Source organism: Nycticebus coucang, chromosome 5 (assembly GCF_027406575.1).
Source record: "Nycticebus coucang isolate mNycCou1 chromosome 5, mNycCou1.pri, whole genome shotgun sequence".
Taxonomy (NCBI): Eukaryota; Metazoa; Chordata; class Mammalia; order Primates; family Lorisidae; genus Nycticebus; species Nycticebus coucang.
The window spans coordinates 96,173,067-96,245,155 of record NC_069784.1 but is presented as its reverse complement, the minus strand read 5'-3'; the positions used below and the strand labels follow the sequence as shown (position 1 = coordinate 96,245,155).

The 72,089-nt window shown below is 39.6% G+C and overlaps 2 pseudogenes across 1 annotated transcript; one reads left to right on the top strand and one right to left on the bottom strand.

The window, feature by feature from the left end:
* Nucleotides 1-35,447: 35,447 nt before the first annotated feature.
* Nucleotides 35,448-36,482, bottom strand: LOC128585988 (procathepsin L-like; annotated as a pseudogene).
* Nucleotides 36,483-37,238: 756 nt separating this feature from the next.
* Nucleotides 37,239-38,936, top strand: LOC128585989 (cyclin-C-like; annotated as a pseudogene). Its single transcript, XR_008380162.1, has one exon. The product of XR_008380162.1 is annotated as a cyclin-C-like (transcript).
* Nucleotides 38,937-72,089: the final 33,153 nt, after the last annotated feature.

Below are 72,089 nucleotides of genomic sequence, written 5' to 3'. Positions count from 1 at the left end.
AGTCTGGGTGATCTTCTAAAAATTGGAACATGTCTCTCCCTTACTCCAGCCACAGGTCCTGGGCAGAGAATGTAGAGCCTGCCTTCCTGCCCAGATTCGTCTCACATCACTCTTCCCATATCGGTTGTGGATCCAGCCAGAAGCTGAAGGTGCTGAGTCCCTCCTTCGTCAGGGCCTGTGCAGATGCCGTGCCTTCTGTCTGCAATGTTTTTTCTTCCTCATCTGCGCCTACTGTTTCTCCCAGATGACTCCTGCACATCTTTCATTATTCTTATCAAGAGTCATTTCCAGCCAGGTGTGGTGGCTCACACCTGTAGTCCTAGCATTCTGGGAGGCCAAGATAGGAGAATCAGGAGGTCAGGAGTTCAATACCAGACTGAGCAAGCATGAGACCCTGTCTCTACTAAAAATAGAAAAAATTAGCGAGGCATTGTGGTGGGAGGCCCATAGTCCTAGCTACTTGGGAAGCTGAGGCAAGAGGATCTCTTGAGCCCAAGAGTTTGAGGTTGCTGTAAGATAGGCTGAGGCCACAGCATTCTGGCCCAGGCAGCAGAGCGAGAGACTCTGCCCCCCCACAAAAAAAAAAAAGAAAAGAAAGAAAAAGTCATTTTTTTAGGAAAACCTTCTGTGACCTACACTACCAGATTCACAAATGCCTCCCCATCCTCACACGCTTAGAGCATCCTTCACAGCACATACCGCTGACTTCTCAATACCTAGCACTCAACTTGGAAGAAAGCAATGCACATTCGTGGCATAAATAAATTCATTGAAGGTTAAGTGATTTCCCTATAGTCACACAGCTTGTAAGTGCTAGAGGCAGGAATAGAACACAGGTGTTCTGACTTCATCCCACATGGCCTCCGTCAGAAATGCCTGCAGGGGCGTCTGAAAAATGGAAGAAGAGACTCTGCAGAGACTGGAGCAGGGACTGCTGTGGAGCTGAGCTACAGAGAGTAATAGAGGCAGGCGAGCCAGCCTGGCATTGGACACTGGAGACGGGGCTTGGCTTTGAGCACAGTGTTTCTTGGTCTAGGAGGAGGAAGTGGGGGTTGCAATAAACCCCACAGAACCCGACAAACTCCAACAGATTACTGAGGAAACGGCCAGCACACGCTAGCAGGACTTTGCAATCACATTTGCACCTGAGGATGAGAAGACTATCAAAAGTAAGTTAGCAAATTCTGAATCCAACGGCAGGTGCCCACTCTGGACTGATTGTGCTTCCCCCAAATTCACATGTTGAAGCCTAACGCCCCTGTGTGACTACACTTGGAGGTAGGGCCTTCCGGCAGGTAATAATGGTTAAGTGAGGTCATGAGGGCGAGGTCCTACTCTGAAAGGACTGGTGGTCTTATGAGAAAGGGAAGGGATTTTCTCTCCCCACCCCTCACACAAACACATACACACACTGAGGAAAGGCCGTGTGAGGACACAGGGAGAAGGCAGCTGTGTGGAAGCCAGGAAGAGAGCCCTCACCAAAACCCGACTATGCTGGCACTGTGATCTCAGACTTCCAGCCTCCAGAACTTGAGAAAATGAATTTCTGCTATTTAAGCCAGCCAGTCTATAGTATTTTGTTATGGCTGCTGAGCAGACTAGGACAGTTCCCAGTGCACTAATTTAAACCACACAATGATTCTAGATAAGAAGATTACAGCAAAATTAATTTCTTCTAAAGGGGTTATAGTGGACATCTGTTATTTTGCCAGCCCAACATCAATGTTCCCATTCTTTTAGTAATAGCACCTTGGTTTTCTTTTTTCTTTTTTTTTTTATTGTTAAATCATAGCTGTGTACATTAGTGCAATCAAGGGGTACAATGTGCGGGTTTCATATACAATCTGAAATATTCTCATCAAACTGTTCAACGTAGCCTTCATGGCATTTTCTTAGTTACTGTATGTAGGCATTTGTATTCTGCATTTAGTAAGTTTCGCCTGTACCCATTCTAAGATGCACCGTACATGTGGCCCCACCCATTTTCTTTGGGAAAATCCTAGCCTTTTCCTGACACCACCCCAACCCTATCACCATAGCAGTCATGGTGGAACTGTCAACAGCACCGAACCTTCCTCTTCCCAAGGAACGGTCACATGACCCAATTCAATCTCTGGAGCAGGGATTTAACAATTGACCATAGTGACACAAGAATTGAAAAAATATTGAAGCTAGTTTATATTGATTATAGTACCTAAGAAAAAACAATGCCAAACAAGCCCCATTATCTAGGTTCCTGGAGCCCTCTAACTCCTGCCCCTTTCAAAGTCTGGTTGGTCAGTGGCTTTTTCACTTTGATAGAACATTCCATATCCTTCCAGTGAATTCTTTTATAGTGTGAACCAGTCAGATTTGGATTTGGTTGCTTGTAACTAAAGAATTTTCAGTGATACATGGGTCTATCAAACCTGTGCTGCCAATTTTTTAATGTCAATGAATTATTTTGACATAATTATGCAACTAAAATGCATATACATATTGGAAGCTAGCTATAATTAGGAAAGAACTTTACTTTTAAAAAGTTTAGTGATTAGTATATGCATTAGAAAAAAGGTGCTATATTTCTGGAAGTATTTTTTCTACTTTTTTTTTTCCAACAAGAGAATCCTAATATTTAAGGCCATTTGGGTAACAGTGGATTTGATAAGATTTCTATTCTGAAACAGCCAAAGAACAATCAGGATAATGAAGAGAATAATATATATGTTAATAGTAAAATGATGGATGCTATAGATCTGACCAATAGTAGAATTCATCTGGCAAATCAATTTCGACCAAATTTTAACCTTACTCTTGTATGAAGAATGGATCTGGGCTTATTATTCTGAGTATATTTTAGCCTGTATCCTAAAGGATAGCCTGTATCCCACGTCAGAGACCCAGAGCCAGTGAATCAGAGGGAACTGTGAAGGTAAATTATCACAATTTTGTAGTAACATTTATGAATTGAGGAAACTTACTCTCTTTTACCAGTTTTGGTACATTTATACTTTTCTATTTTGATAGGGAGGAATGGAAGATAGAGAGAGGCTTGATGTGTAATGATGAATATCTAAGAACATTCATTCACTCACTGAAATAGCCCTGACATTTTAAATTATGTCTTTTTTAAAGAACACTTTAATTTTTAATTTTTTATTGTGAAGCATATTATTTTTACAAAAGCACTGTTTAAAATGTATCTGTAGAGTTTAAGGAATAATAATAAGCTCTCAGGACATTTGAGAATCAGAACATTATTAGTTCCTTAGAGCCTCTTATGTGCCTCTCTCCCAAGGAATATTGTGTATTGATCATCCCTTTGCTTTCCTTTACAGTTTTATCTCATATATTTGTCTCTCTAAAGAATGTATTCTGGGCTTGGAGCCTGTGGCCCAAGTGGCTAAGGCACCAGCCATGTACACCTGAGCTAGTGGGTTCGAATCCAGCCCAGGCTCGCCAAACAACAATGACGGCTGCAACCAAAAAATAGCTGGGTGTTGTGGTGGGTGCCTATAGTCTCAGCTACTTGGGAGGCAGAGGCAAGAGAATCACTTGAGCCCAGGAGCTGGAGATTGCTGTGAGCTATGATGCCACGGCACTCTACCCAGGGTGACAGCTTGAGGCTCTGTCTCAAAAAATAAAATAAAATAAAAAAGAATATATTCTGCATATTACTTTATAACTTGCATCTTTTGTTCAACAATTGTTTTTTAGATTACCTACAGTTGATGCAGGTACTATATGGTATTCCACTTTATAAATTTTACATTACTATGTAGTATTCCACTTTATAATTATGAATTTATGAATTGTGAATTTTTGCTTTTAAGAGTAAGGCTTCTGTGAACATGTTTTATAATGCATATATGCAAAGGTATCTTTAAAGTATATACTAGGAGTGTAATTGCTGGATCATAGGTTGGGCACAAGTTCAACTCTCCTGGAAAATGCAAATTTTTTGAACATGATTATTTGTATCAGCTCATACCCCCCATAAGCAGGGGATAGTTTCTATCACTCTGTACCCTGGGATTGCACAGAGATAACATGGCTTAATGGCTTTTGTGCCTCTTTCTCTCCCCAGTAGGATGGCAAGAGGATGAAGTATCCATACAATGTGCTAGCTCTTCTGCCTGGGAGTGTTCTCCACGTGATCCTAGTGAGTAAAACTGTGTCCCTTTCAATGACAGGGAGTGATATACTTTTTCATTTGCTTCAGTCTGTTACATGTACAATGGTAATGACAGTAGCTGGCATCCAATATGATGATGGTTTTTGGTGATGCTTGCCTTCTGGAACTCACGCCCTTATGCAATACACTCTGAAATAAACACGGCTGATCTGTGTAGGCAGAAAGATATTGCAGAAGCAACAGATTGTGGTTTCTGCAAGGTCAGAGAGGACATCTGACCTTGCAGTTTCTGCCTAACTTTCTTTTGGATCACTTGCCCTGGGAGAAGTCTAGTTTTTTGTGCTTTCTTTCAGAAACAAATCCTGTCTGGATGTCATGGTTTATACCTGTAATTCCAGTACTCTGTGAGGCTGAGGTGGAAGGATTGCTTGAGCCCAGGAGTTCAAGACCAGCCTGGGCAACATAGCCAGACTTCATCTCTACAAAAGTAGAAAAATTAACCAGGCCTGGTGGCACATGCCTATAATCCCAATTACTTGGGAGGCTGAGGTGGAAAGATCCCTTTAGCCCAGGAGTTCAAGGCCGCTGTGACCTATGATCTGTTTCACTACACCAGGGCAACAAATGGAGACCTTGTTTCTAAAATAAATAAATAAATTTTCCTTACTCAAGTTCTTGAAGAGATTTTCCTTTATGCTATTAATAAAATTTTACAGGTTTGCCTTTTATAACTCTTTTACCACATTGACTAACCTTTGATTAGGATCTAAGGTAAGAACCTATTTTCAAAGTTTTTGCCCATTTGTGAAATAGTCTGGTCTTTCTCCCATGACCTGTGCAAATAAAGGTTCCCATACATTCATGGATTTATTTCTGGACTCTATTCTGTTCAGTTTGTCCCATTTGTCTATTTGTCTCTCCTTATATCATTAGACTATCCATGTTCTGATATTTATAACTTTTCAGCATTATTGAGGCATGATTGACGAAAATTATATATATTTAAGGCATACAATGTGCTGTTTCCATATACGTATACATTGTGAAATGGTGGCCACAGTCATGTTAATTTAACATATGCATTACCTAATATAGTTAACTTTTGATGGTGAGAATACTTAAGAGCCACTCTCTCAGCAAATTTCAAGTATTATGAACTAAACTCACCATGCTGTTCTTATTCGTTGTATAACTAAAAATTTGCACCCTTTGATTAACATCTTACCTTTCCTTCCACCCACTAAGTCCCTGGCAATCACCCTCCTACTCACTATCTCTGAGTTTGACCTTGTCACATTCCATATATAAGTCAGATCATGCAGTATTTGTCTGACTGTTGCTTTATTTCTGAGGGCTTATTACATAATTTTTCCCAGATTAATCCATGTTTTTGCAAAAGGCAAGACTTCCTTCCTTTCTTCTAGAATATTCTTTTTTTTTTTTCCAAAGAGGAGGGGCTTTATTTCAGCCTGTGGAGTCTTGACAGAGTAGAGTCCAAAATGGCTGTGCTCCCCGGCCTGCTTTGGCTCTGTGCTTTAATAGGGTTTACAGAAAGGCAGACAAAGGAATTATTATATTGTTGCTTATTGGAGGTTTCAAAGCATGGGTAGGATTTACAGCTAAATTTCAGGAAGTTAATCCTTCACAAAGAAGCTGTGAATAGAGCTGAGTTATCATGAGTAACCCTTGGGGGATACCAGCAGAATGCAAAAACTTCTGGCATTTCAGATGAAGACTTAATACTTCTGAGTTTCCTTCCTCAATTAGCCCTTTATGGTATTGTATAGCATGCAAATATTTTCTCCCATTCTGTGGTGTGCCTATTCAGTCTGTTAATCGATTGTTTCTGTGGCTATTCAGAAGCTTTTTGATTTATTCAAGTTCCCTTTATGTTTGTTATTGTGATTGCTGTTGCGGTCTTCATAAAAGAAGGGAAAGTAATCTCTGTTTTTCCTCCATTAAGGTGGAGAAAAGGTTTTCCTTTTTTTTTTTCTTTTTATTGTTGGGGATTCATTGAGGGTAAAATAAGCCAGGTTATACTGATTGCAATTGTTAGGTAAAGTCCCTCTTGGAATCATGTTTTGCCCCCATAAAGTGTGACACACACCAAGGCCCCACCCTCCTCCCTCCTTCCCTCTTTCTGCTTCCCCCACCATAACCTTAATTGTCATTAATTGTCCTCATACCAAAATTGAGTACATAGGATTCATGCTTCTCCATTCTTGTGATGCTTTACTAAGAATAATGTCTTCCAATTACATCCAGGTTAATACGAAGGATGTAAAGTCTCCATTTTTTTTAATGGCTGAATAGTATTCCATGGTATACATATACCACAGCTTGTTAATCCATTCCTGGGTTGGTGGGCATTTAGGCTGTTTCCACATTTTGGCGATTGTAAACTGAGCTGCAATAAACAGTCTAGTACAAGTGTCCTTACGATAAAAGGATTTTTTTCCTTCTGGGTAGATGCCCAGTAATGGGATTGCAGGATCAAATGGGAGGTCTAGCTTGAGTGCTTTGAGGTTTCTCCATACTTCCTTCCAGAAAGGTTGTACTAGTTTGCAGTCCCACCAGCAGTGTAAAAGTGTTCCCTTCTCTCCACATCCACGCCAGCATCTGCAGTTTTGAGATTTTGTCATGTGGGCCATTCTCACTGGGGTTAGATGATATCTCAGGGTTGTTTTGATTTGCATTTCTCTAATATATAGAGATGATGAACATTTTTTCATGTGTTTGTTAGCCATTCGTCTGTCATCTTTAGAGAAAGTTATATTCATGTCTCTTGCCCATTGATATATGGGATTGTTAGCTTTTTTCATGTGGATTAATTTGAGTACTCTGTAGATCCTAGTTATCAAGCTTTTGTCTGATTGAAAATATGCAAATATCCTTTCCCATTGTGTAGGTTGTCTCTTTGCTTTGGTTATTGTCTCCTTAGCTGTACAGAAGCTTTTCAGTTTAATGAAGTCCATTTGTTTATTTTTGTTGTTGTTGCAATTGCCATGGCAGTCTTCTTCATGAAGTCTTTTCCCAGGCCAATATCTTCCAGTGTTTTTCCTATGCTTTCTTGGAGGATTTTTATTGTTTCGTGCCTTAAATTTAAGTCCTTTATCCATCTTGAATCAATTTTTGTGAGTGGGGAAAGGTGTGGGTCCAGTTTCAGTCTTTTACATGTAGACATCCAGTTCTCCCAACACTATTTATTGAATAGGGAGTCTTTCCCCCAAGGTATGTTCTTGTTTGGTTTATCGAAGATTAGGTGGTTGTAAGATGTTAATTTCATTTCTTGGTTTTCAGTTCGATTCCAAGTGTCTATGTCTCTGTTTTTGTGCCAGTACCATGCTGTCTTGAGCACTATGGCTTTGTAGTACAGACTAAAATCTGGTATGCTGATGCCCTCAGCTTTATTTTTGTTACAAAGAGCTGCCTTAGCTATACGGGGTTTTTTCTGGTTCCATATAAAATGTAGAATCATTTTTTCCAAATCTTGAAAGTACGATGTTGGTATTTTGATAGGAATGGCATTGAATAGGTAGATTGCTTTGGGAAGTATAGACATTTTAACAATGTTGATTCTTCCCATCCATGAGCATGGTATGTTCTTCCATTTGTTAATATCCTCTGCTATTTCCTTTCTGAGGATTTCATAGTTTTCTTTATAGAGGTCCTTCACCTCCTTCGTGAGGTATATTCCTAGGTATTTCATTTTCTTTGAAACTATGGTGAAGGGAGTTGTGTCCTTAATTAGCTTCTCATCTTGGCTGTTATTGGTGTACACAAAGGCTACTGACTTGTGGACATTGATTTTATATCCTGAAACATTACTGTATTTTTTGATGACTTCTAGGAGTCTTGTGGTTGAGTCTTTGGGGTTCTCTAAGTATAAGATCATGTCGTCAGCAAAGAGGGAGAGTTTGACCTCCTCTGCTCCCATTTGGATTCCCTTTATTTCCTTGTCTTGCCTAATTGTATTGGCTAGAACTTCCAGCACTACGTTGAATAGTAAAGGTGACAGAGGACAACCTTGTCTGGTTCCAGTTCTAAGAGGAAAAGCTTTGAGTTTTACTCCATTCAGTAAAATATTGGCTGTGGGTTTGTCATAGATAGCTTCAATCAGTTTTAGAAATGTGCCACCTTGGGCGGCGCCTGTGGCTCAACGTGTAGGGCGCCGGTCCCATATGCCGGAGGTGGCGGGTTCAAGCCCAGCCCCGGCCAAAAAAAAAAAAAAAAAAGAAATGTGCCACCTATGCCTATACTCTTCAGTGTTCTAATTAGAAAAGGATGCTGGATTTTATCAAATGCTTTTTCTGCATCTATTGAGAGGATCATGTGATCTTTATTTTTGCCTCTGTCAATATGGTGGATAACGTTTATGGACTTGCATATGTTAAACCAGCCTTGCATCCCTGGGATGAAGCCTACTTGATCATGATGAATGACTTTTTTGATGATAAGCTGTAATCTATTGGCTAGGATTTTGTTGAGAATTTTTGCGTCTATGTTCATGAGTGAGATTGGTCTGAAATTCTCCTTTTTGTTTGGGTCTTTTCCTGGTTTTGGTATCAGGGTGATGTTTGCTTCATAGAATGTGTTGGGGAAGATTCCTTCTTCCTCAATTTTTTGGAATAATTTCTGCAGTACAGGAATAAGCTCTTCCTTGGAGGTTTGATAGAATTCTGGAGTGAAGCCATCTGGACCAGGGCATTTTTTGGTTGGTAGATTTTTTATTGTTTCTTTGATCTCAATGTTTGAAATTGGTCTGTTCAGGAGCTCTATTTCTTCCTGGCTGAGTCTAGGGAGAGGGTGTGATTCCAAATATTGATCCATTTCCTTCACATTGTCAAATTTCTGGGCATAGAGTTTCTGGTAGTATTCAGAGATGATCTCTTGTATCTCTGTGGGATCAGTTGTTATTTCCCCTTTATCATTTCTGATTGAGGTTACTAGAGATTTTACTTTTGTATTCCTTGTTAGTCTGGCCAATGATTTATCTATTTTATTAATTTTTTTAAAAAACCAACTCCTTGTTTTATTAATTTTCTGAATGATTCTTTTGTTTTCAATTTCATTGATCTCCGATTTGATTTTGGATATTTCTTTTCTCTACTGAGTTTAGGCTTAGATTGTTCTTCTTTTTCCAAATCCATAAGATCTCTTGTGAGATTGTTGATGCGCTCTCTTTCTGTTTTTCGAATGTAGGCATCTAAAGCGATGAATTTTCCTCTCAAAACTGCTTTTGCAGTATCCCACAGGTTTGGGTAGCTTGTGTCTTCATTGTTGTTATGCTCAAGGAAGTTAATGATTTCCTGTTTTATTTCTTCCTGCACCCATCTGTATTCAACACAAGATTGTTTAATTTCCATGCCTTTGGGTGGGGTCTAGCGTTTTTGTTAGAGTTGAGTTCCACCTTTAGTGCCTTATGGTCTGAGAAGATACAAGGTAAAATTTCAATTCTTTTGATTCTGTTGATATTTGTTTTGTGTCCCAAGATATGATCAATTTTGGAGAATGTTCCATGGGGTGATGAGAAGAATGTATATTCTTTATCTTTGGGATGGAGTGTTCTATATGTGTCTATCAAGCACAGTTGTTCTAGGGTCTCATTTAAATTTTTTATATCCTTGTTTAATTTCTGTTTAGAGGATCTGTCCAGCTCTGTAAGAGGAGTGTTAAAGTCCCCTGTTATGATGGTATTATCAGATATCATATTGCTCAGACTGAGTAAGGTCTGTTTCAAGAATCTGGGAGCATTTAAATTGGGTGCATAAATATTTAGAATTGAAACGTCTTCTTGTTGTATTTTTCCCTTGACCAATATAAAGTGACCATCTTTGTCTTTTTGACTTTACTTGCTTTAAATCCATCTGTATCTGAAAATAAGATTGCAACTCCTCTTTTCTTCTGAATTCCATTTGCCTGAAAAATTGTCTTCCAACCCTTGACTCGGAGCTTTAATTTGTCTTTTGAAGCCAGGTGTGTTTCTTGCAGACAGCAAATCGATGGCTTGTGTTTTTTAATCCAGTCAGCCAATCTATGTCTCTTCAGTGGGGAATTCAAGCCATTAACATTTATTGAGATAATTGATAAGTGTGGTAGTATTCTATTCGTCTTATTTTGTGAGAGTCCATTGCTTAGTTTTATCTTCTGCATCAGTGTGGAGGTTAGGTTCTGTCCTTTAATTTCTGAGTTCTTACTTTGCTGCTGATCCATTGTGGTGGTCAGTGTGCAGAACAGGTTGAAGTATTTCCTGTAGAGCTGGCCTTGTTGTGGTGAATTTCCTCAATGTTTGTATATCCGTAAATGATTTGATTTCTCCGTCAATTTTTAAGCTTGGCATAGCAGGGTACAGAATTCTGGGCTGGAAATTGTTCTGTTTAAGTAGATTAAAGGTAGATGACCATTGTTTTCTTGCTTGGAAAGTTTCATTAGAGAAGTCTGCGGTCACTCTGATGGATTTGCCCCTATAGGTCAACTGGCGCTTACTCCTGGCAGCTTGCAGAATCTTTTCTTTTGTCTTGACTTTGGACAGGTTCATCACAATGTGTCTTGGAGAAGCTCGGTTAGAGTTGAGGTGACCTGGGGTCCGATAGCCCTCTGAAAGCAGTGTGTCAGAATCTTTGGTGATATTTGGGAAATTTTCTTTTATAATATTCTCTAGTATGGCTTCCATTCCTCTGGGGCATTGTTCCTCCCCTTCTGGAATTCCTATAACTCGTATGTTGGAACGCTTCATAAAGTCCCATAATTCTGACAGTGAACGTTCTGCTTTCTCTCTCTTCTTTTCTGCCTCTTTTACTATCTGAGTTATCTCAAGAACTTTGTCTTCTACCTCTGAAATTCTTTCTTCTGCATGGTCTAACCTGTTTCTGATACTTTCCATTGCATCTTTAAGTTCCCTAATTGACTGTTTCAGTTCCTTCAGCTCTGCTATATCCTTTTTATATTCTTCATATCGTTCATATCTGATTTGATTCTGTTTTTGGATTTCCTTTTGGTTATTTTCCACTTTATTAGCCGTTTCCTTTATTGTTTCCATCATTTCTTTCATTGTTTTCAACATGTGTATTCAAAATTCCCTTTCTGTCATTCCTAACATTTCTTTATAGATGGAATCATCTGCAGTAGCTACCTCATGGTCCCTTCGCGGGGTTGTTCTGAACTGGTTCTTCATGTTGCCTGGAGTTTTATGCTGATTCTTCCTTATGAGTGATTTCTTTTATCTGTTTCCTTGCCCTAATTTTCCTTTCACTTCCTCTTGCTCTTTAAGTTCTCGTGCCTGTGGACTAAGGATTACAGGACCAGAAGGGTGAGAAGGTTGAAGAGCAAAAAAGGGGTGAAAGAAAGGAGGACCAAGTGATGAGAAAAAAAAAAGGAAAAATAGAGAAAGGAGAGGGGGTGGGTAAAAGGAATATTGACAAAAAGAAGAGAGGCACAGAAAGAGGGAGACAGAGCAATATAGGTGTACAGTAGGGTACTTTGACACAACCTTAAAAAAAACCCACCTTCTGGGGGTGCCCAGTTGGGTGGTTCCCTTGAGGTCAGCAGCTTTTTGCTAACCTGATCAGACACAGTACCCCACCTCCACCAAGTAGAGAGGAAAGACAGAAATGCTATAAATCAAACCAAAACAAGCAAACAGAAAACTTTATGGGATAAAATTGGGTGGAAAACCAAATAATAGCAGTAGAAACACTAGCAATAATGAAGTTCTAGTTATTAAAAAAGGCAGCAATGGGAAATTATAATTAAACTAGAAAAATTGAGAAAGAAAAAAGATCTGTATGGAAAAGGTTGAAATTGAAAAACAAAACAACATCAACAACATCAAAATAAGCAAAGAAAACAACCAAACCAAAAACAAAGCAGTATGTATATGTTATTGAATATTGTCTGGGCAACACGTGGTCTTCTGGGGTATGAGATGTTAATCACAGTTCTGATATGACTAGAGGCTGCTGATTTCTCTAACCCCAGCAGGTAGACACCCTAAATCTCTCTTCAGCCCACTTAAGAGGTACTTTGAACTTGTAAACTTGCTGAGTAGAAGCTTTCTCAGGAAAGTGCTTATTGCTGGACTCACTGCTGAAGTGGCTATCCACTTACCCAGTGTGCCAAAACCGGTCTCACTCTGCCCCTGAGGGTTAGGGCTGCAAGGTGGCTCAGACCCCACCCTTAGGCTACTTGGTTGCTGGGTTACCAGCTCCCACCCAATTCTAGCTCTGCGACCCTGAGGGTGGAGCTTGCAGGGACAGATCGGTCACAATGGCTCCCTGTGACCCACAGCCAAACACTATTAGCTCCATCTGGCTCAGCAGCTCAGACTGGGGCCCTAGACAATGGCCAAAGTTCTCCGCACTCCCGCTCAGGCTTTCCCCAAGGCAGTTCAACTGAGTGCCAAGTCCAAAGACACCAAAACAGTTCACAGGTAAGGCCTTTCTGGTTTGCAGTCTCGCTGCTACTGAACTTACAGTTCCGAGCGGGTTTAGACGGATTGAACACATGCGACCACTTGCACTTTTTCCACTGTTTTAGTCCTCCTCTTGGGGTCCAGAAGTCTCTCGCTGACTCACTGTATCCTCAGAGGGGTGATGATAGGCAGATCCCACCAGCCAGAGATGCCTGGGGTCCTATCTCCCCAGACTCACGGTGCCCAGATACAAGGAAGCTGTTACTCGGCCGCCATCTTGCTCCTCCTCTTAGAATATTCTTAATTATAAAGGCTAATCATAAATTTTTATACAGTAGTGGAAGTCTTTCCACCTTTATTCCTCTTTGGTTTTGTATTCTTCCATATAAATTTTTAAATCAGCTTGTCAAATTCCACAGAATCCCCAGGGGAGTTTTTGTTTTACTGGAATTTTACCAAATGTTTAGATCAGTGTGAGGAGAATTAAAATCTTTATAAAACATAGTCCTCCATCCATAAACACTGTGTGTCTGTCTTTCCATTTACATAGTATTTAGGCATTCTTTAATATATTTTGATAAAGTTTTATCATTTTTTCCATACAGGTATTACACATTTTTGTTAGATTTATTTCCAGTTATATTTTATTTTTATGGTATTGCCAATGGCATTTTTTAATAAAGTTTTCTACATTAATGCTTATGCATAAAACTTCAATTGACATAGACAAACATATATATTTATTTTGTTTCTAGCAGCTCTGACAAAATTTTTTTAATGTAATAATTTCTTTGTAGATAATCTCCTTCATAAATTATCATTTCAACTACAAATCACATTCAATTTGCTTTTTCCTTTCAATCCTTAAACATTTTCTTTTTCATGTCTAACTACTCAATGCTGAATAGAAGTGGTAATAAAGGACCCCCTTTTCTTGTTTCTTATTTTAAGAGGAATACTTTAACATTTTAACATTAAATATGGCATCTGCTATGGGCTTTGTGTGCATGCATGTAACAGACACTTGGATGTGCCTCTGAGGTCTCCTCCTGCTGAGGTCAGGTAATTCTCCTAGCAGATAAGAGTGCTGCTGGCAGACAGACCTCAACTGTCAGCCTTCTTCAGCTGCAGAAGTGTTTGCCATGTCATAAACACTTTCTGGGGCAGTCCACATCAGGTAACCAATTAATATGGGATATAAAGGCCCAATCTACTCACCTTAAGTCAAGACAACTCCAAAAACCCAGTCTAGTGTCAGAGTTCTCTGTAGGTTAACCGAAATTTTGCCTGGGCTGCATTGCAGCCCAACTGTTCCCACCTCTCTGCCTGATCCTAATTCCTTCCTTTCCCTTCCTTAGGTGCTGACACCAAGAACACTCCCTAATAAACCCCCGGTGGTTAATCCCCATTTCAGAGTATTCCTAGGGAACCCAAGGTGTGACAATGACTGTTAGGAGTACTCAATTAAGGTAATTCACAATGAACTAGTAAAATAATCTAGAATAAATTAAAACTTACATGAAAAAGCCTATATAGAAACTGAGCTATACAATGCACTTGGCAATAACAAATTAATAGCACTTACTTACGTGCCAAACACTTTGCCAAACTTCCTCTCCTGAACACACACTTCCTTCTGAGAATCTATTAATTCTCAAACCTCTGATGAGTTTATCACTCACTGATCACACAAAATATTCACAGTAGAGTATAAACAGAATCAAATAAGATTTACTGTGACCAATTCATCAACTCATGGAGAAGTCTCAGATCAGTAATGTTTATGCACAAATCCTATCTTGCCTAATTTGGCTCTTTATTCTCTGATATTTTCTTTCTTTCTTTTTTTTTTTTTTTTGAGACAGAGCTTCAAGCAGTCACCAACGGTTGAGTGCTATGGCATCATAGCTCACAGCAACCTCCAACTCCTGGGCTCAAGTGATTTTCCTGCCTTCGCCTCCCAAGTAGCTGGGACTACAGGCACCCGCCACAATGCCCAGCTATTTTTTTGTTTGTTTTTTTGGTTGCAGCCATCATTGTTGTTTGGTGGGCCCGGGCTGGATTCGAACCCGCCAGCTCAGGTGTATGTGGCTAGCGCCTTAGCCACTCGAGCCAAAGGCACTGAGCCAATTCTCTCATATTTTCAACTCTAAATGTTAATTAAGATGAAAAGAATGTTATATGAACATCTAGATCCCAGTTCAATCCATACTTTAAGCTCCTCACTACCAAGTTAATTGAAATCAAATGTTCCTGAAAGGTGTAAGTTAAAGCCAGGGTAATAAATAGGTTTCACTTCAAGTACCAAGTTCCAACGACTGGCAGCAATGACTTGGGTCACTGTGTTGCAAACGATTGGAGGGCTATGTCCCCATTTAAAGGAGAAGAGAGCTGTAATCCATTAGAGACGTCTCTGACAGGTGAGATAGGCAGGATGGAAGTGAGGTTTGGCTAATCAGATGAGAAAATAGGAGACTAAGGGAAGAAATTTGCAAATGAATGAAAAGTGGTATTTACAATAGTAATTACCTTTCTCTTCAAAAATATAGGTTTGAAGAGCATGAATTATTGAGACTGGGATCCAGGCAGCCGTTGTAGAACCAGATGACAATTTTAATGATCTTGCAGTGTGGGAGCTGTAGCAGAACCTCTAACAAGAGCTCTTGTTCTGTAGCCAAGCCAGCCTAGTAGGAGTTTCCAGGGTTTGCTGCCAACTAACTCACTGCAAATGATATTGCATTTGCAACCACAGGCTGATAGGAGAAAAATACGTAGCAGAAAGGGAGTGGTTAAAGGACTGAAATTGATTCTGCAGTTATTAGAGGCTGGCTAACAGTATAAATTCATTTTTCATTATGAGAGAAATAATATACATTCTGATACTTAGTATCATTAAAACCTACAAGTGATTTAGCATTTGTTATTTGAAAACAAATAAATAAATAAATGGTTTTATGGGGAACAAAGTTTTACAAATTTTATTTTCCAAATGAGGCATGATTATATTGATACAAGAAAGGAAATATAATCAAATTAACTAGAAATAGAACTGTATTCATTTGCATATTTTACTTGGAAGCTTTCAGTGTAAATTACTATATTGTTCTCCCTTATATAATCACCTTTCCAAACGCTAGTTGGGGAATGAATTAAAGAATATCTGTACCCCTATAACTCTCTTTACCTCATCTTCCAATATTCTACTGTCTTCCTGTGTTAAAAATGTATGTATAACATAAAACATAATACCTAGTACAGGTTATATTTTATAGTAGAGTAGATTGGGTTATGAAAGTATATGAGGGCCCTCCACACACAGTGAACAAACATTTAAAGAGAGAGTAAGGCAGAATTCTAAAATTACTACCAGTTTGCCCAGATTCCTCAGAGAAATAAATCTTGTTTCCAGAAGTATCAGGATCTGTTGAGCCTACAGGGCCATGTAATATACATATTTTTTATTTTTTAAAAAATTAATCCAGAACAATCTTTTATGAGAAATGTTTCAAGTCTGACTAGCTCAGAATCTCTTTGTCTTTAGATGGAGTAATTCAGGAGTCATCCCCTTCCACCTTTGACTTACGAGGCATATTGGGATTAAGAAATAACTTAAGCACGGGAGTTCAAGACCAGCCTGAGCAATAACAAGATTCCATCTCTACATAAAGTAGAAAAATTACCCAGGCATTGTGGTGAGCACCTATAGTCCCAGCTCCTCAAAAGGATTGCTTAAGCCCAGGAGTTTGAGGTTGCTATGAGCTAGGCTGATGCCACCACATTCTAGCCTGGGGCAACAAAATGAAACCCTATCTCCAAAAAAAGAAAAAGAAAGACATAACAATTGTGAGCACAAGATTGTAGCAGATACTCACCTGAGGCGGAGCTGATAAGGAGCAGAGCATTGATCTGAATTTTTATTTGGTATTCAAACTAAGGTTTCAGAGACCTGATACAAAGACCAGCTCTTATCAAGTAGTTTCTGGCTATTTAATGTTAGTTTAAACAAATTATATAAATGTCCACAGTGAACAGGGTCCATTGGGGCAAACAGTTCAGAGATTCTTACATTAGATTGCTACATTTTTCCCCTGGCTATTTGGATTATCTAACGCACTTTCCTATAAATCAATAAGATTACCTTTATTGTACATTAAACTACTTTTTATAGGGATAGAATTTATTAAACCTTCCCTTACGACAGTCCTGTGGACTCTCTTTTTCCTATAATTCCAGCTTGTATCTCTTGGCCAGTTTGCCAGAACATATTTGATACTATGGAAACATCTGTGTCTCACAGCAATCGGATCTAGGGCGTTTATTTCTATTCCCTGGATAAGATCCACAGGAATCGGTTGGTCTTTCGTGAAATGTTTATTTCAGAAATGTTTATTTTCTGATTCGGGGCGGGGGGGCTCCCTAAAATTTCTTTTCTGGAGCTGGAAGTCTTCCAGGAATGGTAGTTTTCAGATTTTCCTCTGTCTCTAAGTAAACCACGTGGATTCTATTTAAAAGTTGAAGTTGTTTAATTGGAAAAATATATGACTCATATTCCAAATATTGACAATCTCCAAGTGTTTCCCCTCTGGTTTTTTTAAACATGTTTAAATCCTTCTGGGCCTCTGTTCTTACATCCTGCTGCGTGTACTAAGAACACTCAGTGTATTCCCGCCTCTGTTGGCTCTAAGTTTATATTCTTAAGTAGATTTTTGCCAAAGGCAGAGGTTCTACCAACCCTTATAATATAGATTCCCAGGACTCACTCCTCAAGCTTCTGATTTTGTGGATCTGGGGCAAAGTCTGGAAATCTAAATGTTTTAAAAACTCCTTTTCTACTTAATTTTACTGCGAACCTAAAACTGCTCTTAAAAATAGTCTTCTTGTAACTAAATTAAAAAGAAAAAACAAACACACACACACACAAAAACAGAAATCCTCCCTGAGTGCTGTGACAAGTCAGCCTGCTCTTGAGAATTTCCTCTATTACTGACAATAAGAACCTTAGAAAAATCTTGTTGGCTAATCCCTCTGGTTCCCTCTAGTGGGCCAAAAAAAAAATGCACTTTCTGCAACGTAAGAAATTATGAGGATGAAATCAGATGAAAGCACGTGTAAAGACCAATTATGAGACACGTTCAGAAAAAGGCAACACAAAACCTTGAATAGCATAAAGGGCATAACTATTAAATAAAACTCATGCAGCCACACTCAACCCTGTAATCCCTGTGACTGGAGATTCACAGATCACCCCTCGCCGCCTCCGACCAACCGCTAGGCTGTGGATTCTCCTCTCTGCATCTCTCTCCAACCTGCCTTCTTCTCTCCACGTCCACTGACACCATCCTGGTCCCAGCTATCTGCAATGGTCTCCTTGATTCTAATACTGCCACCCCCAAGGTGATATTTTTAAAGTGCCACTCTCCTCAAGTCACTTTCCCTTAAAACCGTTCAATGTCTTCCCATTGTGCTTAGGATAAAACTCTAAATGATTAGCATGATTAGTAAAGCTGGCTATGAAACATACTCTAACTCAGGCTCTAGTGGGCTAATTATAGCTCTTTAAATGTGCCTTAGTCATTTAAGCTCCTACCCCTTTATAAATGCTTGTCCCTGCCTTAAACATCTCTACCTTCCACACCAATTCCTACCCTCCTTTCCTCGCTAATGGCCACTCCAGATCACTTCCTCAAGGAAGCCCCTGGCCCTCAGCTCCCATAGCACCCTCTAGCGCCCAATAAGTAACATGCACCAACTTGTACTCACTTGCCTCTGTCTCTGCAGCTGGAGAGTAAGCAGAGAGCCTATAAACCACAACAATGTTTATAAAGAATGGTTCATAATATCTTTCAAAGCACTATCATATCATATCATCAGTAAATTTAGCCTTATTCACTCCCGTGTTCTTGGTGCCCAGCACAGTGTTTGGCACAAACCAGGTGGTCAATGAATGTTTGTTAAATGAATGAATGGAGGAGTAAATGACCTAAGGAACAATTCCACACTGTAATGCTCATCCCTCCCTTCTCAGCCTTTCTCTCACACCTCTTACTGCTGTTACAACATCTTGGAAAGGAAGGAGAAATGCTTGGTTTGAAAAAGCTCCCCAGATGACGTGAGGGTGGGTGGCTGCTTTCCTCCCGCACTCCCTCCTGGTGGGAAGTTCTTGATGTAGTCATTCCCCTCAGCTCCAGACCTGGAGAAATTAAATGATGTGACCAAGATCACGTGGCTACTTAGTGGCAGAGCCAGGTTTCCTAAATCCTAGGGGAGGTCCCTTTCTATGAGGCTCAGTAGCATAAATGGATACGCAGAATATGCCCTCTCCTAGCCTGCGTGTGTTTTGGTATTTTTTATAAAGAACAGAGAACAGTCCTAGACACTTGTTCCCCTGTCAGATCCTAGATCCTGCCATGCCACTGATACCCCAGTGTCAGGTAAAATTCTAAGATATCCTCCAAAATACCATACCTCCACCAGTGTAGGCACACCTTTTCCCAGTTTTTCAATCAAATATTAACCTCAGTGCTACTGTGAAAAGTTTTTACAGGTGGAATTTCAGTCCCAAATCAGTTAACCTTAAGACAAAGAGACTACCTTTGGTGGGCCAGGCCTAATCCTTTAAAGAGATTGGGCTCTGTCTTGGAAAGAGAAATTCAAAGCATGAGAGACTTTTGATGCAAAGGAGATTTTCCATTGCTGACTTTGATAATGGAGGGGCCACATGGTAGGGACCTTGGGTGGCCTCCAGGAGCTGAAAACATCCTGGGCAACAAGAAAGTGGCAACCTCAGCCCTTTCAGCAACCATAAGATCCCGCCAGCAATGTGAATAAGCTTGGATGACTCCAAGCATCAGCTGGGAATCACAGCCCTGGCTAACACTTAACTTCAGTCTTATAAGACCTTGAGCAGAGAAGCTAGCTGTGCTATCCTTGGACTTCTAACCATCAAGCTGTGAGCTACTAACTGGTTGTTATTTTAAGCCATTGAGTTTGTGGTAATTTGTTATACAGCAATAGAAACTGGATATACCCTCTACAGTGAAACTATAGCAGATCGTAGTCAGAAAAATTCTGTAAGTCTGAGTGACTAGAATGCTGCTAGGAAGTCACCCACTTGCTGCCTTGCTAGCTGCTCCTAACAGCCTCCCTGGACTCACTCCATGAGCAAGACTCTGAAAACTTCTCCTTGCAGGAACACTTGTCCTGTTGATCCCCTGTGTAATTAGATCAGTGATTCTGGGAATTTAGAAGTAGTTATGCAGTTTACATGCCCAGAAAATTTATGATCTCCAACATTATAAAGCAAAATGGTGTGTCCATCTAGGTTTATAACCAGCTCTTCAATGAATGTAAGGAAATAACCCTGAAGAAAAAAGTAATATTTCATGTTATCAGATTTGCTTAGAGATGGCCAGGAAATAATTGTTAACCACACATGTGTTACACTGATGAGAAAATCTGGCTCAAATCATAGACCAGACTTACATGCAAATATTCTAAAGAAAACTATTAATAGGGGCGGCGCCTGTGGGTCAGTGAGTAGGGCGCCAGCCCCATATACCGAGGGTGGCGGGTTCAAACCCGGCCCCGGCCAAACTGCAACAAAAAATAGCCGGGCGTTGTGGCGGGCACCTGTAGTCCTAGCTAGCTGAGAGGCTGAGGCGAGAGAATTACCTAAGCCCAAGAGCTGGAGGTTGCTATGAGCTGTGATGCTACGGCACTCTACCGAGAGTGGCAAAGTGAAACTCTGTCTCAAAAAAAAATTAAAAAACTTAATAGATGCAACTGCCTGGATATAAATTAAAATACCTGAATAGCAAGCCACAACAATGTTTATAAAGAATGATTTATAAATAATATCTTTGAAAGCACTTTCAAATCATTAGTAAAATTAGCTTAATTAATTAATTATTAGGAGTTCTAGAAGGCCATGAATCTCTGGAATTTTTATGTAAAACTAAATATGTACATATGCATTTCCTGAAGTAAAGGGCTCATCACTTTCGTCAGATACATAACCTAAAGAAAGCTAGAAACAACTCCCGTACTGCAAAGTTTCTGAGGTTGTATGTACTTGGAATAGACAGATTAACAATTGCTACCACTTTAACCATGTAAAAGAAAGTAAACCATTAGGGGCAAGCTTTATTTGATCTTCTAATTGGGCTGTTTGTTCATGACTAAATGTCTCTTCAAGTATTATTATTAGCCAGATGGAAAAAAAAAAAAGACCTCTACTACCAGGGAATAACTTACTTTATATACCCATTATCATTTAGATGAACCCCTTGTAAGCAATGATTTCAGCATGACTCATTTTAATAGCATATAATTGTCTTTTTAATAGAGTATGAGAAGACTTTCATACCCCCAGGTAAAATTTCATAATAAGTGTAGATTTTCTAATTATAATTACTATTGCTGGCATAAAGTTAAAGCCAATGGGATAGTTATAACCATTATTGCCTTGATTTAAAAATTTAAAAGATGCCTTTGTAAGTTTCAATATAACTTAATTCTAAAAATTACATAAGATATTGTAGTCAACAAAAGTGGTTGATTTTGTACAATGAACTTTGATACTGTAGAGCTCTTTACATATATAAGAAGCCTTCACACACACACACACACACAAGACAATGATGAAGTCCTTAATATAGTGGCTAAAAACTGGAATAAGAACAACTCTGCCAGAATTTTTGTTAGAGGCCAGTAATTAAATGAAATGAAAAAAAGGTAGATAAAAATCCTTTGAACTAAAAAATGTTTTTGGCTGTCATCTTTAACTAGGTAAACACTGATTAGCTAAGACTATGAACAGCCAACAATATTTTAAATTTGAAAAAGAAATTTTGGGTTGCCAGGCATGGTGGCTCACACCTATAATCCTAGCACTCTGGGAGGCTGAGGCAGGTGGATTGTCTGAGTTCAGGAGTTTGAGACCAGCCTGAGCAAGACTGAGATTCCATCTCTAAAAATAGCTGGGCGTTGTGGTGGTGGCTGTAGTTCCAGCTACTTGGGAGGCTGAGGCAAGAGGATCACTTGAGCCCAAGAGTTTGAGGTTGCTGTGAGCTGTGACACCACAGCACTCTACTGAGAGCAACAAAATGACACTCTGTCTCCAAGAAAACCAGTCTAGCTCTATTGCCTGGGTTAGAATGCAGAATCATAGCCCACTGCAGCCTCAAACTCCTGTGCTACAAGGGTTTGAGCTGGGACTATAGCATACACCAATATACCTGGCAATTTTTTCTATGTTTTGTAGAGATGAGGTCTTAACTCTTGCTCAGTCTGGCCTTGACTCCTCAATTCAAGCAATGCTCCTGCCTCCATCCCCTAGGGTGCTAGGATTGCAGGCATGAGCCACCATCCCTGGCCAAAATTAAAAAATTAAGGCAGATATTGCTTATAACAGTTAACACAAGGTTCCATAAATAGTAATTGACAGTGTTATGTTTTGGGAGTATGCAAAGTTATTTCGGGGGTGTACTTTGTAAATACCTGAAGATTTATCTATACTTGCATATTGCAACTGGAATATAATCCTATAATGGATAACTTAGAGGGAATTAAAAATGGGGGGTGGAGGAAATAAATGTTCTTGGATGTATTACTTTACAGCATATAACTGCCTGTATTGATTTCCTAAATATTTATCTCTCTAAAGAGTCTGTGACCCAAACATCTATACTTACTACAAATAGCATGAATAGCAATCAACTTGTAAAAATTGTTGGTAAAATTTTAAAATATTACAACCCTTTTAGAGAACAGTTTGGAGGTTTCTCAATATATTAAACATAGAGTTACCTAAGACAGAGCAATTCTACTTCTAGGTCTATACTCAAGAGAATTGAAAATATATATCCAGGCAGGATGCAGTGGTTCACACATGTAACCCTGGCACTCTGGGAGGCACCTGAGCTCAGGAGTTTGAAACCAGCCTGAGCAAGAGTAAGAGCCTATCGCTACTAAAAATAGAAAAAATTGAGGCAAGAGGATCTCTTGAGCCCAAGAGTTTGAGGTTGCTGTGAGCTATGATACCACAACACTCTACCTAGCACAACAGAGTGAGATTCTCTCAAAAAAACAAAAAGCGAACATATGTCTACATACTTGAACACTAATGTTGATAGTAGCATAATAGCCCCAAAGTAGAAACAATGGAAATGTCTATCAACTGATGAATGGACAAGCAAAATATAGTATATCCACATAATGGAATATTATATGGCCATAAAAAGGAATGAATACAAATATGTCCTAAAACATGGATGAACCTTGAAAATATCATGGTGGCTTAAAGACAAAAGATACAAAAAGACCACATATTGTATGATGCCACTTCCTTCAAATGTCCAGAATAGGCAAATCCATAAAAACTAAGTGCCTAGATTAGTGGTTGCCAGGGATGGGGGGAGAAGTTGATAGGGGATTTTGAGTGATAGCTAGTAGGCAATAGGATTCTTTTTGTAGTGATGAAACAGTCTAAAATTAGATACTGGTGATGCTCCCACAACTCAGTGAATTAAGACTTCCTACAAGATCTGACAAGTTTGAAAACTTACCATCATGCATTTTGGGGGGGTTTTTTGGGGGGGTGGGGGTTGAGACAGAGTCTCACTTTGTTGCCCTCGGTACAGTGCCATGGCGTCATAGCTCACAACAACCTCAAACTCTTGGGCTCCAGTGATCCTTTTGCCTCAGCCTCGCAAGTAGCTGGGACTATAGGTGCTGCCACAACACCTACCTAGTTTTCGATTTTTAGTAGAGACAGGGTCTCACTCTTCCTCAGGCTGGTCTCCCGAGGGCAGGCAATCCACCCATTTCAGCCTTTTGGAGTGCCATGATTACAGGCATGAGCCACCACACCTGGTGCATCCTTCACTTATGTTGGAGGCAGTGCACAAACAATTTGGTAAACTTTCATAACCTTGGTCTATTAGAGTCTCAGAGCTGTGTTCATGTCAGTGGGTGATGGTGTCCTGCTGAGTGTCATTCAGTCTTCTTGCATGTTTTTGGGTGCCATACAAAGCCAGCTCTGACGGTCATTCCAGAGATAGATTTCCAAACTTGTTTTGAAGGGTGAACTAGACACTGGCATCAGTGCATAGCTTCCCAAGGGGAGGACTTTGAAGGTGATGGTTGTGATATTCAGCAATGAGTTAACATAGCATGTTATCTAGGGTGAATTTGTGAACTTAATTGTCAAAACTTGTATACCAAAATCACCTGACTGAATTTTATACTTTAAAAGAGTGAACTGAAGTTACATGAATTATATGAATTAAAATATTAATATTTTAAATTAGCAAAAAAACAACTAACAGAGAAGTTTCTTCCAGTGTCTTTTTGTCATCTTTTGGAGTTGTGATTATATTGTGTTCATCTGCCTAAAATTTTAAAAGTACTGCACCTTATTACAAACTCATCAGAAACATAATCCTAATGCTATACAATATTCCACTGAGATCATCTTCTGCAATAATAAAGGTGTCTGTTACTCAGTGCTTAATAGGAGGTAAGCATTGTCTTAATGGCTTCATATGTATTATCTAATTTAATACTGACAACTTTATGGGCTAGGTGATTTTACGCTCACATTTCACACAGAAAGAAACCAAGGTTTAATTAATTTTATGGCTAGTGAGTGGTGGAGCCAGTTGTGTTGTTTTACATTTATTTCTAGTTTTCCACTATTATAAATAACAAGAACTGTCCTCAATTTGGGATGACCATGCTTCTTCTGTCTATGGAAAAGTTCTGGCTTAACTAATAACTGCAGATCAGAACCAACAGTGCCTCAAAAGGCACTAAAATAATTTAGAGAGCAAAGCCTCTGTCTTAGGATCCGAGTCATCTTTGGTGTCACTTAATCTCCCCTTGACCTGCTGGGTGAACATGAATGCGGCCACTGCCTGACAGGCCCAGTGGTCCCTGTCTGCTTCTTTCCCCTTTAACTGAGTCCCTGCCTGGTCCTTCTGGGGATTCCCAGCCTGCTGGTTTTTCTCAACCCTTTGCTGGCTAACCCTATACTGTAAGGCAGACCCACGCAGATAGCTAAACTTTCAGGTCCTAGAAATCGTAAACTAATTAGATTGATCATGAAAAAGGAGGAGTCAAGTCCTCTATGTCTTAACCATGTGAAAGAGAGAAAATTAACCTCTCTGAGTCTGTTTTGTTATCTCTAAAGGATGATAATGATCCTCTTGTATACTTCACAGGGTTGTTTTAAGGTTCAGCTATGATAAGGTAAGTGCTTCGTAAACTTCAAGGGCTATAAAACTGAAGTATTGCATTGGCATCACAGGCACGTTCCAAAGCACTGAGGGCCCCTGGCAGCAGCCACAGAACTGATACAGCCTTGGAAGGCAACCAAGGTGGAGGAGGCCACCTGGGTTATGGTATGATTATAAATTGGTGTACTCAAATTTATTGTGCTACAGTATGGCCTGCTTCCAACTTCCTGTACAAAGGACTGACCAGGAAACCAGGCCACAGACACTTCTTATTCAGCATTCTCTACGTGGATCTCATTGTCTCTTCTTCCCTTGCCCCCTCTCTGTTTCCTGTCATAGTGAAGGGCACCACTACGTGCACAGTTATCAGTCAGAAATCTGGCGATCATCCTTGATTCCCAGTGGTCCAAGCTAAAACTTCCAAGAGTCTGTTTCTCACTCTTCCCAGCCTCACACACAAACTGATCCACGGGCTTGGCTCCCAAACTCATACCCCACCACCCCTGGCCTTGGTTAACGCCCTCCTAGGGTCCACCGTAGTCTTCCATGCTCTCCAATTCTGCAATCTCTAAGACCTGAATGATACTTCTAAAATGCAAATATAATTCTCTTTTCACTGCTTTCCAATGGATAAGTCTATAAAGATTTAGGATAGCACACAAGGCCCTTCATACTCCCCTCCTGGCCCCTGCTCCATTTCCAAATGCCCCTTACTCTTAACAAAGGGACAACTATAGATCACTTTTGGAATACACCAGGCACTTCCATACATCGCTAATTTTCCAAATATTTTTTTTTTTTTATTAAATCAGAAATAGGTAGTTCATATATACATTAATGCATTTATGGGGTACAATGTGCTGATTTCTTTTTTTTTTTTTTGGCCAGGGCTGGTTTGAACCCGCCACCTCTGGCATATGGGACCGGCACCCTACTCCTTGAGCCACAGGCGCCGCCCCTGATTTCATATACAATTTGGAATGCTTACATTGTACTGGTTAATATATCCCTCCCCTCATTTACTTAATTATTGTGTTAAGACATTTATACTCTGACATGTACCCTTGCAATATGCACCATAGGTGTGATCCCACCATTCACCCTCCCTCGATATGACCTCCCCCTCCCTTCTTGTCCCCCACTCCTTTCTTCATCTTGGGCCATAGTTGTGATCTATTCTTCATATGAAAGTGTGAGTGATTATAAATTGGTTTCATAATAGTACTGAGTACATTGGATACTTTTTCCTACATTCTTGAGGTACTCTATTAAGTACGATATGTTCTAGCTCCATCCATATAAACATTAAAGAGGTAAAGTCTCCATCTTTTTTAAGGCTGCATAATATTCCATGGTATACATATACCACAATTTATTTAAAAGTTTAAATCTTTTATCCAGAGAGAGTCAATTGTTGTTAATGATGAAAGGCGTGGGTCCAGTTTCAGTCTTCTACAGGTCACCAGCTAGTTCTCCCAGTATTGTGGTATTAATTGTGGTGTTAATAATATACCACAATTTATTAATCCATTTATGGGTCAATGGGCACTTGAGATTCTTCCATGACTTAGCTATTATTAATTGAGTTTCAATGAACAATCTGGTGCAAATATCTCTGTTATAAAGTGATTTTTGGTCTTTTGGATATACTCCTAGTAGAGGAATTGCAGGATCGAATGGCAGGTCTACTTTTAGAACCCTGAATATTCTCCATATTTCTTTCCAAAGGGGACATATTAGCTTGCATTCCCACCAGCAGTGCAGTGTTCCCTTTTCTCCATATCCACGCCAATATCTGTAGTTTTGGGATTTTGTTCTGTGAGCCACTCTTACTGGAGTTAGATGATATCTCAAAGTACTTTTGATTTGCATTTCTCAGATGATTAAAGATGATGAGCATTTTTTCATGTGTCTGTAGGCCATACACCTATCTTCTTAAGAGAAGCTTCTGTTCAAGTCCCTTGCCCACAATGAAATGGGATAACTTGTTCTTTTCTTATTAATAAGTTTGAGTTCTCTGTGGATTCTGGTTATCAAACCTTTGTCAGAAACGTCACCTGCAAATATTCTCTCCCATTCTGAGGGCTATCTGCTTGCTTTACTTACTGTGTTCTTGGCTGTGCAGAAGTAGTTTGATCAGATCCCAGTAATGTATTTTTGGTGTTGCTTCAATTACCCCAGGGGTCTTCCTCACAAAGTATTCTCCCAGGCCAATTTCCTCAAGTGTTTCTCCTGCACTCTCTCCAAGAATCTTTATAGTTTCATGTCTTAAGTTTAAATCTTTTATCCAGGGAGAGTCAATTGTTGTTAATGATGAAAGGTGTGGGTCCAGTTTCAGTCTTCTACAGGTCACCAGCTAGTTCTCCCAGCACCATTTGTAAAATAGGGAATCTTTCCCCCAATTATATTTTTGATAGGCTTATCAAAGATCAAATGACAATAAGTGTCTGGCTTCATCTCTTGGTTCTCAATTCTGTTCCATACATCTACCTCTCTATTTTTGTGCCACTACCATGCTGTTTTGATCATTATAGATTTATAGTATAGATTGAAGTCTGGTAATGTGATTCCTAGTGCTCCCTAAGGCTAAAAATTTCTTCTTGTCCTCCTTAATCCTCGTCTGCCTTGAGAGAGTCTTCTTACCTTCGAGATCCAGTCATTAACACTTTTACAAAGTCTTCCACAGGCAGCTGGGCACCATGGGCATTTATCACCTGGTAATGCTCTTATTGATTTTCCTATTTTTTCTCCTTCATTAGACTGGCATTTGTAATTAAATCTGACCCTATTCTTGATGTTTGACTACTAACAGTTTTCAGCCCACCCCCAACTACTCTTTTCCCTTCTGCCCCCACATCTGGACAAGCCAACAAAAAAAGCCTGTGTTCTCCCTCCTGTGGAGCTGATGGGAAATTCAATCTCTCCATGTCCTGGCCCTGAACAGGGAACCCTCACCTGGGCCCCACCTCCTAACCACTATAGAGCCCCCAAGACACTCTCTTTTCCTTGCTCTCTTAAGCCTTGAGCTTGGGAAATATGACCTGCTTACAGGTAGAAACACTCATTAGGTGAGTAACAAACCTTGAGCTTGGGAAATATGACCTGCTTACAGGTAGAAACACTCATTAGGTGAGTAACAAACCTTTCATACCCTCCTGGTGTGTGTGTGGCATCATCAGTCTTGACACCTGAATCAAATTTTGTGTGGGCATCTATATCACTTCTAAAGGGTAATCAGAATAGGATTTTTAGGCACATGGGCTGTATCTTATTTATTTCCCTTTCCTTGGTGCTGCAACATGACCCTCCATGAATAAATAAATGGTTATTGAAGAAACTATATTTAAATAGTTTTGGAATGTGACAATTCAATTTTATGTGAGCCATTTTATGGAGTTAATAGTTTATTTTTGACCAGTTTAAATGTGGCCGGGGGTGGGGGGGAATGCACACCATCAGAAATATTTTTTAAAAAGTAAAACTTATAAATCATTTGAAACACTAAAAAGTGTCTATCTAAAAATTAAAAGATCATCAAAGGATTTGAGTAGATATTTCTCAAAACAATATAGACAAATGGTCAATAAGCATATGAAAAAATGCTCAACATTATTAGTCATTAGGATAAAAATCAAAACCACAATGAAACACCATTTCACATGCACTGGATGGCTACAAACAAAAAAGGTAGATAACAGTAAATATTGAGGCGATATGGAGAAATTGCAACCATCATTCACTGCTGATAGGAATTTAAAATGACATGGCAATTTTGGAAAACAGTTTGGCAGCTCCTCAAAAAGCTAAATATAAGTTCCCATATGACACAGCAATTCCACTTCAAGAGAAAAGAAACCATATGTCCATACAAAAACTTGCGCATGAATGTTCACACAGCATTCTTCATGATAGCCCCAAAGTGAAACAATCTAAATTTCCATCAACTGATGAAAGCAGAAACAAAATGCGGTATATTCATACAATGGAATATTATTCAGCCATAAAAAGAGATGAGGTCTTGATTCATGTTACAACATAGATGAATCTTGAAAAAGTTACTCAAGGGTGGCGCCTGTGGCTCAGTCGGTAAGGCGCCAGACCCCATATACCGAGGGTGACGGGTTCAAACCCGGCCCCGGCCAAACTGCAACCAAAAAATAGCTGGGCGTTGTGGCGGGCGCCTGTAGTCTCAGCTACTCGGGAGGCTAAGGCAAGAGAATCGCTTAAGTCCAGGAGTTGGAGGTTGCTGTGAGCTGTGTGAGGCCACGGCACTCTACTGAGGGCCATAAAGTGAGACTCTGTCTTTACAAAAAAAAAAAGAAAAAGTTACTCAAAGGAGGGGGGTGGGGCCTTGGTGTGTGTCACACTTTATGGGGGTGAGACATGATTGCAAGAGGGACTTTACCTAACAATTGCAATCAGTGTAACCTGGTTTATTGTACCCTCAATGAATCCCCAACAATAAAAAAAAAAAAAAGAAAAAGTTACTCAAAGTGAGAGAGGCTACACAAAGAGGGCCATACATGCTTTAGGTGATTCCATTTATATAAAAGAATCCCAAATAGGCAAAACCATAGAGATTCAAAGCAGATTAATGGTTGCCAGTGGATAGGGGCAGAGCAAGGAAGGAGTGACTGCTAATGAGAATAGAGTTTATTTGTGGGGGGTGGGGCAAGTTCTGGAATTAGATGGTGGTTATTAGATTGCATGATTTTGTGAATACACAAAAATCCACTGCATCACACATTTTTAAAAAGTGGATTTTATGGTCTATGAATTATATTTCAGTTAAAAAATTGATTTAAGGGCCAGGCACAGTGGCTCATGCCTATAATCCCAGCGCTTGGGAGGCCGAGGCTGGTAGATGGCCTCAGCTCACAGGTTCAAGACCAGCCTGAGCCAGAGCGAGACCTTGTCTCTACAAAATAGCCGGGCATCGTGGCAGGTACCTGTAGTTCCAGCTACTTGGGAGGCTGAGGCAAGAGAATCACTTAAGCCCAGGAGTTTGAGGTTGCTGTGAGCTATGATGCTGTGGCACTCTACCAGGGACAACAAAGTAAGACTCTGTCTCAAAAAAAATTTTTTGATTTAAATATGTTTAAATCGTATTTAGGGACCCCCTAAGTAGAAATAGCTTTTGCCTTGCACAGTTTATAACCCAACACAAAGAGACAGATTTCACGGGTATGAATATGTGCAAAGATTTTTTTTTTAAGCTAAACAAATAGTAAAAGTCCTTTTTAAGTGAAAGTCGAGCCAGGAATGGTGGTGCATGCTCTAGTCTCAGCTAGGTGGGGGCTGAGGTGGGAGGCTTGCTCAAGCCCAGGTGTTCAAGGCTGCAGGGCGCTAAGATCGGGAGTCAGCCTGGAGGGATAAAGCAATTAACTGCCCATCTTAACTTCAGCATATCAGTTTTGTAAAGTGGATATTAAAACCTTCCACTGTTGGCAGGAAGGAGCAGCAAGCCAGACAGAGATAGCTTACTATACTGGCTTGATGTTCTGTCTGACTGTTGGCTGGAAAGGCCTGTTAGAAATGGCAGTCTTGCTCTCCAGAACATCTCAGACCAAAAGATAAAGAATTACAGCCCCTGACTGCAGCATTATTTGCCCATCACTTCTCTGCATCCCACTTCTTCATTGGTTTAAGGAAGGATTGGTGGTGGCAGCAATGAATTATAGATGTGAATTTATTTGGTTTTAATCACAGTAATTGAAGGGCCTGTGTGGTGGCTCTCAATGCTTTGAGAGGCTGAGTGGGGAGATGTCTTTAGCCCAGAGTTTGAGGCTGCAGTGAGCTATGCTTGCACTACTGCACTCCAGCTTGGACGACAGAACAAGGCCTTGTCTCTAAAATACTAAAAATCAAAATAATTAGAAGTTATGAGGAAGAAGACAATATTTCCCACTTTGCTTAAACATACCAGGGCCTAAGGAATCGCACTCACAACAGAATTAAAATTAAAACTAAAAACAAATAAAACAAATCATATAAGTCATTTCCTATTCCATTTCTAATGACTGTCCAATATTAGAAAATAATTATACCCAGATATAACGGAATACCTATCATAGAGCCTTTAAAATTATAAATACATAGATTATGTTTAAACAGGGAATGAGACTTATAATCTGGTATGTGAAAAATAGAATATACGATTGAATATTGCAAGCTGGGCAAGGTGGCTCATGCCTGGAATCCTAGTGGTTGGGGAGGCTGAGGCTGGGAGACTGCTTGAGCACAGGAATTCAAGACAAGCCTGAGCAACATAATGAAGCCCTGTCTCTACAAAAACCAGAAAAATTAGCTGGGCATAGTGGTGCGCACTTGTAGTACCAGTACTCAGGAGACTGAGGCAGGAGGATCGCTTGAGCCCAGGACTTGGAAGTTGCTGTGAGCTATGATGACACCACTGCACTCCAACCCAGGCAACAAAATGAGACCCTGTCTCAAACTAAATAAATAACTAAATTACAATTTCTAGTGTGAAAATATGTATTAATACAAATGAGGATTTATTTATTTATTCATTCATTTTAGAGATGGGGTCTCTGTTCTTGCTTAGGCTGGTCTTAAACTCCTGAGCTCAAGCAATCCACCCCCCCATGGCCTCCCATTGTGATGAATAAGAATTTAAAGTACTATGCAAAATGACAATAGTTATATTGGAATGGTAGATTCAAGGATATTTTTCTCTGTCCTCAAATCTCTGTAAGGGCCCATATATAGAAGCAGCATTGTGATCACTGTCCTTTGTTATGTTTTGTGTTCTATTGTTAAAGAATCACGTCTGGACTCTGATCAATGGAAACATCTCATGCAGCAACATTCCCATGGCAATCTGTTCATTTTCCACATGATGCTAAAGTGGTTGGACTAAGAATTTCTCTGTATTTATGTCACATTCCTATCTGCATGTCAATGTCGGCCCTGGAGTGATTCAGAACAGGGCAGTCCTCATTTCTAAACCCAGGACAGAGGGTAGATCAGAGCAAGTGCTTGGAGATCTCTCCAGAGTTCTCATTCTGATAATCAGTAGTGTTTTCTGAGAACCTTACATTTCTTCTTCTGCTCATGAAGCTTCTATTTCTCACAAAGTAATTTATTCATTCATTTTTTCCCCCAATATAAGCCCTGTGCCAGAAAAACTGGTTGATGCTGAGGATAGAAATAGGAAAATATATAGTCTCTACCCTCAATGAGCAGTTAGTAATTTTTTTGCTTTTCTTTGCAAAAATTGTCTTTTCTCTATCCCACACAAACAGGTCTTCCATAGGTGGCCTGGATTCTGTGTCTATCCCTTTTCAATCTTTTTTGAGACCTTAAATATCTTTCTCAATTCAGTTTCTATCTTTTCCATACATTCCCTTAAGAAAAATAGTGTGATTATCTTAAGTCTTAAAAATGGACTACAGTCAATTTTCTAAAAGAATAAGATTCAGTTTCTCTTTAGAGCATTGCCTGTCCCGTGGGCCCTGCTTCTGGGTATAATAAGTAACAGCTGCCAGCGATCTGAATCAAAAGTGTCAGAGTGGAAACCAATTAAACTAGAGAGAGGAAATGGAAAAAGGAGACTGCTTTACTCTAAAACCTATTAAACCTTCAATGGCCAGAAAACTAAAAATATTATCTTGATTTTTTAAAAATGATTTAGACATCACCTGGATGAAAGTCATTATATGTATGACTTCCATCAATTTGAAACAGGACCATTTAGGGACATAGGAGGTCTCCACCTGCTTTCTTTCCACTATAAACAAAATTCAGGAATTATACAATTTTTAACAGTTAAAAAAATACATATACAGCAAACATATAGATATGGTCTTATTATTTTGCTATGGTCTAAAACTACCAAGACATCATCAAAATAATTTTTTAAAAACTTTTCTCTAGGACTTCTAAACAATCTGAAAAGGTATTTCTTATAATGAAAATATTCAGCTCCATATACCAAGAAATAGCTTTCATAGAGAAATATGAATTCCCCAAATTACCCTTATTTGCCTCCTTCCCTGCAGCTGAATCAGTCACATGCTTTTCCATAGTACATTAAATTGCTGCATCCCTGACACTGCCAAAGCAATTTGCATAGTGACTCAAACATGACAATCTGTTCATCAATGGGTAAGGCACTTACCCTTTGGATTGGGGAAACCCAAAGACTTAGTGCCGATTTATTACTACATGGTAATATAATTTAGAATATAAGTTCTATATTCCACATAATCAGATTATTTATGTCCCTGGAAATTCAATGTTTTTTAAATTCTTTTTTTAGAGTGGCAAAATACACATTACATAAAATTTACCATTTTAGTCATTTTGAAGTGTACAGCTCCGTGGCATTAAGTATATTCACACTGTTATGCAACCGTCACCACTATCCATCTCCAGAATTTTTTCATCTCCCTAAACCAAAACTCTGTACCCATTAAATACTAACTCCCCATCCTATACGCCCTCCAGCCCCTGGAAATCACGATTGTACCTTCTGTCTCTATGAATTTGAGTTCTATAGGAACCTCATATAAATGGGTTTCTACAGTATTTGTCTTTTTGTGACTGGATTATTTCACTGATGTCTTCAAGGTTTATGTTTGTATGGTGTGTGTAAAAACTTCCTTTTTAAGGCTGAATAATATATTGCAGGTGAATAATGCTTTGTTGATCATTTATCTGTCAAGGGACACTGAGATTGGTTACACATTTTTACTATTATAAATAATATTGCTATGAACACAGGTGTACAAATAGGAAATACAGTTTTTAGTAAGCACAAGGCTGCAGCACTGACTGAAGCTCTCTTACTGCTTCCTTCCTTTTCATTTCCTGGGTCATTAAGCTTCGATTACAGGTGATGACTAGCGTGAATACCAAGTTCAAACTGCAGGTGGCAGCAAATATCCATTAACTAGACATAACACTTGGCAAAAGCATAGCTGTTTTTCACGGTGATAAATTTTGCCTCTGGAATAGAATAACCATTTTTCTCTAGGTCTCTTGTGTTCAATGTAAAGAACATCTGAAGCATTTGTTTGTGTTTAACTAATAATGAGTACTATGTCCTTGACACCCCCCCTTCATTGGTATGCAACTCTAAATTATGAAATATAAAGGAGTAATTCAGTGGAATCACTGAGTGCTTGAAATTCTTTTGCTCAGAGCTTTCACAACCTTGCTTAAAATATCTCAACCAGCATTCTTCCCCCTTCCTTGTTGTTTTTGTTGTTGTTTTGTTTGCTTCCTACCTAAAACTGGGCAGGAGACAAAAGGTGGGGCAGACATACTGTAACCACATAGGTGGAGACTACCAGAAAAATAAAAGCCACATGTTAATAAGCACTACAACGTAGAAAAAGGAGGCTGAGGCCAGGCGTGGTGGCTCACGCCTGTAATCCTAGCACTCTGGGACGCTGAGACAGGTGGATTGCCTGAGCTAGGAGTTTGGAACCAGTTGGAGCAAGAATGAGCCCTATCTCTACTAAAAATAGAAAAATTAGCTGGGCATGGTGGTGTGTGCCTATAGTCCCAGCTACTCAGAAGCTGAGGCAGGAGGATTTCTCCAGCCCAGGAGTTTGAGCTGGGCTAGGCTGAGGCCATGGCACTCTAGCCTGGGCAACAGAGTGAGACTGTGTCTCAAAAAATAAAAAATAAGTAAATAAATACCCAGATTTACATTTTCAGGGTTCTTCACCTACATTAAAAACTCTGATACTTATATTATGACATCTAATCTAGCTCTTAGGGTTAAGAATTGGCAAAAAAGAACTGGTGCAGTTATTTGCTTATAGTAAACAATAATCTGCTCTGCTGGAGAAACCCTGTATTCTCATCCAGGGGATGAAATCTGCAGCTACCAGGATGAAATCACTTTTGCCCTACCCAGACAAAATAGAACCAGGAAGGCTCATGCTTGCATGTCTGAGATAATAACTATTTCCAAGAGCTTTCTAAAAACCCTTTCCTGTCCTTCATGTGTCTTCTGCTTTGATAAGGGTTATCTCCAGACATTCTTTAGTACTCAGCAATTCAGGTAAAACAGTCTCAGAATAACACTTGCCCAGTAACAGCATCTCTACCAATGAACTGGCAACAGCTCTGCCTTTGAACCCCAGGAACCAATAAACTCTCTGTTTCTAAGCAGCTATGTAAATCTCTTTTTTTGCTACTATAACTGCCTCTTACCCCTTCCTCACCACAATGCACTGGTAGCTTGTCATTTCATGCATTCTGGATTAGAATCTCTAGTTTTATTCCTGAGTAAATCTAATATATTTAAGATAATTTTCTCTAGTGCATTTTTCTTAGGTTGACAAAGATAATATCAATAAATATGGATATTTTGTTTTAAAACTTAACAATCCCATGACAACCTAGGGAACAAAAGAACACAGTAACTGTGACAAATGTTTGACAGACTGAGGTCATGTAGAAATTATTCCTATATGCAGTTTAGACAATTCTTTGGATATTAAGTTTTATTTAAACAGATAAAAATGTATAAATCCTCTTAAAAACAAAAATCCAAAGTCTGTAAATGAATCAATAATACAAATATGATTATAGCAGTAATTAAAATAGAGGTAACATTTTACCAGTGTACAAATAGCACGTAAGTAGAATCACACTTGGATCTTCAGTGATTCAAGTGTGTATCCCACACAGTTGGGGCTGGTCAGTTTTGAGATAAAGTTGCTCCTCTGCACACGCTGTCCCCAGTCAAGTGTTTCCTCATCACTGTCTGTCAGCTCACACGGTGGGATAGCTGGCTGCTGTAGTGATTCCACAGTGATTTCTTTGGTCTTTGGCCATCTTTATGTAACCACTTATGCCCCATGCTTCACCCCAGCTGTTCTTCACCAGCCAATACTTACAGTTATCCAATTCTGCTTTTTCATATCCATAGCTGACCACCAGACCACCATGATCCACATCTTCACTGCAGCAATTTGGCTCAAAATAAATGCCATATTTATAGAACTAGAAGGAAAGACTCATGGCCTGAATCGGTACCAACAGAGATGGGACCCACAGTTGCTATTGCCTCCATCAGGGCCTTCTCCTCCTTAGGGACATCCATGAAGCCAGTGTCATTAGCAACAGAATACTCAGGATTCGTCCTTTGCATCATAGGGATAGGATTCCTCAGAGTCCAGGCCTCCGTTTTCCTTAATATACTGGAAGGCATAGTCCGTTAGGCCACCATTGCCTTGAGGCCTAGAGCAGTCCACCAGGTTCTGCTCACCCACTGAGATAAGTTTGCTAGTTTTCCAGAACATCTGTCCTTCAAGCGCACCAGTCGCACTAAAAGCCCAACAAGAACCCCTGACCCTGATTCTTCGCAGGAGTCACACAGCCTTGCTCTCTCCAGTCCACAGACTTGCAGACCTCAAGAAATGAAGGCCCTTGGAACACTTTCCCTTTCTGTGCTTCTGGTTTCAAGAGCCGTTCATCACCTGCCTGAATTCTTCATTGCTTATGTCTTCAAAGGCGTTCACTGCCATGGTGAAGCCAAGGCTCCCTTGGCTGTGTTCCTAACTGTGCTGTTCATTTTCGTGTTCTCCCACACTGCTCTCCTCCATCCTTCTTCATTCATGCCGTATAGTCTTCTGTGTTTTGCCCTCCACTGGTACCAGTGTGCATCTACACTGCCATCAAATGCTGAAGCAGCTCTGGTTATTCCCACACAAAGCGCAGCCAGCATGAGTAAAAGATTCATGTTTCAAAAACCCACTCACAGCTGCACACGCGCACTCTGCGGACACAGGTCCAGGCTGCTGAGGTCGGCTGTTCTGGCCTGTTTATACGTTTTAATGCTTACTACAAATTAAGCGATAGTTCCTATTCATTGACTCTTATTCTAACTTTAAGATAACAGATTTATCCCCCCCAATTTGATACTCCTGTGAGAGCTGTGAATATCATTTTGGAAAAAGTTATTCCCCATTACCAATGTCTCTCTTCTTCCTGAGTCTTTCCCATTAACCACAACTTCTCAGAGAATTTTTTTTTGGTGTGAATACATCAGAACTTGTGTAAGTTGACCACCCAAAGGACTGTAACGAACTGCTCAACATACAGAGGTGGTAACACCAGGAATTAGGTCTACTGTACTGATATGTACATGTGGTACATGTCCAGTCTATGAAAATTAGGTCAACTTAGAGAGGTGGTCAGTATAGGGCGGTTCTACTATATTTGTATTTACAAAGTTTTAGCACTCAGAAATTCACCTTTGCTCCCCAACACTTTTTATGCCTTATGATTTTATTTATTGTTGTGACAACTTTGTATCATATCAGGTAATTACGATGAGTCCATTTTAGCAATGAGAAAACTGAGACACAAAAAGGCAAAGTTATTTGCCAAAGTCTACGTAGTTATTTAGTTTCAAAATTAAAATTACAGGTCGCCGCCGCGGAGTGGAGCCGAGCTGATTTGATCTGGGAGCGCGGTTACCGGACGGGCTGTGTCTATGGTCGCTCCGCGGGCCGCTCCGCCGGCTGGTGCTCTTTTATCAGGGCAAGCTGTGTTCCATGGCGGGGAACTTTTGGCAGAGCTCCCACTATTTGCAATGGATTTTGGATAAACAGGATCTGTGGAAGGAGCGCCAAAAGGACTTAAAGTTTCTCTCAGAAGAAGAATATTGGAAATTACAAATATTTTTTACAAATGTTATCCAAGCATTAGGTGAACATCTTAAATTAAGACAACAGGTTATCGCCACTGCTACAGTCTATTTCAAGAGATTCTATGCCAGGTATTCTCTGAAAAGTATAGATCCTGTATTAATGGCTCCTACATGTGTGTTTTTGGCATCCAAAGTAGAGGAATTTGGAGTAGTCTCAAATACAAGATTGATTTCTGCTGCTACTTCTGTATTAAAAACTAGATTTTCATATGCCTTTCCAAAGGAATTTCCTCATAGGATGAACCATATATTAGAATGTGAATTCTATCTTTTAGAACTAATGGATTGTTGCTTGATAGTGTATCATCCTTATAGACCTTTGCTCCAGTATGTGCAGGACATGGGCCAAGAAGACAGGTTGCTTCCCCTTGCATGGAGGATAGTGAATGATACCTACAGAACGGATCTTTGCCTACTGTATCCTCCTTTCATGACAGCTTTAGTTTGTCTACATGTAGCCTGTGTTGTACAGCAGAAAGATGCCAGACAGTGGTTTGCTGAGCTTTCTGTGGATATGGAAAAGATTTTGGAAATAATCAGGGTTATTTTAAAACTATATGAGCAGTGGAAGAATTTTGATGAGAGAAAAGAGATGGCAACTATTCTTAGTAAGATGCTGAAACCAAAACCACCTCCAAACAGTGAAGGAGAGCAGGGTCCAAATGGAAGTCAGAACTCTAGCTACAGCCAATCTTAAAACATTCCAAAGAATTCCATAGTGGACTACTTGGAAATAAACCATTGGACAGATTTCAGTAATGTCTTCGATGGAACACAAATGAAAATGAATAGCTTGTTTCTGTCAAGCATATTGGGAAGTGATTTTATTTTTGCAAAATAAGTTTGATTTGATTCTGATACATAACTGATTAAAAATCTCTTGACTATAGAAGTTTGGAAAGGTTCTAAGGGGACCTACAGATAGACATTCATAGACATTTCAAAATTAATAGCTTTTGATTAGCATAATATTACTTAGTTTGGATAATAGAAATTGCAGCTTTTTATTAAGCCAGGAAACATGGAACATAATTTGTTTAAAATGTTCTTTGGTCATGGAAGGACCAAAAAAGGACATAAAAAGTCAGTATATGAGGGTTTTCTCCCCCTCAATAGGTTTAACTTTAAAATATTTAAGGAATCAAGTCTTACAAAATCCTGGAAGATTTTGGTAATGATGTTGATAATTTCAGGGAAATTAATCAAGTACCTATTGATTTTAAAGTATTTATTATTCAGTAGTTCTGGTATCTTGCCATGGAAGATACTGGCCCCAGCCTAGCAGAAAAGTGCAATATGTATAGCATACTTTTACATTTTAAAAGTAATACTCCATAACCATTTTGACATGCTGGGCAAACTTAAAAAGGAAAAAACTACATGAAGTTATCTGTAATTATTTCACAGTTAATCAGGCATTTTGAAAGATTAATTAACACTAAAGTTGAAATTTGGTAAAATTTTAATGTTAATTTTTACTGTGAAAAAAAAATTTTTTTTTTTTTTTCATTTTTATGGGCATATACTACCATGCCTGGCTAATTTCTGTGTTTTTTTTTTTTTTTTTTTTTGTACAAATTTTTTTTTTTTTTTATTGTTGGGGATTCATTGAGGGTACAATAAGCCAGTTACACTGATTACAATTGTTAGGTAAAGTCCCTCTTGCAATCATGTCTTGCCCCCAGAAAGTGTGACACACACTAAGGCCCCACCCCCCTTCCTCCATCCCTCTTTCTGCTTCCCCCCCCATAACCTTAATTGTCATTAATTGTCCTCATATCAAGATTGAGTACATAGGATTCATGCTTCTCCATTCTTGTGATGCTTTACTAAGAATAATGTCTTCCACTTCCATCCAGGTTAATACGAAGGATGTAAAGTCTCCATTTTTTTTTAATGGCTGAATAGTATTCCATGGTATACATATACCACAGCTTGTTAATCCATTCCTGGGTTGGTGGGCATTTAGGCTGTTTCCACATTTTGGCAATGGTAAATTGAGCTGCAATAAACAGTCTAGTACAAGTGTCCTTATGATAAAAGGATTTCTTTCCTTCTGGGTAGATGCCCAGTAATGGGATTGCAGGATCAAATGGGAGGTCTAACTTGAGTGCTTTGAGGTTTCTCCATACTTCCTTCGAGAAAGGTTGTACTAGTTTGCAGTCCCACCAGCAGTGTAAAAGTGTTCCCTTCTCTCCACATCCACGCCAGCATCTGCAGTTTTGAGATTTTGTGATGTGGGCCATTCTCACTGGGGTTAGATGATATCTCAGGGATGTTTTGATTTGCATTTCTCTAATATATAGAGATGATGAACATTTTTTCATGTGTTTGTTAGCCATTCATCTGTCGTCTTTAGAGAAAGTTCTATTCATGTCTCTTGCCCATTGATATAAGGGATTGTTGCCTTTTTTCATGTGGATTAATTTGAGTTCTCTATAGATCCTGGTTATCAAGCTTTTGTCTGATTGAAAATATGCAAATATCCTTTCCCATTATGTGGGTTGTCTCTTTGCTTTGGTTATTGTCTCCTCAGCTGTACAGAAGCTTTTCAGTTTAATGAAGTCCCATTTGTTTATTTTTGTTGTTGTTGCAATTGCCATGGCAGTCTTCTTCATGAAGTCTTCCCCCAGGCCAATATCTTCCAGTGTTATTCCTACGCTTTCTTTGAGGATTTTTATTGTTTCATGCCTTAAATTTAAGTCCTTTATCCATCTTGAGTCAATTTTTGTGAGTGGGGAAAGGTGTGGGTCCAGTTTCAGTCTTTTACATGTAGACATCCAGTTCTCCCAACACCATTTATTGAATAGGGAGTCTTTCCCCCAAGGTAAGTTCTTGTTTGCTTTATCGAAGATGAGGTGGTTGTAAGATGTTAGTTTCATTTCTTGGTGTTCAATTTGATTTCAAGTGTCTATGTCTCTGTTTTTGTGCCAGTACCATGCTGTCTTGACCACTATGGCTTTGTAGTACAGACTAAAATCTGGTATGCTGATGTCCCCAGCTTTATTTTTGTTACAGAGAACTGCCTTAGCTATACGGGGTTTTTTCCGGTTCCATACAAAACGCAGAATCATTTTTTCCAAATCTTGAAAGTACGATGTAGGTACTTTGATAGGAATGGCATTGAATAGGTAGATTGCTTTGGGAAGTATAGACATTTTGACAATTTTGATTCTTCCCATCCATGAGCATGGTATGTTCTTCCATTTGTTAATATCCTCTGCTATTTCCTTTCTGAGGATTTCATAGTTTTCTTTATAGAGGTCCTTCACCTCCTTCGTTAGGTATATTCCTAGGTATTTCATTTTCTTTGAGACTATGCTGAAGGGAGTTGTGTCCTTAATTAGCTTCTCATCTTGACTGTTATTGGTGTATACAAAGGCTACTGACTTGTGGACATTGATTTTATATCCTGAAACATTACTGTATTTTTTGATGACTTCTAGGAGTCTTGTGGTTGAGTCTTTGGGGTTCTCTAAGTATAAGATCATGTCGTCAGCAAAGAGGGAGAGTTTGACCTCCTCTGCTCCCATTTGGATTCCCTTTATTTCCTTGTCTTGCCTAATTGTATTGGCTAGAACTTCCAGCACTACGTTGAATAGTAAAGGTGACAGAGGACAACCTTGTCTGGTTCCAGTTCTAAGAGGAAAAGCTTTCAGTTTTACTCCATTCAGTAAAATATTGGCTGTGGGTTTGTCATAGATAGCTTCAATCAGTTTTAGAAATGTGCCACCTATGCCTATACTCTTCAGTGTTCTAATTAGAAAAGGATGCTGGATTTTATCAAATGCTTTTTCTGCATCTATTGAGAGGATCATGTGATCTTTATTTTTGCCTCTGTTAATATGGTGGATAACGTTTATAGACTTGCATATGTTAAACCAGCCTTGCATCCCTGGGATGAAGCCCACTTGATCATGATGAATGACTTTTTTGATGATAAGCTGTAATCTATTGGCTAGGATTTTGTTGAGAATTTTTCCATCTATGTTCATGAGTGAGATTGGTCTGAAATTCTCCTTTTTGTTTGGGTCTTTTCCTGGTTTTGGTATCAGGGTGATGTTTGCTTCATAGAAAGTGTTGGGGAAGATTCCTTCTTCCTCAGTTTTTTGGAATAATTTCTGCAGTACAGGAATAAGCTCTTCCTTGAAGGTTTGATAGAATTCTGGAGTGAAGCCATCTGGACCAGGGCATTTTTTAGTTGGAAGCTTTTTTATTGTTTCTTTGATCTCAGTGCTTGAAATTGGTCTGTTCGGGAGCTCTATTTCTTCCTGGCTGAGTCTAGGGAGAGGGTGTGATTCCAAATATTGATCCATTTCCTTCACATTGTCAAATTTCTGGGCATAGAGTTTCTGGTAGTATTCAGAGATGATCTCTTGTATCTCTGTAGGATCAGTTGTTATTTCCCCTTTATCGTTTCTGATTGAGGTTACTAGAGATTTTACTTTTCTATTTCTAGTTAGTCTGGCCAATGGTTTATCTATTTTATTTATTTGTTCAAAAAACCACCTCCTTGTTTCATTAATTTTCTGAATGATTCTTTTGTTTTCAATTTCATTGATCTCTGATTTGATTTTGGATATTTCTTTTCTTCTACTGAGTTTAGGCTTAGATTGTTCTTCTTTTTCCAATTCCATAAGATCTCTTGTGAGATTGTTGATGTGCTCTCTTTCTGTTTTTCGAATGTAGGCATCTAAAGCGATGAATTTTCCTCTCAAAACTGCTTTTGCAGTATCCCACAGGTTTTGGTAGCTTGTGTCTTCATTGTTGTTATGCTCAAGGAAGTTAATGATTTCCTCTTTTATTTCTTCCTGCACCCATCTGTTATTCAACACAAGATTGTTTAATTTCCATGCCTTTGGGTGGGGTCCAAATTTTTTGTTAGAGTTGAGTTCTACCTTTAGTGCCTTATGGTCTGAAAAGATACAAGGTAAAATTTCAATTCTTTTGATTCTGTTGATCTTTGTTTTGTGTCCCAGAATATGATCAATTTTGGAGAATGTTCCATGGGGTGATGAGAAGAATGTATATTCTTTATCTTTGGGGTGGAGTGTTCTATATGCATCTATCAAGCATAGTTGTTCTAGGGTCTCATTTAAATCTCTTATATCTTTGTTTAATTTCTGTTTAGAGGATCTGTCCAGCTCTGTAAGAGATGTGTTAAAGTCCCCTGTTATGATGGTATTATCAGATATCATATTGCTCAGACTGAGTAAGGTCTGCTTCAAGAATCTGGGAGCATTTAAATTGGGTGCATAAATATTTAGAATTGAAATGTCTTCTTGTTGTAGTTTTCCCTTGACCAATATAAAGTGACCATCTTTGTCTTTTTTGACTTTAGCTGCTTTAAATCCACATGTATCTGAAAATAAGATTGCAACTCCTCTTTTCTTCTGAATTCCATTTGCCTGAAAAATTGTCTTCCAACCCTTGACTCGGAGCTTTAATTTGTCTTTTGAAGCCAGGTGTGTTTCTTGCAGACAGCAAATGGATGGCTTGTGTTTTTTAATCCAGTCAGCCAATCTATGTCTCTTCAGTGGGGAATTCCAGCCATTAACATTTATGGAGATAATTGATAAGTGTGGTAGTATTCTATTCGTCTTATTTGGTGAGAGTCCATTGCTTAGTTTTATCTTTTGCATCAGTGGAGGTTAGGTTCTGTCCTTTGATTTCTGAGTTCTTACTTTGCTGCTGATCCATTGTGGTGGTCAGTGTGCAGAACAGATTGAAGTATTTCCTGTAGAGCTGGTCTTGTTGTGGCGAATTTCCTCAATGTTTGTATATCCGTAAATGATTTGATTTCTCCGTCAATTTTGAAGCTTAGCTTAGCAGGGTACAGAATTCTGGGCTGAAAATTGTTCTGTTTAAGTAGATTAAAGGTAGATGACCATTGTCTTCTTGCTTGGAAAGTTTCATTAGAGAAGTCTGAGGTCACTCTGATGGATTTGCCCCTGTAGGTCAACTGGCGCTTAGTCCTGGCAGCTTGCAGAATCTTTTCTTTTGTCTTGACTTTGGACAGGTTCATCACAATGTGTCTTGGAGAAGCTCGGTTAGAGTTGAGGCGACCTGGGGTCCGATATCCCTCTGAAAGCAGTGTGTCAGAATCTTTGGTGATGTTTGGGAAATTTTCTTTTATAATATTCTCTAGTATGGCTTCCATTCCTCTGGGGCATTCTTCTTCCCCTTCTGGAATTCCTATAACTCGTATGTTGGATCGCTTCATAAAGTCCCATAATTCTGACAGTGAACGTTCTGCTTTCTCTCTCTTCTTTTCTGCCTCTTTTACTGTCTGAGTTATCTCAAGAACTTTGTCTTCTACCTCTGGAATTCTTTCTTCTGCATGGTCTAACCTGTTGCTGATACTTTCCATTGCATCTCTAAGTTCCCTGATTGACTGTTTCATTTCCTTCAGCTCTGCTTTATCCTTTTAATATTCTTCATATCGTTCATCTCTTATTTGATTCTGTTTTTGGATTTCCTTTTGGTTATTTTCCACTTTATTAGCAGTTTCCTTCATTGTTTCCATCATTTCTTTCATTGTTTTCAACATGTGTATTCTAAATTCCCTTTCTGTCATTCCTAACATTTCTGTATGGGTGGAATCCTCTGCAGTAGCTACCTCATGGTCCCTTGGCGGGGTTGTTCTGGACTGGTTCTTCATGTTGCCTGGAGTTTTCTGCTGATTCTTCCTCATGAGTGATTTCTTTTATCTGTTTCCTTGCCCTAATTTTCTTTTCACTTCCTCTTGCTCTTTATGTTCTTGTGCCTGTGGACTAAGGGTTACAGGACCAGAAGGGTGAGAAGGTTGAAGAGCAAAAAAGGGATGAAAGAAAGGAGGACCGAGTGATAAGAAAAAAAAGAAAGATATAGAAAGGAGAGGGGGTGGGGATAAGGAATTTTGACAAAAAGAAGAGAGGTACAGAAAGAGGGAGACAGGGCAATATAGGTGTACAGTAGGGTACTTTGACACAACCTTAAAAAACCCCACCTTCTGGGGGTGCCCAGTTGGGTGGTTCTCTTAAGGTCAGCAGCTCTTTGCTAACCTGATCACAGTACCCCACCTCCACCAAGTAGAGAGGAAAGACAAAAATGCTATAAATCAAACCAAAACAAGCAAACAGAAAACTTTACGGTGATACAATTGGGTGAAAAACCAAATGATAGCGGTAGAAACACTAGCAAAAATGAAGTTGTAGTTATTAAAAAAGGCAATGGGAAATTATAATTAAACTAGAAAAATTGAGAAAGAAAAAGGATCTGTATGGAAAAGATTGAAATTAAAATACAAAAGAACATCAAGAACGTCAAAATAAACAAACAAACAAAAAAAAACAACCAAACAAAAAAAAATAAAAAAAAATACACAACCAAAAACAAAGCAGTTTGTATATGTTATTGAATATTGTCTGGGCAACACGTGGTCTTCTGGGGTATGAGATGTTAGTCACAGTTCTGATACGACTGGAGGCTGCTGATTTCTCAAACCCCAGCAGGTAGACACCCTAAATCTCTCTTCAGCCCACTTAAAAGGCACTTTGAACTTGTAAACTTGCTGAGCAGAAGCTTTCCCAGCTTTCTCGCTGGAATCACTGCTGAAGTGGCTATCCGCTTACCCAGTGTGCCAAAACCGGTCTCACTCTGCCCCTGAGGATTAGGGCTGCAAGGCGGCTCAGACCCCACCCTTAGGCTACTTGGTTGCTGGGTTACAAGCTCCCACCCGTTTCTAGCTCTGCGACCCTGAGGGCAGAGCTTGCCGGGGCAGATCACTGACAATGGTTCCATGTGACCCACTGCCAAACACTATTAGGTCTGTCTGGCTCAGCGGCTCAGACTGGGGCCCTAGACAACGGCCAAAGTTCTCCGCACTCCCGCTCAGGCCTTCCCCAGGGCAGTTCAACTCAGTGCCAAGTCCAAGGACATCAAAACAGTTCACAGGTAAGGCCTTTCTGGTTTGCAGTCTCGCTGCTACTGAACTTACAGTTGTGGGCGGGTTTAGACGGATTGAACACATGGGACCACTTGCCGGTTTTCCACTGTTTTAGTCCTCCTCTTGGGGTCCAGAAGTCTCTCGCTGACTCCCTGTATCCTCATAGGAGTGATGATAGGCAGTTCCCACCAGCCAGAGATGCCTGGAGTCCTATCTCCCCAGACTCACGGTGCCCAGATGCAAGGAAGCTGTTACTCGGCTGCCATCTTGCTCCGCCCCCCTACTGTGAAAAATTTTTTAACAAGATATACACACCCTATTTTAATTTTGTGTTTTAGTGTGGATTTAAAAATTTACTATAGGTATCCTGAGCCAGGAACTCAATCAGGTTTCAGGCCAGTTTGATACTGGCTGTTCTCAATTCTCATGTGAGCGTAGGACTTCATACTAATTGTTACTTCAGTGGGACTGTGCTGTCTGTGGAACTTAATAAATTAATCATTTTCTTCAGACTTGAAGGAGAGTGATAAAAAAAATTGGAGTCATAGGATATTTATGTACAATTTCAGGATTAAAATTTTTTTAATAAATCAGTTGTGGACAATGGGTTATTAAATGTTGACTTCCTAGTATAAAACTGCAAAAATAAGAGTAAGTTCTCCAGCAAAAAAAAAAAAAAATTAAAATTACAGCCAAGTAATTAAGTAGATAGACTGCGTTTACTCTCAATAATTCATATGACCTCCAATTATAAAAGTTAAGTTAATAGCCTAAGGGGATAACCAGTACTTGCCCTTTCAAAATCATAAGACTATGAAAGCAGATGAGAAGACAAAAGGTTCCACTCCAATAGCTTAGACAAATTATCATTTAATATGTTCTCTTTTTGACTAAGTCAGTTTTTTTATTAGCATTTCTCTTCCTGATAGTATCCAATTCACAAATGACAGTTTTTAAAAAGCATGCCAAAAATCCCAAATAATTCTATGACCTTAAACAGTGATGCAGGTTGTTTAAATATGGAATTGGTAACTTACTGACATTCAGCTCTTCATGTCTGATTTTTTTTTTTTTTTTTTGAGACAGAGTCTCACCATGTCACCCTCGGTAGAGTGCTGTCGCATCACAGCTCACAGCAACCTCAAACTCTTGGGCTCAAGCGATTCTCCTGCCTCAAGCCTCCTAAGCAGCTGGGACCACTGGCACCTGCCACAATGCCCAGCTACTTTTTGTTGTCATTGTTGGTTAGCTGGCCTGGGCCAGGCTCGAACACACCACCTCTGGTGTATGTGGCTGGCGCTGTAACCACTGTGCTAGGGGCACCAAGCGTTCATGTCTGATATTTTTAGATTAGTTACAAATAGTTAATTGATTAATTAAAACTAACGCTTGCCAACTAATCTATTATGCACCTTGGTAATAAATGTAGTTGGCATTTGCTGTCAAAGTATAGAAGATAATAAATTTCTAACAAAACAATTTTTAACCTAAAATTCTGTATCCTGCTAATCTAAGTTTCAGAATTGATGGAGAAATCAAATCTTTTGTGGATATACAAGCTTACTGACTATACCTGTTTGTAATCCATGTATTCTTTAAATAAACTTTTAGAATAATTTCTGATTTATGGAAAAACTGTGAAGATAGTACAGACAGTTCCCATATATCCCACACCCAGTTTCCCCTATAACATTTTATATTAGTATGACATGCAATTTACTAAAGTCCATACTTTATTCAGTTTCCCCTAGTTTTAACATACGGTCCTCTTTTCTGTTCCAGAGTGCCATCTAAAATTAGTCATTATGTCTTATAAGACTTTTCTTTCTTTTTTCTCTTAAATGTTTAGTTTTTATTATTTTTTTATTACTGTTAAATCATAGCTATGTACATTAATGCGATCATGGGGCACCATACACTGGTTTTATAAACAGTTTGACACATTTTCATCACACTGGTTAACATAGCCTTCCTGGCATTTTCTTAGTTATTGTGTGAAGACAAATATATTCTACATTTACTAAGTTTCACATGTACCCTTGTAAGATGCAACGCAGGTGTAATCCCACCAATCACCCTCCCTCCCCCCATGCTCTCCCCTCCCTCTCCTCCTTTTTCCCCCTTCCCCATATTCTTAGGTTATAACTGAGTTTTAGCTTTCATATGAAAGCCATAAATTAGTTTCATAGTAGGGCTGAGTACATTGGATACTTTTTCTTCCATTCTTGAGATACTTTACTAAGAAAAATATGTTCCAGCTCCATCCATGTAAACATGAAAGAGGTAAAGTCTCCATCTTTCATTAAGGCTGCATAATATTCCATGGTGTGCATATACCACAGTTTATTAATCTATTCGTGGATCGATGGGCACTTGGGCTTTTTCCATGACTTAGCAATTATGAATTGGGCTGGTACAAATCTTTGTTATAATGTGATTTTTGGTCTTCTGGGTATATACCCAGTAGAGGAATTATAGGATTGAATGGCAGATCTATTTTTAGATTTCTAAGTGTTCTCCAAACATCTTTCCAAAAGGAATGTTTTAATTTGCATTCCCAACAGCAGTGTTGAAGTGATCCCTTTTATCCACATCTGCGCCAACATCTCTGGTCTTGGGATTTTGTAATATGGGCTAATCTTACTGGAGTTAGATGGTATCTCAAGGTAGTTTTGATTTGCATTTCTCTGATGATTAAACATAATGAGCACTTTTTCATATGTCTGTAGGCTATGCACCTATCTTCTTCAGAGAAGTTTCTCTTCAAGTCCCTTGCCCAGCCTGCAATGGGATCACTTGTTCTTTTCTTGCTTATACGTTTGGGTTCTCTGTGGATTCTGGTTGTTAAACCTTTGTCGGAGACATAACCTGCAAATATCTTCTCCCATTCTAAGGGTTGTCTGCTTGCTTTACTTACTGTGTTCCTGGCTGTGCAGAAGCTTTTTTTGTGTGTGTGTGTGGTTTTTTTTGGCTGGAGCTGTGTTTGAACACGCCACCTCCGGCATATGGGACTGGTGCCCTACTCATTGAGCCATAGGCACCACCCGGCTGTGCAGAAGCTTTTTAGTTTGATCAAGTCCCAGTAGTGTATTTTTGAAGCTGCTTCAATTGCCTAGGGGGTCCTCCTCATGAAATACTCAACCAGACCAATTTCTTCAAGGCTTTTCCCTGCACTCTCTTCTAGTATTTTTATGGTTTCATGTCTTAAGTTTAAATCTTCAATCCAGTGAGAGTCTATCTTAGTTAATGGTGAAAGGTATGGGTCCAGTTTCAGTCTTCTACAGGTTACCAGCCAGTTCACCCAGCACCATTTGTTAAATAGGGAATCTTTTCCCCACTGAACATATTTAATTGGCTTGTCAAAGATTAGATAATGGTAAGTAGCTGGATTCATCTCTTGGTTCTCTATTCTGTTCCAGACATCTACTTCTCTCTTTTTGTGCCAATACCATGCTGTTTTGATCACTTTCGATTTATGGTATAGTCTGAGGTCTGGTAGTGTGATTCCTCCTGCTTTGTTTTTATTTCTGAGTAATGTCTTGGCTATTTGAGGTTTTTTTCTGATTCCATATAAAACGAAGTATTATTTTTTCAATATCTTTGAAGTATGACAGTGGAGCTTTAATAGGGATTGCATTAAAATTGTATATTGCTTTGGGTAGTATGGACATTTTAAGAATGTTGATTATTCCCAGCCATGAGCATGGTATGTTTTTCCATTTGTTAACTTTTTCAGCTATTTCTTTTCTTAAGGAGTTTCATAGTTCTCTTTATAGAGATCTTTCACGTCCTTTGTTAGATGAGCTCCCAAACATTTCATCTTCTTTGCCACTACTGTGAACGGAATAGTGTCCTTAACTGTTTTTTCAGCTTGACTATTGTTGGTATATATAAAGGCTACCGATTTATGAATGTTGATTTTGTAACCTGAGACACTGCTGTATTCCTTGATCACTTCTAAGAGTTTTGTAGTAGAATCCCTGGTGTTTTCCAGATATAAAATCATATCATCTGCAAAGAGCAAAAGTTTGATCTCTTCTGACCCTATATGGATACCCTTGATCACCTTTTCTTTCCTAATTGCAGTGGCTAAAACTTCCATTACAATGTTAAAGAGCAGTGGAGACAATGGGCAGCCTTGTCTGGTTCCTGATCTGAGTGGAAATGATTTCAGTTTAACTCCATTCAATATGATATTGGCTGTGGGTTTGCTGTAGAAGGCCTCTATCAGTTTAAGAAATGTCCCTTCTATACCGATTTTCGTAAGTGTTCTGATCATAAAGGGATGCTGGATATTATCAAAAGCTTTTTCTGCATCAATTGAGAGAATCATATGGTCTTTGTTTAATTTTTTATGTGCTGAATTATACTTATAGATTTACATATATTGAACCAGCCTTGAGACCCTGGGATAAAACCAACCTGGTCATGATGTATAATTTGTTTGATGTGTTGCTGGATTCTGTTTGTTAGGATCTTGTTAAATATTTTTGCATCTATATTCATTAGTGATATCGGTCTATAATTTTCTTTTCTTGTTGGGTCTTTTCCTGGTTTCGGGATCAGGGTGATGTTTGCTTCATAGAATGTGTTGGGTAGTCTTCCTTCTTTTTCTACCTTTTGGAACAGGTTGAGTAATATAGGTACTAGTTCCTCTTTAAAGGTTTGGTAGAATTCTGACGTGAAGCCATCTGGTCCTGGGGTTTTCTTTTTAGGGAGATCTCGTATGGTTGATGCTATTTCAGACAGAACTTGATATTGGCCTGTTCAACATTTCCACTTGATTCTGGTTAAGTCTTGGAAGGTGACATGCTTCCAAGTATTGGTCAATTTCCTTCAGATTTTCATATTTCTGAGAATAAAGTTTCTTGTAATATTCATTAAGAATTTTTTGAATTTCTGAGGAGTCTGCTGTTATTTCGTCTTTGTTGTTTCTGATTGATGAATTTAGAGATTTTACTCTTTTTTTCCTGGTTAGGTTAGCCAAAGGTTTTATCTATTTTATTGACCTTTTCAAAAAACCAACTTTTGGATTTATTGATCTGTTGTATAATTCTTCTGTTTTCAATTTCATTTAATTCTGCTCTCATTTTGGTTATTTCTTTTGTTGTACTGGGTTTGGGGTTGGAATGTTCTTCCTTTTCCAGTTGCTTGAGATGTCCCATTAAGTTGTTAACTTCCTCTCTTTCAGTTCTCTTCAGGAAGGCTTGGAGTGCTATAAATTTCCCTCTTAGAACTGCCTTTGTGGTGTCCCAGAGGTTCTGATAATTCGTGTCTTCATTGTCATTTTGTTCCAAAAATTTGACGATTTCCTTCTTGATCTCATCTCTGACCCAGCTATCATTCAGCATAAGGTTATTTAACTTCCATGTTTTTGTTGGGTATGCAGATTCCTTATACTGAGTTCAACTTTTATTCATAAGGCTTTTCTTAGCTGTGGCACTTTTTCAGACTTCCCATGGTTTTGATGACCTCGACAGTTTTAGGGAGTACTGGTCAGTGATTTATTTATTTATTATTATTTTTATTATTATTAAACATAGCTGTGTACATTGATATGATCATGGGGCATCATTCACTAACTTCACAGACCGTTATTTACCAAGTTTCACATATACCCTTGTAAGATGCAACACTGGTGTAATCCCACAAATCCCCTTCCCTCTACCCACCTCCCCTGTCCCTCCCCTCCTTTTCCCCCTTCCCCCTATTCTTAGGTTGTAACTGGGTTACAGCTTTCATGTGAAAACCCTAAATTACTTTCATAGTAGGGCTGAGTACATTGGGTACATTTTCTTCCATTCTTGAGATACTTTACTAAGAAGAATATGTTCCAGCTCCATCCATGTAAACATGAAAGAGGTAAAGTCTCCATCTTTCTTTAAGGCTGCATAATATTCTATGGCGTACATATACCACAGTTCATTAATCCATTCGTGGATCGATGGGCACTTGGGCTTTTTCCATGACTTAGCAATTATGAATAGGGCTGCAATAAACATTCTGGTACAAATATCATTGTTATGATGTGTATAGGATAATATTTAGAAATAAACTTATCCTACATCAAGCACACAAAGTAAATTCAGTGTGAGTTTAAAATGACATGCTTTTCTTCCAGAGGCTTAAGACGCTTGGACCCCCCTTGGTTACTCACAGAGTTAGGTTTTTTTGGAATTGTAAAAATTCCTTAGGCCTTTTCTCTGAAGCAGTACACCCCGTGAAGCCTGAGATCCAAGGGCATGCCGCCCTTCCTCAGAGATACAGGCCAGAGGGTTGACATATGTTAACAACATATTGTCAGAGGTCTATAGGTGCTCTGCCCTGAAGGAAGGTCACAGTTGTTACTTCATACTGAGTAAACTGAGGGAATGCTTGAAGATATTCTTCTATTAACTTTGTTCCCCTATAGCTGCTTTCGTCTTTGTGCCCTGCTCGGAAAACTAGTCACTGTTTAGAGGAAGAGATTTACTACACAAGTGGTTACCTTGATATGATAAATATTTCCTTTCAAGTTAAAATTCAGCTAATAGATAATGGATTAGGTGTGTAGGTGACTGGAAGAGTATAAAACTTAAACTTGGAATAAAGAACTTTGCTATATGCCATCCCACAGTGTATAGTCTGTTTCTTGACTTAATAATTACAGGAGCGAGTTTACACCTACAGCAAAGCTGCTGCTCGTTCACGTCTTGGGTCACGCAACAATGTGATTTTTGGTCTTCTGGGTATATGCCCAGTAGAGGGATTACAGGATTGAATGGCAGATCTATTTTTAGATCTCTAAGTGTTCTCCATGTCTCTTTCCAAAAGGAATGTATTAATTTGCATTCCCACCAGCCATGCAAAAGTGTTCCCTTTTCTCCACATCCGCGCCAACATCTCTGGTCTTGGGATTTTGTGATATAGGCTAGTCTCACTGAAGTTAGATGGTATCTCAAAGTAGTTTTGATTTGCATTTCTCTGATGATTAAAAATGATGAGCATTTTTTCATATGTCTGAAGGCCGTGCGCCTGTCTTCTTCAGAGAAGTTTCTCTTCAAATCCCTTGCCCAGCCTGCGATGAGATCCCTTATTCTATTCTTGCTAATGCGTTTGGGTTCTCTGTGGATTCTGGTTATTAAACCTTTGTCACAGACATAACCTGCAAATATCTTCTCCCATTCTGAGGGCTGTCTGCTTGCTTTACTTACTGTGTTCTTGGCTGTGCAGAAGCTTTTTAGTTTGATCAAGTCCCAGTAGTGTATTTTTGAAGCTGCTTCAATTGCCCAGGGTGTCCTCCTCATAAAACACTCGCCCAGACTGATTGCTTCAAGGGTTTTCCCTGCACTCTCCTCTAGTATTTTTATAGTTTCATGTCTTAAGTTTAAATCTTCAATCCAGTGAGAGTCTATCTTAGTTAATGGTGAAAGGTGTGGGTCCAGTTTCAGTCTTCTACAGGTTGCCAGCCAGTTCACCCAGCACCATTTGTTAAATAGGGAATCTTTTCCCCACTGAACATTTTTAATTGGCTTGTCAAAGATCAGATAACGGTAAGTAGCTGGATTCATCTCTTGGTTCTCTATTCTGTTCCAGACATCTACTTCTCTCTTTTTGTGCCAATACCATGCTGTTTTGATCACTATCGATTTGTAGTATTGTCTGAGGTCTGGTAGCGTGATTCCTCCTGCTTTGTTTTTATTTCTGAGTAATGTCTTGGCTATTCGAGGTTTTTTCTGATTCCATATGAAATGAAGTATTGTTTTTTCAAGATCTTTAAAGTATGACAGTGGAGCTTTAATAGGGATTGCATTGAAATTATATATTGCTTTGGGTAGAATGGACATTTTAACAATGTTGATTCTTCCCAGCCATGAGCATGGTATGTTTTTCCATTTGTTAATATTTTCAGCTATTCCTTTTCTTAAGGAGTTTCATAGTTCTCTTTATAGAGATCTTTCACATCCTTTGTTAGACAAATTCCCAAATATTTCATCTCCTTTGGCACTACTGTGAATGGGATAGAGTCCTTAACTGTTTTTTCAGCTTGACTATCGTTGGTATATATAAAGGCTACCGATTTATGAATGTTGATTTTGTAACCTGAGACACTGCTGTATTCCTTGATCACTTCTAAGAGTTTTGTAGTAGAGTCCCTAGTGTTTTCCAGAGATACTATCATATCATCTGCAAAGAGTGAAAGTTTGATCTCTTCTGACCCTATATGGATACCCTTGATCGCCTTTTCTTCCCTAACTGCGGTGGCTAAAACTTCCATTACAATGTTAAAAAGCAATGGAGACAATGAGCAGCCTTGTCTGGTTCCTGATCTGAGTGGAAATGATTTCAATTTAACTTCATTCAATATGATATTGGCTGTGGGTTTGCTGTAGATGGTCTCTATCAGTTTAAGAAATGTCCCTTCCATACCAATTTTCTTAAGTGTTCTGATCATGAAGGAATGCTGGATATTATCAAAAGCTTTTTCTGCATCAATTGAGAGAATCATATGGTGTTTGTTTGTTTTTTTTTGTAGAGACAGAGTTTCACTTTATGGCCCTCGGTAGAGTGTCGTGGCCTCACACAGCTCACAGCAACCTCCAACTCCTGGGCTTAAGCAATTCTCTTGCCTCAGCCTCCGAAGTAGCTGGGACTACAGGCGCCTGCCACAACGCCCGGCTATTTTTTTTTTTTGTAGAGACAGTTTCACTTTATTGCCCTCGGTAGAGTGCCGTGGCGTCACACAGCTCACAGCAACCTCCAACTCCTGGGCTTAGGCGATTCTCCTGCCTCAGCCTCCCAAGTAGCTGGGACTACAGGCGCCCGCCACAACGCCCGGCTATTTTTTTTGTTGTTGCAGTTCAGCCGGGGCTGGGTTTGAACCCGCCACCCTCAGTATATGGGGCCGGCGCCCTGCTCACTGAGCCACAGGCGCTGCCCAACGCCCGGCTATTTTTTGGTTGCAGTTTGGCTGGGGCCAGGTTTGAACCCGCCACCCTCGGTATATGGGGCCTGCACCTTACCGACTGAGCCACAGACGCCGCCCTGGTCTTTGTTTTTTAATTTGTTTATGTGCCGGATTACATTTATAGATTTACGGATATTGAACCAGCCTTGAGATCCTGGGATAAAACCAACTTGGTCATGATGTATAATTTGTTTGATGTGTTGCTGGATTCTGTTTGTTAGGATCTTGTTGAATATTTTTGCATCTATGTTCATTAGTGATATCGGTCTATAATTTTCTTTTCTTGTTGGGTCTTTTCCTGGTTTGGGGATCAGGGTGATGTTTGCTTCATAGAATGTGTTGGGTAGTCTTCCTTCTTTTTCTGCCTTTTGGAACAGGTTGAGTAATATAGGTACTATTTCCTCTTTAAAAGTTTGGTAGAATTCTGACGTGAAGACATCTGGTCCCGGGCTTTTCTTTTTAGGGAGGTTTTGTATGGTTGATGCTATTTCCAAACTTGATATGGGTCTGTTCAACATTTCCACTTGATTCTGGCTAAGTCTTGGAAGGTTACATGCTTCCAAGTATTGGTCAATTTCTTTCAGATTTTCATATTTCTGAGAATAAAGTTTCTTGTAATATTCATTGAGGATTTTTTGGATTTCTGTCTGTTGTTATTTTGTCTTTGTTGTTTCTGATTGATGAGATTAGAGATTGTACTCTTTTTTTCCTGATTAGGTTAGCCAAAGGTTTATCTATTTTATTGACCTTTTCAAAAAACCAACTTTTGGATTTATTGATTTGTTGTATTATTCTTTTGTTTTCAATTTCATTTAATTCTGCTCTAATTTTGGTTATTTCTTTTCTTCTACTGGGTTTGGGGTTGGAATGTTCTTCCTTTTCCAGTTGCTTGAGATGTCCCATTAAGTTGTTAACTTTCTCTCTTTCTGTTCTCTTGAGGAAGGCTTGGAGTGCTATAAATTTCCCTCTTAGAACTGCCTTTGCGGTGTCCCCGAGGTTCTGATAGTTCATGTCTTCATTGCTTTTTTGTTCCAAAAAATTGGCGATTTCTTTCTTAATCTCATCTCTGACCCAGCTATCATTCAGCATAAGGTTATTTAACTTCCATGTTTTTGTATGAGTAGCAGATTCCTGTTGTTACTCAGCTCAAGTTTTATTCCATGGTGGTCCGAGAAGATGCATGGAATAATTTCTATTCCTTTAAATTTACTGAGGTTAGACTTGTGACCTAAGATGTGATTGATTTTGGAGTAAGTTCCATGAGCTGATGAGAAGTATGTGTATTCAGTTTTGTTGGGATGAAATGTTCTGTAGATGTCTGCTGAATCCAAATGTTGGATGGTTAGGTTTAAATCTAAGATTTCGTTGCTCAGCTTCTTGTTGGAGGATCGATCCAACACTGCCAAAGGAGTGTTGAAATCTCTGACTATTATGGAGCTGGAGGAAATTAAGTTCCTCATGTCTGTTGGAGTTTCTCTTATAAATTGAGGTGCATTCTGGTTGAGTGCATAGATATTAATAATTGAGATCTCATCATATTGAGTATTACCCTTAACAAATATGAAGTGACCATTCTTGTCCTTCCTTACTTTTGTTGGTTTAAAGCCTATTGTCTCTGCGAATAAAATTGCAACACCTGCTTTTTTCTGATTACCATTTGCCTGAAATATGGATGACCATCCTTTCACCCTGAGTCTGTATTTGTCTTTTAAGTTAAGATGTGACTCTTGTATGCAACAAATATCTGGCCTGAGTTTTTGTATCCATTCAGCTAACCTGTGCCTCTTTAGAGGACAGTTTAAGCCATTCACATTAATGGAGAATATTGATAAGTCTGGTGAAGTTTTGGGTATTGAGTTTTTCAAAAGTCCAGTGGGCATTTAATCCTTTCTCCAGTGTGGAAATTGGAGTTTGATCTGAAGTTCTGAGTGAGTTTACTTTTGTGGTATAGGATTGGGTTGGTCATTATGGAGGATAGGTCTGAGAATATCCTGAAGAGCTGGTTTGGTTATGGCAAATTTCTTCAACCTATGAATGTCATTAAAGTATTTAATTTCTCCATCATAAACAAAACTCAGCTTAGCTGGATACAAGATCTGGGGTTGAAAGTTATTTTGCTTTAGGAGATTAAAAGTCGGTGACCACCCTCTTCTGGCTTGAAAAGTTTCAGCAGAGAGATCTGCAGTCATTCTAATATTCTTCCCTTTGATGGTAATGGTTTTCTTTCTCCTGGCAGCTTTGAGAATTTTCTCCTTCATATTAACTTTAGTGAAGTTAATTATAATATGCCTGGGGGATGTTTTATTGGGGTTGAGTCGTGCTGGGGTTCTGAAGCTGTCTGCTATCTGAATTTCAGAATCTCTAGGCATGTCTGGAAAATTCTCTTTCATAATTTCATGCAGAAGGGCCTCTGTGCCCAGCGCGGCCACTTCATCTGTTTCTGGAACTCCAATGATTCGGATATTTGCCTTCTTCGAATTATCCCAGAGCTCTCAGAGAGAATGATCCGTTTTTGCTCTCCATTTCTCTTCCTCTTTGAGAGTTTGGGAGCGTTCAAAGGCTTTATCTTCAATGTCAGAAATCCTTTCTTCTGCTTGCTCCATTCTGTTGCTGAGGGATTCTACTGTATTTTTCATGTCTTTGAGGGCTGCAAATTTTTGCTTCAGTGTGTCTAAGTCTTTGGTGGTTTTGTCTTTAAATTCATTAAATTCTTGAGAGAACTTTTGAATTTCTCCTCGAATTCCTAATTCCACTTTATTAATCTTGTTGGCAATCCAAATTCTGAATTTGATTTCTGACATCTCAGCCAGTTGTTTATGAATGGGATCTTCAATTACATCTACCATATCTTTCCTTGTGGGGGTTGATCTATTCTGGTTATGCATGTTGCCAGAGTTTTTCTGCTGATTCCGCCCCATGGTTGTTTTACTCCCTTTGATTTTTTTCCCCTGGGGCTTTGTCGAGGGCCTGTACAGTGTTGTGGCCTGAGATACTGGGGCCCTGTCTGGTGTGGTGGGGCTTAGTGGTTCTGTCTTGTTTTCAGCTGGTTTCTGTTCCACCCTAGTGAAACAGATATTCTGGTTTGAAGTCTCAGCTGTGGAGAAATATCAGCAATTAAGTCACCCCACCCCCCACCGGCAAACAATTGGAAAAGAAAAATCAAATCTTCCTACCACCGTGCACCCAGGGCACCACCTGATTTGTCCTCAGGCGATTGGTTCAGTTCAAAAGGTCCAAATCAATTGTCTCAGTCTGCACCTGTCCTGGGTGAGAGAGTTTAAGAAGTCTCTGGGAACTGGATCACAGGGGTCTGGTGACTACTCTGGTGTGGCTTGCTCCAGTGCTGCGTGGAGTCAGGAGGAGACACCCAGCCAATAGACCAGTCTGGGAAGGTTGCTGCCTCCTTCCCCACCTTGCACCACTGTCACACCCAGTCACTGATAGCCCTGCAGTTGGCTAACCCAGTTGCCTTTATTGAACCGGTACTCCAGGAGTTTGCACCTGCCTGAATCATAAGGAAGTCTTCCAGGTCACTGTGCTCTGCCTCTCTCTAGCAGGAGGAGGTGATGACTGACAACCTCGGGTGCTTGATGAAGGTTGGGGGGTTTTCACTCAGGTCCAGTCTTGCCCCTGATTAATATTACTGACAGAACAGAACAGAACAACTTTGCGGTTCCCCTGCAGAAGAGAAGGTGAATTGAGTTCCAAATCAGCTTGTCTTTGCTCTTGTATTGTCTATAGGCTGATGATCCCCTGAGGGTGTGTCTTAGGTTCAGTAAAGTGGACCTCTGGGTCAGCCCTGCCCTGGGAATTTCCCCGATTTGCAAGTTGGAGTTGCCTGAGGCAAATCCTATACTCACAGTCTCTGGTTGCCCAGGGAGACAGGGGGTGTGGCTTCAGAATATTCTGTAGTGAGCCGTATTGCTAGCAAAAGAGGGCTGCTGGTTTATGCCTCAGGCAACCGCTGCTCCAGTGCAGCTCCCTTCTGGCCAACTGTCCTCTCTCTGCTCCCGTCCCCCAGAGTCTGTACCGACCGGCTGCAGCCCGGCACTGTCTACACCCCTCAAGCAATCGCCCAAGAGTCTGGACTCCTGGGAGACAGGCCTCGAGACCTTGGAGCGAGAGCAGAGGGGAGCACAGGGAGTGCTGGGAGCCTGGGGTTGAGGGCAGAGAACACACAGTTTTACACAGTTTTATGCCTGGCCGTATTGTCACCAAAAGACGGCTGTCGCACTGTGCCTCAGGGAACTGCCCCTCCGGTGCAGTTCCCTCTCTGCTGACCGTCCTCTCCTCACTCCCGTGCCCCGGAGCTGGAGCTGACCAGCTGCAGTCGAGGCCCCATCCACACCCCTCAAGAAATCACCCAAGACTCTGAACTCCTGAGGGACTGGTCTCCAGACCTCAGTGTGAGTGGAGGGGAGCTCTGGGAGCTCAGAATTCCAGGTAGAGACTATATACAGTTTATACAGTTTTATGCCTGGTGGGAGGATGCCGTGGCACACCAGTAGGGGAGGTAGGTCCAGTTTTTAGAGGATCTCTCCCATGGAGTGTAGTGGGAGGACCTTTGAACTCTGCCTGATTGTTTGTGGGGCACTCTGAGCTATTCTCATGGGGGAGGGGCCTCCCGTCCCACTTGGTGATGGATTTTGTACCTTTTGTTTGTATCCTTGTGGTCGCAACTCGCCTCAGCGGGGTTGATGTGCGTTCTTCAACCTTCTCTCTTAGTGCAGCTCAAATCCACCAGGTTACTTGCTGAATTTTTGTCCTTTAACTCTACTACTGGATGGGAACCTCTGTGGAAAGCTGGCTTCAGTCAGCCATCTTGTCCACCCAGCTGGTCAGTGATTTATAGAATGTTTCTCTACTCGTATTTTCTTCACATTTTTTTCCTCATAATTAGACTGGACTTACGGGTTTTGGGAAGGAAGATCACAGATGTAAAGAACTATTTTCATCACATCATATCAAAAGTACGTGTTATCAAAATGACATTCCTGTTAAACTTGATGGCCTAGCTGAGGTAGCATTTGTCACATTTTCCCCCACTTTCCACAGTGCTCTTTGGAAAGAAGTCACTATTTGTAGCCCACGCTTATGGAGGGTCAAACCATTTACTTTTTATATATAAATATAATGGAATTTATAATTTTGAAAGCATGCACTATTTTAATAAATTAACTCATCAAAGTTCTGGTTAGTTTTGGCATCCTAAAACTTTATGCATTTAAGATCCTATTCTTAGAATCTTTGTAAGAACAGGCTGTGTGTGATACCATTGGAGACACAACCCAGTTTTTTGGATTATTTTTTGAAAAGCTTTACTCAGGCGCTATGTTGGACACAACAAAGGCAAACCTGAGATTTCATCCTCACCCTCACGATGTTTGAGTTCCCATCCTAAATTTCCACATCCTAAAAGTCATTACCTTCCTCATTTCTCTTACTATGGTATTTGGAGTATTGGCAAATCCAAACATCTTTTAAAACTATCCTTGATCAGGTGTGGTGGCACACACTGTTGTCCTAGCCACTTGGGAAGCAAGAGTGTCGCTGGAGCCCAGGAGCTCAAGGCTGCAGTGAGCTATGACTGTGCCACTGTACTCCAACTGGGTGACAAAGCAAATCTCTATCTCAAAAACAAAAACAAACTATCCTTATGTTATCCAACGTCCATCATTGACCACCTCCCTACATTGACCACCTCCTTAAATTGATCTAATTTTTATAGATAGGACATACATCACATGTACATATCAGGAAAGTAGGCCTAGTTCCTATGTTGACCACCTCAGTGTGTTGACCAGTTTGTTACAGCCCCTTGGATGGCCAACTTACTTACAGTGGGTCTACTGTGTATAGCACAATGCATTATTACTGGAGAAAAGAATAAACATTCTTCCTTCTGTTTCTTAAAAACATATATTTTGTCCTGCTTCAGGAAAACATAGATATAATTCCTTGGAATTAGAATTTCCCTGAATATTTTCTAATAAATGAATTGGACATACATATAATATTATGCACAATCTCCTACTTTTGTCCTGTTTCTCTACCACTATCAAAAGGACAACATCCCTCTGCCAGGTGAACCCTAATCAGGTAAGGTGTCTTTGGTTACAAGTTGCAAAAATCCCTCAGCTAAATTGGCTTAGAAATTTAGTTAAGTTAGGAAATCCTAAGGCATTCAGTAAATAGGTTTAGAGTTGATGCAGCTACTCACCAATGCCATCATGGATCCAGCTTCCTTCTGTCTCCCTACTCACAGTGACAGTGTCCTGGCTTCCTGCTCAGATGGGTGGAGCCGTTCCAGGCATCAGGCATCCTATACAGACAAAGAAATGTCCAGAGGCATAAAGGGGCTACATCCTATCACAGGGAGCACTTCCCAGAGGCCTTTGCCTAGCCTCTTCATGGATAAGAACTAGGTCACTGGTGATGCGGGGGCCTAAGGAAGCCACACATGAACCCTTTCCTCCCCCCCGAGACAAAGACACAAAGGATCTGGTTTACTCCACCCACCCCCCACCCCCCCCAGAGAAGTTTATGCCACAAGACCCTATCTTTTTAGGCAAGCTGTGGAATGTGCCCACCCCCTGTGGCCCCATATAAAAGGGGTATCTCACTGCCCCTGAGCACAGACACCATCTTTGCACTACCCAGGTGGATCACCCTCCCTTTTCAATACACCTGGCCTGAACATCTCTGCGCGCCACGGCTTACACCTTTCACCTGGACCATGTGCTCAGAAGCCAATCCTGGCAAAGGAATAGGAAAATCATCATTGACTCAGGCCAATTAGGATTGACCCCTGAGCCGGGGATTACACAAGAATCACATGCAGCATAGATGAATAGCTGAGCAAAAGTGGGGTCCTGTTAGGGGAGAATACTGGGCAACTGGATCTTAGATAGAAAACCAGGACCTGCCATATTCTCTTCATAGTATTTCCTGGCAGGTCTGGCAGACCTGAAAGCCATTATAGGGTATCACTATTACCATACAGCAAACATAGAGCAGAGAGTTTAAAAAAAATAAAACATCTATTTAACCCTGCTTTTGTAGCTCATATTGTTTGCCTGTGAACAATATTAATATTTTCTGTCTTTTCTTAGTGATATTTTCAAAGTCACAATTTTCTCCAGGGTAACAGCTCTCTGTTTTCCTTGATACATATCGGCAGCTCAGTTTTATTATAATTCTTTTTATTTTGTAAACCTGATTCTAAATAGGGATTATTTTAGGCACAGGCCTCTTTTCTCATGCCTTCTTGGTCTTTGGCTTATTATAATTTTAATACTTAGTGGAGGGAATTAAAAATTCCACTAGCTGTTGGCCTATAGCAAATCCTGAGGATGAATATCTTAAATTTATAATCAACTTCACTCTATTCATTAAAAATTACACTTCCAGGGGGAGGATGGGTGGAGGGAGGGTAATTGGTGGGACCACACCTATGGTGCATCTTACAAGGGTACATGTGAAACTTAGTAAATGTAGAATATAAATGTCTTAACGCAATAACTAAGAAAATGCCAGGAAAGCTATGTTAACCAGTGTGATGAAAATATGTCAAATTGTATATATAACCAGTATATGGTGCCCCACGATTGCATAAATGTACACAGCTATGATTTAATTAAAAAAAAAGAAAGAAAAAATTATGAAAAAATAAAAAAAAAAGAAAAAGAAAATTACACTTCCAATCTTCCGATGTGGGGAGAAAAACAATCTGCTATTTCCTGTCCTGCCCTAACTACTGTTCCATCAGCTTCTTCCTAGCATTTCTCTATTTACAATGGATTTATATCCATTATTAGTTAATTCTTTTTGTATTTTATGGTGCATTCCTTGTCTTCTAAAATGTACCCTATGTGCACCAGTTAGGGATATGAAGATGAGAGGGTCATATAAATAACATTAACATCACTTGTACATATTATTTAAGCATCATTAGTATATTACATCCCAAGCCTAGGCTCAAGAAATTTGTGCTATTATAGGAGGCAAATGTGTGTATGGTGGGAAAAGTACCAAGATTAGGATCCTAAGAGCCGAGTTGAACATCAGCAACTTACTCACTTTATGGCCTTATGAGGGAATATTTAACTTATGTTGGTCATAGCTCTTTTATAGTAAAGAAAGGCTATGAATATTCATATCAAGGATTTTTGAGATTAAATGTGATAATAGATATAGAAGGGCATTGTGAGAAATGTGAGGCCTTATAGGGTATCATTGTTACCATAGAGCATATAAAAACATGTTTTTAAAAAATAAAACCATTAGTCAATACAGAGGGAGGGAAAGCTAAATTAGCAGATAGGTTTATTCAGACAAAATCTGCAAATAGGTGATGTCAGTAGCCAGCTTATATTCCCTCTGCCCACCCTGGAGGTTATCTGTGTTTAGTCCAATGGCTTCTCACCTTAGGCATCTGTCTTCACGAGGGCTCCCAGGCAGTCAATTTCCAAAGGGGGAAACTTCAACTAGTGATGGGCAGATAATGATGGAAATATATTTTCCTCTCATTTCTTCTCTCCTGTTGGGACAATTTCAGACAAGTCCTACACAGTCTTGCAGAGGGTCCGCAGTGGAACTGAACCCCAATTGTACATGTATACTGCACCATCTTTGGCCCTGTCTCCTCCATTTCCTGTTTCATTTCCCTTCTCCCTTATGATGCTTCCTGAAATCACCTCTGTAAAAGAAAAAAACAAACTCAGCTCTCCCACAACATGCCTTTGATACCAAATGTGTGTAGATTTTCCCCAACAGCAAACAAGCAATCAGTTCTGCAGTGGCTACCAGTGGGGTGTCCTCCAGCTCATTCCTGACACTATCTATCTGAATATAGCATCAGATCCCACAGGGGGCTCAGTCCCACCTGACTGCCCCCCACTTGTGCTATTCCAGGAGCACAATGCCACTCACAAGCCCCAGGTTGTTTTTACCTATGCTTCTAACCAACCAGCTCCTTCTTGAGTTTGATTAATTTTCTAGAGCAGCTCACAGAACTCAAGGAAACACTTACTTATGTTTACCGGTTTATTATAAAGAATATTACAAAGGATACAGATGAAGAAATACACAGAGCAAGGCATGTGAGAAGGGCTGCAGAGCTCCCATGTCCTCTCAGGGTGCACCACCGTCCAGGAGCCTCCGCGTCTTCAGCTATCCAAAAGCTCTCCACACCCTGTCCTCTTGGGCCTTTTATGGAGGCTCTGCTGGACAAGCATGACTGAAGCATGACAACCATGCAAAGATGTGACTGTATAAAAGGGGTGAGATCTAATACTAACATACTGAGTAGGGAAACCCAGCAAGGCGGTCAGTTCAGAGCCTTCTTGGCCTCTATCAGCTTTCCTTTTTCCAGGGTAAGGGGCAGGACCCCTTCCTAGGTGGAGGTCCAATGACCTACCATCAGACAAGGTAAGTCAGAGAATTTTTTATGGACAGCTCCAAAGACAGAAATGTGGGGGAAGATTTCTGTTCTGGGAAGAGAAAGCAGTGGGTGAAAGGAGGGTAGGAGGGGAGAGAGAGAGAGAAAAGCTATTTCTGAAGCCTAAAGTGTCCTGATGACATTATTACAAAAGACTATCTTTCACCTTTATCACTCTGAAGTCGTTTTTGAAGCAGCTTCAAGAACTAAGGGAAATACTTTAGCAAAAGATATGCTTATTGCTTTTAGTCACTTAGGAAATAACAAGGGTTATGGGAATCATGAGTCAGGAACCATGGACAAAAGCCAATACATATATCTCATAATATCACAACCTCCCAAATAAATTGTTCGCACCCCAATCCTTGTCTCAGAATCTGCCTTTAGGTGAAAACTAAAGACAGACATTTTTCACTTTTTAAACTCAGTTATTTTTATAGGTCTCATGGTTCCGATTTTGTTTGAGTCTTAGCTTTCAATTGATCTTTTCATAGAGGGAACATGAGAAATTGGAGAGTAGAACAGGAAGAAGGAAGGAAAAGAGGTGGGGAATTGAAAGCTCAGCTCTTCTTCTTAAGTGAATAACATTTGCTGAGAAAGGAAGTAGCGCTTTTTAAGTGTGAATAAAACCTGTCATGAGGCAGAGGTGAGAGAGAACAGTGTGAACCACTAGATGGAAGATAATGTCATCATTGTTCTGACCCCAATATTCCTTTTTGGACAGAGTTTTTCTAAATCTGGACTCTCCTTCACATTATTGCCTTTTCCGGCCCCACACTTTGTACTTTCTGAATTCCTCTTTCTTACCCACATTTCTGATCCCCCAGGAGACACAATAAAATCTTCAAATGAGAAAAGGGAAGCCTCAAGCAGGACTGTGCAGAATGTACTGCCTTGGCTCTAAGTTCTGAACTTGGACGGACACCTGGAGACCAAGCCATGTCCACCAATGCCAGGGACAAGCCTGGACCTGAGAGGAACCAGTGGGGATGAGGGGAGTGGCTGGTGAAGGGGTAGGGGAAACAAAAGGACAGCCAAACATTTATCCACAGGGCTGTCACTCCTACGCCAAATCTTAGCCTACACCGACAATAATACTAATAATATTCTCAGGAATATCCTTACTCTTTTCTTTCTAGTCCTTTAGAGTATTGCAAAGTACTACTTCCAAAGTGTGCACAGTAGTACCACATTGCAAAAATCTGCAAATCCTGGCAGTTTTATAGCTTACGAGAATTCCAGGGGCAGAAAACAAATGTCCTGAGAGATGAGGCAGTAAAGACAGCAGGTGGAAGAGACAGTTTTCAAGCCGTGGACCCCGAATACACAGTAGGGACCCTTTTCCCCTGCAACCCAATGCCACCTCCTCAAAGGAGTGAATTTTTGGTCTACAGTATGAAGAGTTCCCCTCAAATGACACAAGAGTTGCTTTGAGGAGAGGTTTAATCAGACAGGCTAAAGTACAAATACGAATCATGCCAAAGTCCAAAGTGAGGGAAGAACTCACTGTCAAAAAGAAACCCAGAAAAGTCATCACCTTGCTACTTCAACCAGTGCTCCCTGGAACCCAAGAGGGATGGAAGATGGACCAGAAGTTCACAAAAGAACAGAGGAACCTATATTATTCCTCAACTAGATATTTTAGTATCTTTTCTGAGAGATACACCCAGATAGCATCCTGAAAGGCAGAGCAAAAGTCTTTCTTTTGGCCACCAGATTTTGGGGCCAGGAGCAAGAGATTGGACAGCTAACAAAAATACAACTGACAGAACATCAGCAGCTCCTCTTGCTAAGATCTTTTCCTCAGCTGGCACCAGCTTTATAAAATGCACGTGGATTGTCTCATCTCTCACTGGGAAGAGACCAAAGTTGTCTGGCTGAGAATAGCTAGGGCTTGTGCTTAGGGTTCCCAGCAAGGAAGAGATGGGCATATTTAACTAAAGGAGTCCAGGAGCCCACTGACTGGTGTGTGGGGTGGCTCTTGCGGTGAAGTAGCTGTACCACGGTCTCCCATCCCACCTCTGCCTAATGCTGCAGCTGTAGGGGTCTTTCCCATGCGCAGAGTCCCCCTGCTGGTGCCCCCTGCATCTCTCTGACTTTTTTTCAAGCCTTTCTCTGAAGCAGAGAGAGCTTATACACATGGTGCGGGGCAAGCCCAAAGTACAGGGAAGAAATGCTCCCCTGCCGTCCAGGAGAATCCTCACCCAACAGCGTGTGGCAATAAGAGATAAGTCCTTTAGCCTGCCATGCTTTGTAGGGACAATTCTCCTGTATTACACATGGCTCCTCTGAGGATTCCCAGAAGGCCAGTCGCTTGAGCCCAGTCGCCACAGTGATAGCTCAGTAACACATGTTTTATTTTTATTTTTTTTATTAAATCATAGCTATGTACATTAATGCAATCATGGGGCACCATACATTGGTTTTATAAATATTTTGACACATTTTCATCACACTGGTTAACATAGCCTTCCTGGCATTTTCTTAGTTACTGTGTTAAGACATTTATATTCTACATTTACTAAGTTTCACATGTGCCCTTGTAAAATGCACCGCAGGTGTAATCTCACCAATCACCCTCCCTCCGCCCATGCTCCCTACTTCCTCCCCCTCTCTCCTCCACCCCATATTCTTAGGTTATAACTGGGTTATAGCTTTCATATAAAAGCCATAGTTTCAGAGTAGGGCTGAGTACATTGGATACTTTTTCTTCCATTCTTGAGATACTTTACTAAGAAAAATATGTTCCAGCTCCATCCATGTAAACATGAAAGAGGTAAAGTCTCCATCTCTCTTTAAGGCTGCATAATATTCCATGGTGTACATATACCACAGTTTATTAATCCATTCATGAATCGATGGGCACTTGGGCTTTTTCCCTGACTTAGCAATTATGAATTGGGCTGCAATAAACATTCTGGTACAAATATCTTTGTTATAATGTGATTTTTGGTCTTCTGGGTATATATCTAGTAGAGGAATTATAGGATTGAATGGCAGATCTATTTTTAAATCTCTAAGTGTTCACCAAACATCTTTCCAAAAGGAATGTATTAGTTTGCATTCCCACCAGCAGTGTAGAAGTGACCCCTTTTCTCCACATCTATGCCAATATCTCTGGTCTTGGGACATTATGATTTGGGCTAATATTACTGGAGTTAGATGGTATCTCAAGGTACTTTTGATTTGCATTTCTCTGATGATTAAAGATATGAGCACTTTTTCATATGTCTGTAGGCCATGCACCTGCCTTCTTCAGAGAATTTTCTCTTCAAGTCCCTTGCCCAACCTGCGATGGGATCACTTGTTCTTTACTTGCTTATACGTTTGAGTTCTCTGTGGATTCTGGTTATTAAACCTTTGTCAGAGACATAACCTGCAAATATCTTCTCCCATTCTGAGGGCTGTCTGCTTGCTTTATTTACTGTGTTCTTGGCTGTGCAGAAGCTTTTTACTTTGATCAGGTCCCAGTAGTATATATTTGAAGCTGCTTCAATTGCCCGGGGGGTCCTCCTCATGAAATACTCACCCAGACCGATTCCATCAAGGATTTTCCCTGCACTCTCTTCCATTATTTTTATAGTTTCATGTCTTAAGTTTAAATCTTTAATCCAGTGAGAGTCTATCTTAGTTAATGGTGAAAGGTGTTGTGTCCAGTTTCAGTCTTCTACAGGTTGCCAGCCAGTTCACCCAGCACCATTCATTAAATAGGGAATCTTTTCCCCACTGAAAGTTTTTAAATGGCTTGTCAAAGATTAGATAATGGTAAGTAGCTAGACTCATCTCTTGGTTCTCTATTCTGTTCCAGACATCTACTTGTCTGTTTTTATGCCAGTACCATGCTGTTTTGATCACTATCGATTTATAGTATAGTCTGAGGTCTGATAGCATGATTCCTCCTGCTTTGTTTTTATTTCTGAGTAATGTCTTGGCTATTCGAGGTTTTTTTCTGATTCCATATAAAACGAAGTATTATTTTTTCAAGATCTTTAAAGTATGACAGTGGAGCTTTAATAGGATTGCATTAAAATTGCATATTGCTTTTTATATGTATGGACATTTACATATAGTAAATGGTATAGTAGTATGGGTAGTATGGACATTTTAACAATGTTGACTCTTCCCAGCCATGAGCATGGTATGTTTTTCCATTTGTTAACATTTTCAGCTATTTCTTTTCTTAAGGAGTTTCATAGTTCTCTTTATAGAGATCTTTCACATCCTTTGTTAGATAAAGTCCCAAATATTTCATCTTCTTTGGCACTACTGTGAACGGAATAGTGTCCTTAACTGTTTTTTCAGCTTGACTATTGTTGGTATATATAAAGGCTACCGATTTATGAATGTTGATTTTGTACCCTGAGACGCTGCTGTATTCCTTGATCACTTCTAAGAGTTTTGTAGTAGAATCCCTGGTGTTTTCAAGATATACAATCATATCATCTGCAAAGAGCAAAAGTTTGATCTCTTCTGACCCTATATGGATAGCCTTGATCGCCTTTTCTTCCCTAATTGCGATGGCTAAAACTTCCATTACAATGTTAAAGAGCAGTGGGGACAATGGGCAGCCTTTTCTGGTTCCTGATCTAAGTGGAAATGATTTCAATTTAACTCCATTCAATACAATATTGGCTGTGGGTTTGCTGTAAATGGCCTCTATCAGTTTAAGAAATGTCCCTTCTATACCAATTTTCTTAAGTGTTCTGATCATGAAGGGATGCTGGATATGATCAAAAGCTTTTTCTGCATCAATTGAGAGAATCATATGGTTTTCGTTTTTTAATCTGTTTATGTGCTGAATTACATTTATAGATTTACGTATATTGAACCAGCCTTGAGACCCTGGGATAAAACCAACTTGGTCATGACGTATAATTTGTTTGATGATGTTTTGCTGGATTCTGTTTGTTAGGATCTTGTTGATATTTTTGCATCTATATTCATTAGTGATGTTGGTCTATAATTTTCTTTTCTTGTTGAGTCTTTTCCTGGTTTGGGGATCAGGGTGATGTTTGTTTCATAGAACATGTTGAGTAGTCTTCCTTCTTTTTCTACATTTTGGAACAGGTTGAGTAATATAGGTACTAATTCCTCTTTAAAGGTTTGGTAGAATTCTGATGTGAAGCCGTCTGGTACCGGGCTTTACTTTTTAGGGAGATTTCGTATGGTTGATGCTAATTCAGAACTTGATATAGGCCTGTTCAACATTTCCACTGGATTCTGGCTAAGTCTTGGAAGGTGACATGCTTCCAAGTATTGATCAACTTCCTTCAGATTTTCATATTTCTGAGAATAAAGTTTCTGGTAATATTCATTAAGGATTTTTTGAATTTCTGAGGAGTCCATTGTTATTTCGTCTCTCTCGTTTCTGATTGATGAAATTAGAGATTTTACACTTTTTTTTTCTGATTAGGTTAGCTAGAGGTTCTTCTATTTTATTGACCTTTTCAAAAAACCAACTTTTTGATTTATTGATCTGTTTTATAATTCTTCTGTTTTCAATTTCATTTAATTCTTCTCTAATTTTGGTTATTTCTTTTGTTGTACTGGGTTTGGGGTTGGAATGTTCTTCCTTTTCCAGTTGCTTGAGATGTCCCATTAAGTTGTTAACGTCCTCTCTTTCCGTTCTCTTGAGGAAGGCTTGCAGTGCTATAAATGTCCCTTTTAGTACTGCCTTTGTGGTATCCCAAAGGTTCTGATAATTTGTGTCTTCATTGTTGTTTTGTTCCAGAAATTTGGCAATTTATTTCTTAATCTCATCTCTGACCCAGCTATCATTCAACATAAGGTTATTTAACTTCCATGTTTTTGTATGAGTATGCAGATTCCTGTTGTTACTGAGTTCAACTTTTATTCCATGGTGATTCAAGAAGATGCAAGGAATAATTTCTATTGCTTTAAATTTACTGAGGTTAGACTCGTGACCTAAGATGTGATTGATTTTGGAGTATGTTCTGTGAGCTGATGAGAAGTATTTGTATTCAGTTTTATTGGGATGAAATGTTCTGTAGATGTCTGCTAAATCCAAATGTTAGGTTTAAATCTAAGATTTCTTTGCTCATCTTCTTATTGGAGGATCTATCCAACACTGCCAGAGGAGTGTTGAAATCTCTGACTATTATGGAGCTGGAGGAAATAAAGTTTCTCATGTATGTTAGCGTTTCTCTTATAAATTGAGGTGCATTCTGGTTGGCTGCATGAATATTAATAATTGAAATCTCATCATATTGAGTATTACCCTTAACAAATATGAGGTGACCATTCTTATCCTTCCTTACTTTTGTTGGTTTAAAGCCTATTGTGTCTGCAAATAGAATTGCAACACCTGCTTTTTTCTGATTACCATTTGCCTGAAATATGGATGACCATCCTTTCACCCTGAGTCTATATTTGTCTTTTAAGGTAAGGTGTGACTCTTGTATGCAGCAAATATCTGGCCTGAGTTTTTGTATCCATTCAGCTAACCTGTGCCTCTTTAGAGGACAGTTTAAGCCGTTTACGTTAATGGAGAATATTGATAAGTCTGGTAAAATTTTGGGTATCGAGTTTTTCAAAAGTCCAGTGGACATTTTTAATCCTTTCACCACTGTGGAAGTTGGAGTTTGATCAAAAGTTTCTGAGTGAGTTTACTTTTGTGGTAGAGAATTGGGCTGGTCATTATGGAGGATAGGTCTGAGAATATCCTGAAGAGCTGGTTTGGTTATGGTAAATTTCTTCGACATATGAATGTCATTATAGTATTTAATTTCTCCATCATAAATTAAACTCAGTTTAGCTGGATACAAGATCCGGGGTTGAAAGCTATTTTGCTTTGGGAGATCAAAATTCGATGACCACCCTCTTCTGGCTTGAAAAGTTTCAGCAGAGATCTGCAGTCATTCTAATATTCTTCCCTTTGAAGGTAATGGTTTTCTTTCTCCTGGCAGCTTTGAGAATTTTCTCCTTCATATTAACTTTAGTGAAGTTAATTATGATATGCCTGGGGGGATTTCTTATTTGGATTGAGTCATGCTAGGGTTCTGAAACTGTCTGCTATCTGAATTTCAGAATCTCTTGGCGTGTCTGGAAAATTCTCTTTCATAATTTCATGGATAAGGGCCTCTGTGCCTTGCAAGGCCACTTCATCACTTTCAGGGATTCCATTGAGGCGTATATTAGCCTTCTTCGAATTATCCCAGAGCTCTCTGAGAGAATGATCCATTTTTGTTCTCCATTTCTCTTCCTCTCTGAGAGTTTGGGAGCATTTAAAGGCTTTGTTTTCAATGTCAGAAATGCTTTCTTCTCCTTGCTCCACTCTGCTACTGAGGGTTTCTACTGTATTTTTCAGATCTTTGAGGGCTGCAAATTCTTGCTTCAGTGCATCAAAATCTTTGGTGGTTTTGTCTTAACATAAACATGATTCATGTCACCCCAAAACAACTTCAGTAGTGACATCAAAGATCACTGATCAGATGTAAGAGTAATGAAAATATTTGAAATATTGAGAGAATTACCAAAATTTGACACAGAAACATGAAGTGAGCACACGCTATGGAACAATAGCCCCAACAGACTGGTGGGGTGTAGGGTTGTAGAACCCTTACATTTGTAAAAATATGCAGTATCTACAAGTGCGATAAAGCACATTAAAACAAGGCATGCCTGGATAGCAATGAATAAGAGCGTTTTCTTAAGATAGTCACGTATTACATTTAAAAGATACTTAAAAAATAATTTTTGCAATAAACTCCACTTGAAGCTAGTTGTCTCCTACCTATGATGATCTTGTCAGCACATTTTTCATTTTAAATCCATGTATTGCATAATAGCACATTTGTATAATTTTCTTGTGATAGTTACTTGGGAGTTGGGATTTCTCTTCTGCAAGGACAACTTTCACAGTACACGGTCAGCATGTATGAATACACTTTAAATATCTTCAATCATATCTATCCCTATGGAGCTCATAATTAATGTTCAGAAGCAGTTTAAATTCATTAAATTCTTGAGACAACTTTTGAATTTCTCCTCGAATTTCTAATTCCGACTTTTGAATTGCTCCTCGAATTTCTAATTCCAAATTTTCCTCCATTCTATTAATCTTATTTGCAATCCAAATTCTGAATTCGATTTCTGACATCTCGGCCAGCTGTTTATGAATGAGATCTTCAGTTACATCTGCCATATCTTTCCTTGGGGGGGTGGGTGTTGATCTATTCTGGTTATTCATGTTACCAGAGTTTTTCCGCTGATTCCATCCCATGATTATTTTCCACTGTTTGACTTTTCCCCTAGAACTTTGTCGAGGACCCGTACAGTGCTACGGCCTGAGAGAATGGGGAC